This window comes from Equus przewalskii, chromosome 16 (assembly GCF_037783145.1).
Source record: "Equus przewalskii isolate Varuska chromosome 16, EquPr2, whole genome shotgun sequence".
NCBI lineage: Eukaryota > Metazoa > Chordata > Mammalia > Perissodactyla > Equidae > Equus > Equus przewalskii.
In genome coordinates this window covers 17,362,174-17,434,262 of record NC_091846.1, presented here as the reverse complement: position 1 = coordinate 17,434,262, position 72,089 = coordinate 17,362,174, and the positions used below count along the sequence as shown (strand labels likewise).

The window sequence follows — 72,089 nt, the reverse complement described above, 5'->3', positions numbered from 1 at the left end:
GATAACAAAATTAACAAAACCTTAGCTAACTCACTAAGAAAAAAGATAGAAGGCTCAAATAAATGACATTGGAAATGAAAGAGGAGAAATTACAATGGAAACCAAAAAAATACAAAGGCTTATAAGAAAATACTATGAAAAACTATATACCAACAAATTGGATAACCTAGAAGAAACAGACAAATTCTTACATTCATAAAACCTCCCAAAACTGAATCAAGAAGAAATAGAGAATCTGAATAGACCAATAACATGTAAAGAGATTGAAACAGTAAACAAAAATCTCCCAAAAAACAAAAGCCCAGGACCAGATGGCTTCTCTGGAGAATTCTACCAAACATTCAAAGAAGATTTAATACCTATCCTTCTCAAACTATTCCAAAAATTAAAGAAGACAGAATGCTTCCTAACTAATTCTATGAGGCCAACATTACCTGATCCCAAAACCAGACAAGGACAATACAAAGAAGGAAAATTACAGGCCAATGTCGCTGATGAACATAGATGCAAAAATCCTCAACAAAATATCAGCAAATCAAATACAGCAATATATTAAAAGGATCATACACAGTGATCAAGTGGGATTTATACCAAGGACACAGGGATGGTTTGACATTTGCAAATCCATCAATGTGATACGCCACATTAATAAAATGAGGAATAAAAATCACATATCATCTCGATAGATGCAGAGAAAACATTTGACAAGATCCAGCATCCATTAATGATTAAAACTCTCAATAAAATGGGTATAGAAGGAAAGTACCTCAACATAATAAAGGCCATATATGACAATCCCACAGCCAACATCATACTTAACTGTGGAAAGCTGAAAGCCATCCCTCTGAGAACAGGAACAAAGCAAGGGTGCCCACTCTCATCACTCCTATTCAACATAGTACTAGAGGTTTTGGCCAGAGCAATTAGGCAAGATAAAGAAATAACACATATCCAAATTGGAAAGGAATAAGTGAAACTCTTAGTGTTAGCAGACGACATGATTCTATATGTAGAAAATCCTAAAGAATCCACTAGAAAACTAATAGAAAAAATCAACAACTACAGCAAAGTTGCAGAGTACAAAATCAGCTTAGAAAAATCAGTTGCATTTCTAGACACTAATAATGAACTAGCAGGAAGAGAAGTCAAGACTATAATCCCATTGATGATCATAGCAAAAAGAATAAAATATCTAGGAATAAATTTAACCAAGGAGGTGAAAGATCTATAATGAAAATTATAAGACATTATTGAAAGAAATCAAAGATATAAAAAATTGGAAAGATATTCCATGCTTATGGATTGGAAGAATCAACATAGTTAACATGCCCATATTACCTAAAGCAATATACAGATTCAATGCAATCCCAATGAGAATCCCAAAGACATTCTTCATGCAAATAGAACAAAGAATCCAAAAATGTATATGGAACAACAAAAGACCCTGAATAGCCAAAGGAATCCTGAGGAAAAAGAACAAAGTTGGAGGCCTCACAATCCCTGACTTAAAATATACTACAAAGCTATAGTAATCCAAATAGCATGGTACTGGCACAAAAACAGAAACACAGATCTATGGAACAGAATCAGAAGCCCAGAAATAAAACCACACATCTATGGACAGCTAATCTTCAACAAAGGAGCCAAGAGCATATAATGAAAAGAAAGTATCTTCAATAAATGGTTTTGGGAAACTGGACAGCCACATGCAAAAGAATGAAAGTAGAGCATTTTCCTACACCATACACAAAAATTAACTCAAAATGGATTAAAGACTTGAATGTAAGACCTGAAACCATAAATCTCCTAGAAGAAAATATAGGCAGTACACTCTTTGACATCGATCTTAGCAGCATCTTTTTGAATACGATGTCTACACAGGCAAGGGAAACAAGAGAAAAAATAAACAAATGGGACTACATCAGACTGAAAAGCTTCTGCAAGGTGAAGGAAACCATCAACAAAATGAAAAGACAGCCCACCAAATGGGAGGAAATATTTGAAATCATATATCCAACAAGGGGTTAATTTCCAAAATATATAAAGAACACATACAACTCAACAACAAAAAAATGAAAAATCCAATCAAAAAATGGGCAGAGGATATGAACAGACATTTTCCCAAAGAAGATATACAGATTGCCAATGGTCACATAAAAAGATCTTCTAGATCACTAATAATTCTTAGGGAAATGCAAATCAAAACTACCATGAGATATCCTCTTTACCTGTCAGAATGGCTATAATTAACAAGACAAAAAATAACGAATGTTGGAGAGAATGTGTAGAAAAGGGAACCGTCATACACTGCTGGTGGGACTGCAAACTGATGCAGCCACTATGGAAAACAGTATGGAGATTTCTCAAAAAATTAAAAATATAAATACCAGGGGCTGGCCTGGTGGCATAGTGGTTAAGTTTGCATGCTCTGCTTCAGTGGCTCAGGATTCACAGGTTCAGATCCTGGGTGCAGACCTAGCATCACTCATCAAGCTATGCCCTGGGGGCATCCCACATAAAATAGAGGAAGATTGGCAACAGATGTTAGCTCAGGGCCAATTTTCCTCACACATACACACACACAAAATAGAAATACCATATGACTCAGTTATCCCACTACTGGGTATTTATCCAAATAACTTGAAATCAACAATTCAAAGAGATTCATGCACCCCTACGTTCAATGCAGCACTATTCATTATTTGTAGCCAAGACATGGAAGCAACACAAGTACCCAACAACTGATGAGTGGATAAAGAAGATTTGATGTGTATATATACAATGGAATACTACTCAGCCATAAATAGACAAAATCACCCCATCTGCAACAACATGGATTGACCTTGAGGGTATGATGTTAAGCAAAGTAAGCCAGACAGAGAAAGATAAACACTACATAATTTCATTCATATGTGGAAGTTAAACAAACACATTGATAAAGAGCACAGATTAGTGGTTAACAGAGGGGAAGGGGGTTGGATGTTGGGCAAAAGGGGTAAAGAGGCACATATGTATGGTGACAGATAAAAATTAGGCTATTAGTGGTAAGCACAATGCAGTCTATGCAGAAACTGATAAACAATAATGTACATCTGAAATTACACAGTGTTATGAACCATTATGACTTCAATAAAATAACTGAAGAAAAAAAACCAGACGTCAAAGAAGAATCATTATGGAAATTAAAAGGTATTTGGAACTGAATTATAATTAAGATACTATGTATGAGTACTTGAATGGCCCAACTAAAGTGGTACTTAGAGGGAAATTCATAGCATCATGCAATAATGGAAGAATCTAAAAATAATGAGGCAAGCATACACTTGAGCAGTTAGAAAAAGAACAGAATAAACTCATAGAGAATAGAAAGAAGGACTAGAGGCCAAAATAGAAAACAAAGATATTATAGAAAGAATCAACAAAGACAAACACTGGTTTGTTGAAAAGAAAAATGGATAACTCTGGCAATACTGATTTAAAAAAAAAAGAGGAGGAAATTGCAAATAAGCAAGATTAGGAATGAAAAAGAAGACATGAGTAGAGTATAGCAGATATTAAAGAAAGCATAAAAGAATGCACATTTATGGTTGAGTGTTCATTATGAAGCCCCAATTTATTCTCTCTGGGCTTCAGCTTTGCCTCACTGGCTGCTTCTTTTTTGGTTGGCTCTATCTGATATTTTGCTCTTCAAAGCTGAATATTCCATTTCTTAGTTACAATAAGCTCACCTTTTAGTCTATAGAGGCTTGTGCTTGTGGAATCTGTACACCTCTCCAGTCAATAGGGTTGCAGAGAAATACTTAAGTATTCAAACACAGAGGCTCAAAGGAAAGAAAACTCTCACCCAACCATAGTGTCCCCTTGTATAATCATATAGCTTGTCTTCCTTTCCTCATTTCCACTCCTAGTCCTCGTTGCACCATTGGCTAATACCCTTATGGCCAGTTAGAGGTTACTTTTTCCCAAGTCAATCTCTGTACTAATCTTGAGGGTAGAAATAACAAACAACTTAATTTTGGCAGTTTTGGAGATCTGGAAAAAATAGATTTTCTTTCACTCTATGGTGCTGATGAGAGCTCAGGAACTGTAGCTATAAAACGAAAATAAGGTAGTTTCTGCAGAAATTCCTGTCCAACTGAAGGGGCCTACTACCATTTAACAGGGAGATTACAGAGCCAAGGGACATGGTTAGTAGATATCACAGTTGCTATCTCAATCTAGGTCTGTTGGGTCCAAATACTGCTTCTTTTTCTGTTACTTCCTTTGAGGTTAAATCTTGATTTCCTGTGATGCGTTGTTTCTATCTTTATGTGCTATTTTTGTTCTCTGTGTTTTTTGTGACTGCCATTACAACTTCCAAAATGATACCAACAGAGGTGTCTCTGAATAATTTTACACTAAGGAAGGCTGTCATTTATTTTTTTATAAAACTTTAAATGCATAGTGCCCTCATCAGGCTCTGCAGGCACATAAAATAAAACTTTCTCATAGTGAGAGCATATTTTCTACATAGTGATCTGTCCCTTCACTTGAAAAATGAGAGAAAGATAGAGAATTGGACCAAACATTAACCCTTTCAGCCTCACTTGAATAATGGACAGAATAGTACAGGGATAGACATTCCCTCCTTCGGAAGTACCTAAATTATTTACTCTCAAGGATCACAGGGAGAGCTATCATGTCTGGTAACTGATGACTACCGGTTTCTGTAATGCAACAGAAAACCTAAAGGTGCACATTAAGAAAACTGAATTAACAATGACTTCCGTTCTACCTGAGTTTGAAATCAAGTCAATGCAGCTTTGTGTGGTTTAAATGAGAGATTTATACTAATCACTTTATTTTTATTTATGACATTTTTATGCTATGAAATCTCTGTGCCTATAAATGTACTGATCTTCAAAATCTCAAGCTAGTGCAAGGAGGGATGAGGTCATTGTAGGGAATAAAGTGGGAAGTTACAATAGGGAAGTAGGGAGAAAATGAGTATTTTCCCTTCCCTTGCGGCATGCTCTCTCTTACTTTCCCAATTCAGTGGAAGAAGCTTATGGCATAAGGAAAATTAGGGTGAGCTCCACACCCGTTCTGTAGACTCCCATCCCTTCCAGTGTCAACTCTTTCCAATTTTTAAACTTTACCTTCCTCTCAGCAAACATTTCCAGTTCTCTCTAGTCTTAAAACCAGACACATAAATGCATTTAATTCTGCATCCTTTTTAGCTAGCTACCAATCTATTTCTTTTCTCTTCTCAGGCAAGCTTCTTGAAAAATTACACTCCTCATCTCTCCTTCTTCCCCTCCAATTGATTTCTCAACCCACAGCAAATTGGCTCCAATTTTTCCTAATTGCTTAACTGAAATTTCCATTACCAAAGTTACTGAGAACCTCCTCTTGCTCAACTCAATGGGCACTTCATTTGACCTGGTCTCTAACATGTTTATGTGCTAACTCCATCTTCTTCTTGAAATTATTCTTCTGGCTGCTATAACTTTTGTCATGTTATTCTCTTTTGGATTTTCTCCCATCCTGCTGGCTGTTCCTTCTCAGTGTCCTTTGCTAACTCTTCTCTCTTACTCTCTTCTTAAAACTTGTTCTTAGACTTTGGTTCTCAATCTTCTTCTATTACTCTTTCCACTCTCTGATTTATCTCATGTACTAGTTTAGTTTCCACTTCTTCCTAAGCAAAAATGTCTCCCAAATTCACATCCTCAGCCCAGACCTCTATCCAACTGTCAGTAAGACATCTCGTGTTAAATATACCACAAGCATCTCAGGTTGAAACAATGTCCTAAATTAAGTTCATTGTCTTTTTCTCCAAAACTGTTGAGAATCTTCAATTTCTTTTTTCAGAAAATGAAAACCAGAAATCTGGAATCATTCTAAAGCCCTGTCCCTCACTCTCTTCATCCATTTCCTTGGAATCCAAATTTCATAGATTCTGAAGTCCATAAGGTCACTCATTTTTATTTTTTCCTTATACCCAACTACCTTAGTTCAGATCTTCTTCATGTCTGGCCTAAACCACTTCAGCGACTTGGAGAATCCCTACCATTAGTGATCTGTGCCCTGTATCTTCCTTCCCAAATATCCTCCCCACAGTGACACTGTGACCTTCCCCAAATAGTAAATTTTACCTTGATGTTATACTTCTGTTTCACACTTATCCATGTCTCCCAACTTCAGCAGTCCCCAAACATAAGTTCAGGGACTACTGTTGGGCTGTGTTCAGTAAGTTGATTTGAGGGATGTTATAGAGGAAAAGGAGAAATACGTATTTTTTAAAAACTATCACTAGAGGATTCTAATACACAGCAAAGTTTGAAATTCTCAGGGAATTTCTGCATGGAAGTCTGGAGTGGCTGATGGTCTTCCCACCATGCCTGTGCCTCTGTGGAGGGGAGCTACATGAGAATGAAAGCAAGCAGCAGTGATGGATGGAGAGAAAGTTGAAACTCCTGGATATAGTTGTGCCTGGAGCTAACTGAAAACCCCTTCAACTTCACAGTTTGGAAGATGGTGGCATAGGAGGATCCTGAGCTCACCTTCTCCCATGGACACAGCAAACCTACAACTACCTGTGGAACAATTTCCTCTAACAAAGATCCGGGAACTGGATGAAAAGAATCTCCACAACACGAGACAACACAGAGTGGGGTGGAAGAGGGAGAGATACTGTGCTGCTGAGGAAAAAAACATACCGCAGTTGCAGCACTTCATGGTTGGGAGTGATCTCAAAGGTACGGAGCTTTTCCTGGAGAAGTGGGGAATTCAAGCTCCACATTAGCCACCCCAACCCTTAGGTCAAGCACAAGAGAGACGAGATCCCAAAACACCTAGCTTTGAAAACCTATGCCCAGGAAGACCACAGAACTTCAGGGGAAGGAAAACTTGCTCTTAAAGGGCCCATGCCCAGACTCACTTGATCCAGAAACCAGCACAAAAACACCAGATAGACAAGTGCATAGTCCACTGGTAAAAAACACTCACTCGCTAAGTCCAGAGCACATCCCAGAGAGGCCAGAGGCAGCCAGGCCAACCCCCCAGGGACTAAAATACTGGCAGGAGCCATTAATGTGACTTTGTTCAGCTGTGCTGACAGAGATGCTGGAATGTGGAATCCTTCCTCTAGCTATTAGCACAGGGGCCTGCCTTGCCCACTAGAGCACCTGAGGCAATCCAGTGAAGCCAAGCAGTGCAGGCAGCCCAACCCAGGGACTGGCCCTGCCCACCAGCAAGCCCAAAGCCAATTTGTGTCACTGGCCCTTGCAAACAGCCATACAGGGGATATACCCCGCTCATCAACATGCCTGAAATGGTTGTGAAGGTTGTGCACTGCCACATTGCAGGCCTGCCCTGTCCATCAGGACACCTGAGGCAGTTGTGCAGCCCCATGTTCCTGGGCCACACAGCCAGCCTGTGCTGGGGGCCTACCCCACCCAAGAAAAAGCTACCAACAGCCACAGGGTGAATAGCCAGCCTCACCAGAAACTTTCCCCATGTACCAGTGCACCAGAGGCAGCTGAGTGCTACCAGGCCATGCAGTCAGCCACACTAGGGGCCTGTAGCAGTTGTGCACTCCTGTGCCTAGCAACCAGCCACACTGGAGGCCAGACTCACTCACCAGCAAACTTGGAGTAGTTGTGAGCTACCAGACCTCAAGGCCAGCCATGCAAGTGGCTTCCCCTTGCCCAATAATGGGCCCATAGCAGCCACATATGGCCAGGCCTCACAACCAGCCAGACCAGGATTCAGTCCAGCCTATCTGTGCACCCACAGCAATAGCAGTCCTACTACAACAGAAGAGCCCATGCATCCTATGCATGGGACATCCCTGGAACATTTAGCATGGATGACAAGAAGGGAGCATTGCTGGGCTCCGTAAGACATCTCTTACATAAGGCCACATTTCCAAGATTGGGATAATTAGCTGATCTACCTAATACACAGAAATAAGGACAGAGATGTAGGAAAAATTAGGAGACAAAGGAATATGCTTCAAATAAAAGAACAGGACAAATCCTCAGAAGAACTGAACAAAACAAAGATAAACAATCTACCTGATAAAGAGTACAAGCTAATGGTCATAAGGATGCTTACTGAACTGGGGGGAAGAATAGATGAACACAGTGAACACTTTAACAAAGAATTATAAAATATTTTTTAAAAATCAATCAGAGCTGAAGAATACAATAACAGAAATAAAAAGTTCCCTAAAGGGAATCAACAGCAGAGTAGATGACACAAAAGAACAGATCAGTGATCTGGATGACAGAGTAGAGGAAATTACCCAAATCGAACAGAAAAAAGAAAAAAGAATTTAGAAGAATGAGGACAGTCTAAAGGACCACTGGGAAAACATCAAGTATACTAACATTCACATTATGTGTCCCAGAAGGAGAAGAGAGAGACAAAGGGATGGAGAACTTATTTGAAGAAATAATAGCAGAAAAATTCCCTAACCTGGGGAAAGAAACAAACATCCAGGTACAGGAAGCACAGACAGCACCAAATAAGATGAACCCAAAGAGGCCCACACCAAGCACATTATAATGAAAATGTCAAGAATTAAAGATAAAGAGAGAATCCTAAAAGCTGCAAGAGAAAAGCAACAAGATACATAAAAAGGAAACCCCATAAGGCTATTAGCTGACTTTTAAGCAAAAATCTTACAGGCTAAAAGGGAGTGGCACAATATATTCAAACTGCTGAAAGGAAAAAACCTACAATCAAGAATACTCAGCAAGGTTATCATTCAGAATGGAAGAAGAGATCAAGAGTTTTTCAAAAAAGCAAAACCTAAAAATGTTCATCAGCAGAAAACCAGCCTTACAATAAACGTTAATGGGACTTCTTTAAGTAGAAAAGACATGGCCACGAACAAGAATAAGAAAACAAACAAAGAAAAAATATCACTGGTAAAAGTAAATATATAGTAAAGGTAGTGAATCAACTGCCTACAAAGCTAGAATAAAGGTCAGAAGACAAAAGTACTAAAATAATCTACATCAATGATAAGAGGGTAAGGGGTATAAAAAATTAACAGACGTAAAATATGATATTAAAAATGTAAAATGTGGGGGAAAGAGTAAAGGTGTAGGGCTTTTAGTATGAAGTCAAACTTAAGAGATCATCAATTTAATATAGATTGCTATTTACATAGGGTATTATATATGAACCTCATGGTAACCACAAACCAGAAACCTATAATAAATATACAAAAAATTAAGAGAAAGGAACCCAAGTATAACAATAAAGAAAGTCACCAAATCACAAGGGAAGAGAGTGAAAGAAGAAGAAAGGAACAGAGAAAAACTACAAAATATCAAGAAAAACACTAATAAAATGGCAATAAGTACATATTTATCAATACTTTAAATGCAAAATGACTAAATGCTCTAATCAAAAGATATAGAGTGGTTCAATGGATTAAAATGCAAACCCATATACACGCTGCATACAAAAGACACACTTCAGATTTAAAAACACTCACACACTGAATGTGAAGGGATGGAAAAAGATACTCCATGCAAATGGAAGTGAAAGGAAAGCTGGAGTAGCAATACTTAGACAAAATAAATTTTAAAACAAAACTATAACAAGAGACAAAGAAGGACATTACATAATAATAAAGGGAACAATGCAACAAGAAGATATAACACTTGTAAATATCTATGCACCCAGCACAGGAGAACCTAAATATATAAAGCAAATATTAATGGACATAAAAGAAGGAATTGACAGTAACACAATAATGATAGGGGACCTCAACACGCCATTTACATCAATGGCTAGATCATTCAGACAGAAGATCAATAGGAAAACACTGGCCTTAAATGATACATTAGATCAGATGGAAGTAATAGAATATATACAGAACATTCCATCCAAAAATTGCAGAGTACCCATTCTTTTTGAATGTACATGGAACATTCTCCAGGAAATATCACATATTGGGCCACAAAACAAGTCTCAATAAATTTAAGAAGATTCAAACAATATCAAGCATCTTTTCCAATTGCAAAGGTATGAAACTAGAAATCAACTACAAGAAAAAAACTGGAAAAGCCACAAATAGGCAGAGATTAAACAAAATGCTAGTGAACAACTATTGAGTCAATGAAGAAATCAAAGGAAAAATAAAAAAATACCTGGATACAAATGAAAATGAAAACAGGACAGACCAAAATCTACAGGATACAATAAAAGTGGTACTAAGAGGGAAATTTATAGCAATGGAGGACTACCTCAAGAAACAAGAAAAACCTTAAACAAATAATCTAAAATTACACCTAAAGGAACTAGAAAAAAAGAACCCCAAAATCAATAGAAGGGAGGACATAAAAATCAGAGTGGAAATAAATTAAATAGACACTAAAAGAAAAATGGAAAATATCGATGGAACTAAGAGCTGGTTCTTGAAAAGATAACAAAACTGACAAACCTTTAGCTAGACTCACTAAGAAAAAAAGAGAAGGCTCAAATAAATAAATCAGTAAGAGGAAAAGTTACAATACCACAGAAATACAAAGTATTATGACAGAATACTATGAAAAGCTATACCCAACAAACGGGATAGTCTAGAAGAAATGGATAAATTTGTAGAATTACACAACATTCCAGAACTGAATCAAGAAGAAATAGAGAATCTGAATAGATTGGTCGCTAGTAAGGAGATTGAAACAGTAATAAAAAAAAGTCTCAAAAATAAAAAAAAGAGGCCAGGACCAGATGGATTTCCCAGTTAATTCTACCAAACATTCAAAGAAGATTTAATACCTATCCTTCTCAAACTCTTCCAAAAAATTGAAGAAAAGGAGACTTTTCTTAACTCATTTTGTGAGGCCAAAATTACCCTGATACCAAAACCAGACAAGGACAACAGAAAAAAAAAATTATAGGCCAATATCACTCATAAACATAAATGCAAAACTCCTCAACAAAATATTAGCAAATCGAATATAACAATATATTAAAAGAATCATACACCATGATCGAGTGGGATTTATTCCAGGGATGCAAGGATGGTTCAATATCAGCAAATCAATCAATGTGATACACCACATTAACAAAACAAAGAATAAGTCACATGATAGGGGCCAGCCTGGTGGCGTAGTGGTTAAATCTGTGCACTCTGCTTTGGTGGCCCAGGTTTGCAGATTCAGATCCTGGGCACAGACCTACACACTGCTTATCAAGCCATGCTATGGTGGTGTCCCACAAACAAAAAAGAGGAAGATTGTTAACAGATATTACCTCATCGCCAATCTTTGTCTCCCCCCGCCCCAAAAATCACATGATAATCTCAATAGATGCAGAGGAAGTATTTGACAACATCCAACATCCATTTATGATAAAAAAAAAAAAACTCCTCAATAAAATGAGTATAGAAGGAAAGTACCTCAACATAATAAAGGCCCATATGTGACAAACCCACAGCGAAGATCATACTCAATGGCGGAAAACTGAAACCTCTCCCTCTAAGAACAGGAACGAGGAAACCATGCCCAATTTCACCCCTCTTATTCCTTATAGTATTGGAAGTCCCAGCCAGAGCAATCAGGCAAGAAAAAATAAATAAAAGGCATCCAAGTTGACAAGGAAGTCAAATGGTCACTATTTGCATATGACATCATTTTATACATAGAAAACCCTAAAGAATCCACCCAAAAAACTATTAAGAATAATAAACAAATACAGTAAAGTTGCAGGGTACAAAATCAACGTATAAAAATCAGCTGTGTTTCTATACACTAACAACAAAGTAGCAGAAAGAGAAATCAAAAATATAATCCCATTTACAATCACAATGCAAGGAGTAACCAAGGAGGTGAAAGACTTGTACACTGAAAAGTATAAAACATGGTTGAAAGAAATCGAAAAAGACACAAAAAAATGGAAAGATATTCTGTGCTCAAGAATTAACAAAGATAAAATGCCCATACTATCTAAAGCAATCTACAGACTCAACACAAACCCTATCAAAGTCCCAATGAGATTTTTCATGGAAGTAGAATAAAGAATCTTAACATTTATATGGAACAACAAAAGATCCCAAATAGCCAAAACAATCCTGAGAAGAAAAGAACAGGGGCCTGCCCGGAGGTGCAGTGGTTAAGTTTGCACGTTCCGCTTCTTGGCACCCCGGGGTTTGCCAGTTCAGATGCCGGGTGCAGACATGGTACCGCTTGGCAAAACCCACGCTGTGGTAGGTGTCCCATATATAAAGTAGAGGAAGATGGGCATGGATGTTAGCTCAGGGCCAGTCTTCCTCAGCAAAAAGAGGAGGACTGGCAGTAGTTAGCTCAGGGCTAATGTTCCTCACAAAAAAGAAAAGAAAAGAAAAGAAAAGAACAAAGGTGGAGGCATCATGTTCCCTGATTTCAAAGTATACTACTAAGCTGTAGTAATCAAAACAGCATGGCACTGGCACAAAAACAGACACACAGATCAACGGAACAGAATTGAGAGCTCAACAGCTAATTTTTGACAAAGGAGCCAAGGACATACAATGAAGAAAGGATAGTCTCTTCAATAAATGGTGTTGAGAAAATCAGACAGCCAAGTGCAAAAGAGTGAAGGTAGACCACTCTGTTATACCATAAAACCAAATGCACTCAAAATGAATTAAAGATGAATATAAGACCTGAAACCATAAAACTCCTAGAAAAAGACATACGCAGTATGCTCTTTGACATCAGTCTTAGCAGTATCTTTTTTAATATGTCTCCTCAGACAAGGGAAACAAAAGAAAAACAAACAATGGGACTACACCAAACTAACAGCTTCTGCATGGCAAAAGAAACAATCAATAAAATGAAAAGACAACCTATCAGTTGGAAAAGATATTTGCAAATCATATATCTGACAAGGGGTTAATATCAAAAATATATAAAGAACACATACAACTCAACAACAACAAAAATCCTGATTAAAAAATGGCCAGAGGAAAACAAACAAATAAACAAAAAATGGCCAGAGGATCTGAACAGACATTCTTGCAAAGAAGATACACAGATGGCCAACAGGCACATAGAAAGATGTTGAACATCACTAATCATTAGGGAAATGCAAATCAAAACTACAATGAGACATCACCTCACACCTGTCAGAATGGCTATTAAAAAGACAGGAGGGGCCAGCCCCATGGCATAGGGGTTAAGTTCACTCTGGATGAGCCGCTCATACTAATGGGAATGTGACCCAAGTGGTACCCTGTAGCTCTCAGGACAATTGAGAACCACTGATCAATAGGATCGAGTCAAAACCCAGCAGGTACAAAGAGTTCCCTATAAACCAGCCACTGACTTAATTCTCTGTGCAATCCCCCACCCTCTCCAAGAATCCTTTGTTCCAACCATACTAAGCTATTTATAATTCCCTAAGTTTGTCATGCTATTTTGTATCTCTATATTTTTGCAGAAGCTCTTCCCTGGTTCTGGAACACATTTCTCTTTTTCTACCTGGAAAACTCCTACTCATTCTTTAAACTATTTTCAAGCTGCTTCTTTGCTAAACATTCCTAGACTCAGGAAATCAGAACTAATCACTGCCAATTTATGCCCATATTCTTCCTTGGACATATTTCTATTATTGCACTTACACTGCATTTAACTCTTTTTCTTACAGATTTCTATTTCCAATTAGCCTGTGATATCCTCAAAGACAGAGACAATATTGTTGACATTTTTGAGTCTCTGGTACCTGAAACAATATATCTGTTGGACAAATGAATTCCTCCAAAGAAAATCTTCCCCAAAAATCAAATGCCTAAATATTATAAAATGGAGCTAAATGGCAAGGATTAGTCTTTGACCTAAATTAATTCCAATAAGGCAAAATCTTGATTAGTATCAACCACCCATTTTTCTGGTGCCTAATCCTTCCTCTTCAATCTGATGCTCAGATTCATGGGTCATTTGCCAAAGGGTATAGACATTTATCTGGTGAGACTCTGGAGAGTCTAGTGTTTACACTGTTTATTTTCCCAAGGACAAAACAAACAAGCAAAAACAACTACCTGAGTGATTTCCATCAAGGATCAACTAGTGTCCATTGAGAAACCTACTACAAGCCAGGCACTGTACTTGGCATTGAGCACACCAAGATGGAATACGTACAATGGAGTTACACCCAAAAATCTATTGGGGCATAAAGAGATATTTGATTAGTGCTGCCTGAAAGACTATGCCCAGTCTATGAATTCATAGAATGTTAGTTTTTGGAAGCCAAAAGGTGACTTCTTAGATAATAAATGGTTATTGTTCACAACAGAACTTGTATAAACAAGATGGCAATAATGCTTTTGTTAATAGTTGTCCTCTATTTATGGACAGGAGACCAAGCTGTGATAAATGCCAATAGTGGAGATCACAGAAAGCCATGATGAAGTAATCAGTGGATCCAGACCTACGTGAAGTTGGTTATTGATAGATTTAATCATCTTTTAGATCAATAAGGGCCCTCTGCGTTAATTACATTTGGCAGTTGGTAAAAGTATTGACTGAGCCTGGATTCCTGATGTGAAAGTGGAAATCACAATGTACTTTCTTCATCAGTGAGTCATGTTGACTTTAAGGAAGGTAGAATTTCATCCAACCTTATTTTCATGAAAAAAAAACTTTCTTTTTTATACAAAAGGAAAGCGAATCCCCAGACAGATCAAAATAAATGATTCAAAGTCACATATTGGCAGTCACTTTCATGTTAGACTCCAAGCCCATCCTCTTTTCACTGCACCCAAGCTTGGATTGTCATAAATAATTGACAGGATTTACAAAAATTGTTAGTGAAGTCAATTAATTGACTGATCATTTCTGTTCCAAATATGCTGTGGCCCAGCAAATGGTGCACCAATATGAAAAAGCTCCATTCCATCGACACTCTTACTGTCTGAAGCTTCTTACGAGACATAGTATATGAGTAATTCAGGAGGAATAGTAATTTTTTCAAGTGTGTCAGGAAAGCAGAGCTATGGTTTAAAATTTCAGGCAGCTTCAAGAGGGGACAAGTAAGTGAAATTTCTCATTGTGATTTCTATCTTCACAGGAGAGCTTATGACCTGAAAGATGGAGAAAATGTCAAGAATTCTGCTTATTAGCTATTAGGCACGTACCAGCCAGTAGTAGGAATACTCAGGCTCTGGAGACAGATAGACCTTGGTTGAAACCCAGCTCAGTCACTTTCTACACTTGAAACATTGGCAGTTTCCTTATAAATGAGAATGCTAATAGCTGCCTTGTGGGGCAGCTGTCAGGAGTAGAGGGAATAATATATGAGAAGGAGCCTGGGATGGGATGTTCCCCTTGAGCCTTTGTGCCCTTCTCCTTTCTGTTGTGAGGCCCCAGGCCTACCCCTCAGGCTCCAATTGATCTGCTTCCCAGTCTTCTCTTCTTCCTAAAACCCAATTTCAAATGAGGTGAGTGAGGCACTCAGCTTGGGCACAAAATTTGAGAGTGCCAGAGATACAATAATCAAGATAACAGTTTAATGCAATATTTCTAAAAATCAAAATAAATGCAAAGGAAAAAAATCCCTAAAAATATCATAAAGACAATATCAACATTTTAAATTAAGAAAGGATTTAACCCTCCACTTGCACCATTTAGGCTTGATTCCCTCACTCTAATACCGGCCCTGTCAGATCCTGTCTTTATTTAAGCCCTGGGTCTCAGCAGCCTTTCCTCTCCTTTTGGAAGCCAAGGGATCCTCTAGCCTTAGGGCTCAACTGCAGTCCACTGGTGTAATGAGAGGCAGGCTCTCGAATGTTCCCCTTCCCTGTTACTCCCAAAGGCAAGAAAAAAGGCTCTTTTCATCTTATGAACTTCTTTGAAGAAATGAGGGATAAGACCAATGTGAAATAAAGAAGCCCGTTCTATCTGTTAGGAGCCACTGCACAGACCCTAGGACCCATGACCCTGGCAGGTCCTCTGGTAGAGAGAGTAAGAGGATGATGCAAGACTATCTACATCTCCACCCCTCACCAGCTCCACGACGTGGGGAAGGTATTTAAACTCTGCCCTGTACGAGCTGTGACTTATTAGACAGGTCCCTTTAGTTCCACTGCTTACTAGGTTGTGATCTTGGTCAAGCAATCTGAGCTCTGCCCTTATTATTCGTGCCAGCTTGGGAAATTACTTAAGCTCTACTCATTACTAGTTGTGCCACGTTGGGCTATTACTTGAGCCCTGTCCCTTACTAGCTGTGCCATCTTGGGAATTTTCTTAAGTTCCCTGTACCTTAGTTTTTCTCACCGGTAAAATGAAGACAATAAAGGTACTTATCTAGTGGTCATTGTGAGTGGTGCTGATAGCTGATGTCGTATCAAATATCCCAATAACACTTTTGTTTAAAACTTGCCTTTCATATACTTCTAAACAGGAAAAGTAGTGTTCACTTTTGTCTGTATTAATTATAAGCTGTTGTTTCTACATAGATAGTTATAGGCCTGACATACCCAATTGGTGCAGTTAATAATCTTTATGTGCCTTTTTCAAATTAATTTAAGATTGACTTTAAATTTAATCTTCAGCCATTTCTCGAGGAGTCGGAGCCTGTATCGATGAGCTGAAATCTTCTTGTCCTCATTTTCTCAGGTAGAATCATCCATCATCAGTCCTATTAAGAACTTGAGAGGCTGAAGACGTTCTAGTCTATTTTTTGTCTGCAGTGAACTTGTCTTCTGCCTCGAGAAATCACACCCTAGAGTGTACCCTGCATTACATTCCGTAAAGCCCATAACAAATTGGGAGACCGGGCACAAAGTAACTTGACAAAATATATCGAGAGCCGTAAATTAAGGAGGATCCAAAATGCCTTACTGTCAGAGCTACAAGTTGATGAGGTTGATGTCTAATGAGATTATTCCCTACACAAAGGAGAGGGACTTCTAAGTTTGTGCCTGATAGAAGTGTTTGATATTCTGAACCTTAGCTGCCTGCCATTACTATACTAATTAGGCAAGCTCATGTTGCATAATATATCAACTGATCATAGAAAGTAATTTTTCTTAGTGCAAATCATTCTTACCTATCACCTTTCCTATCTTTCATACATGCCCAAACTTCCTCCTCACTAACCAAGCTTTCCCACTTCTACCCCTTCCCAACCCTTAAGTGTTCTCTTCAAACTGTTTAGCCATATCTACACTGCTTTTCCTAATACTGTATTTCTTACTAGCCATATGTGCCCTGTAATCCCCAGTCCTTAGTAATGCTGACTTGCTGCTTTATCTGCACTGCAAATCATTGCTAAAGAAAGTAAAGGAAATGAGAACACCTGACATATTCAATATTCTTGCTCTCTGATTTCAGTTGGCAATGAATTCATTCACTTTGTACTTCCTGGCATCTGCTAAACAACAGCTGTCCAAACCCCCTTTACTGACTCTTACACCCAAATGCTTTACTCACCACATGTACTTGCAGATCCAAGTTACAGAGCAAGTATTCTCTCACCTATCATTCCTCCACCTAAAAATACCCTTTTTTTTGTTTTGATCCTCCATTCTCCAATCTTCTATTTTTTAATCAAATCTATTGAGGTTTAAATTACATTCAATGACATTAAAATTACATTCAATTACATTAACTTACAATTCATTTTAAGTGGACAGTTTGATGAGTTTTGACAGACGTATATACTCATGAAACTACTACCAAAATGAAGGTATAGAGTTTTTCCATAACGTGAAAAAAGTTACATCATAACCATTCACAGCTAATCATCAACACCTATCATGGCTTCTGACAAAGACTGATGTCCTTCTATCAATATAGATTTAATTTTGCCTTTTCTAGGATTTCATGTAAATGAAACCATACGGTATGTATTCTTTCATTTCTGGCTCCTTGTACTCAGCATAATGTGTTTGAGACTCACCCGCATCGACGGATGTGTCAATAATATTTGTAAATAAAATTCTAGTTGAATACATCATCATCCGTTCGTTTACGCTTTGCCTACGGCTGCTTTCATGCTACAAGAGAAGAGCCGAGTAGTTGGTACAGACTGTATGGCCCACAAAGCCTAAAATATTTACTGTCTAGCCCTTCACAAAAAACGTTTGCCAGCTCTTGATCTAACAGAGAGTTTGTATTTCTTTATTACTCTTTTAATGTCTACAGGATCTGTAGTAATGAAACTACTTTCATTTCTGATATTGGTTATTTGGTTTTTTTCTTCATCAGTACAGCTAGGCGTTTATAAATTTCATTGATCTCTTCTAATATCTAGCTTTTGCTTTCATTGTCTGTTTTCTACTTAATTGATTTCCATTTATTTCTTTATTATTTTCTTCACCTATCTTTCGTTTAATTCGCTCTTCTATTTCTTTTTAAGATGGAATCATAGGCCATTGATTTTAGATTTTCTTCTTTCCTCACATAAATATTTAAAACTAATATCTTGCTAAGCACAGCTTTAAATGCATTTCACATATTTTGACTTGCATTTTCATTTTCATTTACTTCACAATATTTTCTTATTCCTGCTGTGATTTTTTTCTGTGACACGAGTTATTTATAAATATAATATTTTATTTCTAAATCTTTGGTGATTTTCAGATATTGTACTTTTTTTTATTTTTAATTAATTCCCACATGGTCAGAAAATATGTTCTTTATGATTCCAAACCTTCTAAATCTATTGAGACTTGTTTTCTAGCCTAGCACATGGTCTTAGTGACTGTTCCCTGTGCACTTAAAAAGAATGTGTATCCTGCAATTGTTGCAGGTTGAGTTCTATAAATATCCATTTGATCAAAGTTGATAGTGTTATTCAGATCACCTACACCTTTACCGATTTTTTTGTGTATCAGTTGTTCTATCAATTGCTGAGAGACGGGTTTTAAAATTTCTAATTACGATTTTGGATTTGTCTATTTCTCTTTTATTGGCAATTTTCCCTTCAATGTATTTCTAAAATGCTCTTTGATTTTTTACTCTTTCTGATAAATTAATGTTTTTTTAATCATTATAAGCTTTCTCTCTTTATCCCTGGTAATATTTCTTGTTCTGAAGTCTACTTTGACTGACAGTAGCATAGCTACTTCAGCTTTCTTATAATTCCTGTTTGTAATGGAATACCTTTTTTCATATTTTCACTTTTAACTATCCTGTCTTTATATATAAAGTTCACCTCTTGTATTTTTTTTAATTCAGTTTGACAGTCACTGAATGTTAAGTGGTACTTAAACCACTTATATTTAATGTAATATTTAATATCACTAGGTTTAAATCCACCATCGTGTCATTTTCTATTTGTCCTATTTGTCCTTTTGCCTCTTTTCCAGACTTCTTTTGGAATTGACTATTTGTATAGCATTTTACCTGCTTCTGTTGGCTTATTATCTATGCATTTTTGTTTCATTTTTGGTTACACTAGAATTTGCAATATTCCTCTTTAAGTTGTTGGAATCTACTTTCAAATGATATTATACCACTTCCCATATTCTTAAAACATTATGTTTTCACTTCTCCCATTTCATCCTTTGTGATAGTTTTGTCATACTTTTTACTTCTACATGTTATGTAAAGACATTGATACATTGTTATTAGTCTTGCTTTAAACAGTCGTTTACCTTTAAAAGAAGCTTTTTAAAAAGAAAAAATGTCTTTTATATTTAAGCCACAAATTTTCTGTTTCAGGTCCTTTTTATTCTTTTGCATAGATCCAATTTTCTGACTGGTATCACTTTCTTTCAGACTAAAGAGCTTTGTTTAATATTTCTCGTAGTACAGAATTGATGGCAATGACTATTCTCAGCTTTTATTTGCTTGAATTCTCTTTTATCTGTTTTCACTTTTCAAAGAAACATTTGTTGGATATAGAATTCTAGATTGACCTTTTCTTTTCTTTTCGGCAATCTAAAGATATTCCATTGCCTTATGATTTGCAGCCGTTCTTACGTTTATTCCTACCATGTAATAAATATGCTCTTTCCTCTAGTTTCCAAAAACACATTGCTCATTTTTTTCTGAGCCCTTACTAGCAGCAGCTTTAAAATTTAAATTTTTATTAGATGATACAGGCTTTCACTACTGTGTTCAGTTCCTTCTTAAACCTTGCCAGTTGTGCCTTTAAAGTCATACTTCTACCAATAGTCTAAGACAATCTAAGCTTTTTTTTTATTGTTATCATGCTCTTCAAAATTTTTCCAGCCTCTACCTACTATCCAATTGCAAACATACGTACACATTTTTAGGTATATGTTAAAGCAGCAGTCCACTTCCAGGTACCAAATCTGTATGTTTCCTGAAGCTGTGGTAACGCATTATCACAAATTTGGTGGCTTAATACAACATAAATTTATTCTTCCACAATACTAGAGGCCAAAAATCTGAAATCAGTATCACTGGGCCAAAATCATGGCCCATGCAGAGCCACACCTCCTCTGGTGGTGCTAGAGGAGAATCCATTCCTTGCCTCTTTCAGCTTCTGTTCTTTCAAAAAGCTGCTTCTTTCAAGGCTGTTGGCATGCCTTGGCTTATGTCTGCATCACTCCAGTCTCTGCCTTCGTGGTTACACTGACTTTCCTTCTGTGTGTCAAATCTCCCTCTACCTCCCTCTTACAAGTATACATGTGATGGTATTATGGCCTACCCAGATAATCCAGGATAATTTCCTCATCTCAAAATCCTTAATGTAGTCACATCTGCAAAGTCCTTTTGTTGCATATAAGGTAAGATTCACAGGTTCTGGAGATCAGGACATGGATATACTGGGGGCAGGGAGGAGTCATTATTCAAAATACCACAACAACCTACTATTTTCGTTCAGATGAAATGGTTCCTGTCATCCTAGCTTCATTGAATGTCAGTTGGACACACAAAACCAGCAGTTGTGAGAAAATAACTTTCAAAGGTGGATCAATGAGGAGAAACAATAGGAAACCAGGTTGGAGACATCTGTGTAAAACCTAATGTAGGATATAGAATATTTTTGAAGTTTCTTTGAAAATTCAAACAGTGTTTAAAAAATGTTTCAATATCTAGGAAAAAACCAAAAGATTCTTGTCTATAATTGGAGGAGGAGGAAGTGGGAGATGGTGTAAGAGTCATATCTTTGCAAAGAAAAATACGACACAAAAAAGAGAACAATGCTGAAAGTCACCAGAGGGGTCTGGATACTCCAGTGATTCCCAGAATTCTGAAAAAAAGAAACAAATCCAGAATTAGAGGGGAAAAGGGTGAAACAGTGACAGAAGAAGAAAGGCAAGGAGAAAGGAAAAAAGAAATAGGTCTCAAGAAAAGAGGCAAGGGCAGGCTGGTGGGAAAATCCTACACACGGGCCTGAAATGGAATCCAAACAGAAAAATTGAGAGATCATTTCACCTGAGTAGCTTAAGCTGGTTAAGGGTATACTGAACTACTGATACAAGGTAATGAGATTCATTCATTTAGTCAACATTTGACAAGTGTTTACTGATCACCTACTACGTGCCAGGCACTTTGGTGCTAAACAAAGCAATCATCTCAGCCTTGATAAAGCTTATATAGTCCAGTGAGGGAAACGGGTGATACAAAAGCAAAAAATTAAATGAGCAGGATCAGAGAATTACAAAAGCTATGAAGAAAATAAAGCAGGCTAAGAGAATAGAGAATGGCAGGAGTGGATGCTTACTTAGAACAAATGTTCAGGATGCATCTCTTTGAAGAGGTCGTACTTGAGCAGAATCTGAAAGAGTATATGATTGAGCCAAGCAAAGATCTGGAGTAAGGCTGTTCCAGGTAGATAGGAGAGCAGCTAGGTAAATAAATGGTGGTGCTATCTACATTGAGATAGGGAGAAAGGAATCAAATATCTATTTTGGACGTGGTAAGTATGAAATGACTATTACATGTCCAAGTGGAAATGTCAAGGAGGCAACTGGATATTCAAGTCCATAGCACAGAAGAGTAGTTTGGACCACAGGCGCTAATTTGAGAGTCTTCAGCATAGGGATGGTAAGCAAGTTCATAGGGCTGGATATGGTGGGGTGAGTAAATTTAAAAGTCAGGAAGAGGGATGAAACCAAAAATAAGGACACTTGGAGAGAACTGTTGAGGTAAATGGAAGTCCACGAGAATGTGGACCCCTGGAAGCCACGTGAATAATGTTTCAAGGATATGTAATTTGGAAATTCAGACTCCTAACTTTACAGTCAATCTTAATCATCTTTACCAGTGAAATTTACTCATAGTATATTTAAAATAATTCTATTCTGAATTACTAGGGAGTGCTAGACTACATTGGCTTTCAGGAAGGAGATGGAAAAGGGCAAAAGGGAACCCGAAGGAAGTGGCCTAAAGAAATTTGCCTAGGAGAGTTGCATTCTAGAAGGGTAATTTCCTAGTTTTGCTTTATTGGGTGTGACTACAAAGCAGATGAAAATCCTTTTGGAGTATATAGGATAATATCTCTCTCCCAAAATTCCACCTCATAAATGGTCTCATTATTTTCATTTTGATCTCTTCTGGAATTTGTTTACATAATGCATAGTGCATTGGTTCAACAGGTAGACTCTGCAGCTGGACTGTCTGAGTTCAAATCCTGGCTCTCCATTTACTGTTGGGAGACCTTGATCTCTGTCTGTAGCTCAGCTTCCTCATGTGTAAATGAGAATAGTAATAATACATACTCACAGGGTTTCTGTAAGGATTAAATGAGAAAATACAGTGTTTAGAACAGTACTCGGTTCAGAGTACTATGAACGTTGTTATTTAGTTATAACTATAGGACCATAAGGGTATCTTACATTCCTACAAGTCTTTCCCACTTCAAGTTATGTGATAATTATCTTTCATGTGGACTCACGCTCTTCATAACCACCATTTCAAAAGGCCACATAATGGACTATAGAGAAAAAACAGGTCATATTTTACTCATTGATGCTTTATAACACTGTCAGTGGCTTCTAAATTTTTGTTATTTAATTAACAAATATCACATTGCGAGATATTCCTTAATATACTCACACACGTGTGCATATTTGTCTGGGCATCCCTCCAAGAGAGAAGCAGGTTAGCACAGTGGTTGGGGCGCAGGATTTGGAGCCGGACTACCTGGGGTTTGAATCTCATCTCTGTCATTTACCAGCTGGGACAAGTTGTCCATCCTTGCTGTGACTCAGTTTCCTCATCTAATGAAGCCTATTTACCTCAAAGGCCATGGTGAGGATTAATGAATTAATGGATGGAACTGCTTAAAGCAGGGCCTGCTAAATAGTAAGTGTTCAATAAAGGTCAGCTGTTAGTTTATTTTGAAATACTTCTTAAAGTATATTATTTTGTAAAAATACAATTATTAGCTTAAAAGTTACAAAATGTTTATAGCTTTTAACACATTACTAAATTAAATCACCAAAACATCGTATGTTATGAACATTATGTGACAGTACCATTTCACAACATCCTAATCAGCATTTACTACTACAATTCCATTAAAAATAATAACAATAATTCATCCGGGGTTTTCCTTGCATTTATCTTATTCTTAAAGAAAGGGAATATTTTTCCACGTTTATTTAATAGCCATATTTCCTTTCTTAAGATTTATCTATTCATGGACTTCGCCCATTTAATTATTGGTGTCTTATTTTTCTAACCACTTTACCTGAGCTTTCAAAATAGTTACTTGATGCTAATATTTCATTTGGTCTTTTGCTTGTCTTAATTCAGTTCCATTTAAGTCAACTTTCAGTTTTCCACATCTTGAGGTAGCCTTCTTTCATACACATACGTGATAATTTTCTTTAGATTTTGATGTCTTAAAATATACAAAGTACTTGAGTACAGTGTAAGTTTTCAAAGACAATGAAAATCTAATTTAAGTACTAGATGTGCTTTGTGTAAAAAAGTATTGCCTAGGACAGAAAGGAATGTGAGACTTATGATAAATCATTAATGGGTTACGATCAGTGTACCTAATCTTTTAATCAAGAAATGTATCACTTGACAAGGAGGAAGGGAAGACAGACCAGCTGAGCTGACAGAACACTGCAGAAGTGACAGACCTGGGATCCATCCCAGCTTTTCTACTAACTTCTGCCTCTCAGATTGCTTGTTGGAAAAATGTAGGGGGTCAGACCAAATAGGTGGTATCTTCAAGACTTCAGTTCAGCTTCATGCTCTTCTTCAATCACCCAAACTCAACTCATCATTCCAAACTGAACTCAGATGTCACCTCATGTGTGAAGCCTCACATGACTCTTAATGTTCAATTATTCCCTCATCTTTCCTCTAATATTCTTGATCCATACCTCTACCTAAGCACTGTTCAACACTTGATCAATATATACGTCTCCTCCTCTAAATCAGTAAACTTCCTGAGGGAAGGTACCATATCTTATTCCCCAAAACATTCAGTGCCTGCTATTCAACATGGTACTGGAAGTCCTAGCAGATGCAATTAGGCAGGAAAAAGAAATAAAAGGCATCCAAATTAGAAAAGAATTAAAATTATGTCTATTTGCAGACACGATGATCTTATATATAGAAAACCTAAAGGTTCCACATACAAAAAACTATTAGAATAAATGAATTCAGCCAAGTTACAGGATACAAAATCAACACACAAAAATCAGTTGCACTTTTATACACTAATAAGGAACAATCTGAGAAAGAAATTAAGAGAACAATCCCACTGACAAAAGCATTGAAAAAATAAAATAGTATAGGAGTAAACTTAACCAAGGAGGCAAGAGATCTACACATTGAAAAGATTTACACATGTGAAAAGATCTACACATCTACAACACGTTGCTGAAAGAAATTAAAGAAGACACAAGTAAATGGAAAGATCCTGTGCACATGGTTAGAAGACTTAATACTGTTAAAATTTCAAACCATCCAAAGCAATCTACAGCTTTGATGCAATCCCTATCAAAACCTCAAAGGCATTTTTTGCAGAAATAGAACTATCCTAAAATTCATACGGAATCTCAAAGGACTCTAAAATGCCAAAATAATCTTGAAAAAGAACAAAGTTGGAGGCCTCACACTTCCTGATTTCAAAACATATTATAAAACTATTGTAATCAAAACAATATGGACTAGCATAGACAGACACATAGACCAAAGGAACAGAATAGAGAGCCTAAAAATAAAACATGTATATGGTTAAATGATCTTTGACACAGTGCCAAACCACCTAATGGGGAAAGGACAATCTCTTCAACAAATGGTCGTGCGAAAACTGGATATCCACATTCAAAAGAATGAAGTTGGACCATTACCTTATACCGTATACAAACATTAACTTAAAACAGATGAGAGATTTAAACATTAAGACCTAAAACTATAAAACTCCCCTAAGAATCATAGGGGGAAATCTTCATGACATTAGATTTGGCAATGATTTCTTGGATGACATCAAAAGCACAAGCAACGAAAGCAAAAATAGACAAATGAGACTACATCAAAAGTAAAAACTCTGGGGCCAGCCCTGTGGCTAAGTGGTTAAGTTCACACACTCCACTTCAGCGGCCCAGGGCTTTGCAAGTTAGGATCCTGGGTGCAGACATGGCACTGCTCATCAGACTATGCTGAGGAGGTGTCCCACAGAGCACAACTAGAAGGACCCACAACTAGAATTTACAGCTACTTCCCTGGGGGCTTTGGGGAGAAGAAGAAATAAATAAGATTGGCAACAGATGTTAGCTCAGGTGCCAATCTTCAAAAAAAAAAAAAAACTCCTGCATATCAAAAGAAACAATCCAAAAGTCTACAGAATGGGAGAAAACAAATGCAAATCATATATTTGCTGGGGGTTAACATTCAGAACATATAAAGAACTTCTACAACTCAACAACAAAAACTCAAGTAACTCAATTTAAAAACGGACAAAGGACATAAAGAAACATTTCCCCAAAGTAGACCTAAGTCAATGGCCAGCAAGCACATGAAAAGATTCTCAACATCATGAGTCATTAGAGAAATGCAAACTAAAATTACAATGAAGTATCACCTCACACGCATTAGGTTGGCCATTACTTTAAAAAAAAAGAAGAAAATAAATGTTGGCGAGGATGTGGAGAACCCTTGTGCACTGCTGCTCAGATTGTAAAATGGTGCAGCTGCTATGGAAAGCGGTACGGAGGTTCATCAAAAAACTAAAAGGAGAATTACCATACAATCCAGCAATTACACTTCTGGGTATATATCCAAAAGAATTGACAGCTACATTTCAAACAGATATTTATACATCCACGTTCACTGCATGATTATTCACAATAGCCAAAAGGTAGAAGCAGCCCAAATGTCCATCAACAGATGAATGGATAAAGAAAATGCGGTACATACACACAATGGAATATTCAGCCTTTAAAAATAAGGGAATTCTGTCACCTGCTACAACACAGATGAACCCTGAGGACACTGCTAAGTGAAAGCAGCCAGTCACAAAAGGACAAATACTGTATAACTCCACTTCTCTACGTGGACTAGTCAAAATCACGGGAACACAAAGTAGAATGGTGGTTGCCAGGAACAAGGGAGAGAGGGAAACAGGCAGTTGTTCCATGGGTATAGAGTTTCAGTTTTTCAATATGAGAAAGTTCTAGAGATCTTTTACATTAACAATGTGAATATATAGTTCACACCACTGAACTGTATACTTAAAAATGGTTAGGATGGTAAATAAATTTTATATTGTTTTCTACCACAATAAAAATGAAAAACAAAAAAACCCTTCAGCGCCTGGCACAGGGCACGCAGCAAAAGAAACAGCAAATGAATAGAATTTCTCCTCCTCAAGGCTGATAACCCAGCTTTACTATCCTTATATTTAGATATAAGGAACAACTAAATGTTTTGTAATTACTCTAAGGAATAAAGAGCCCAATATTAATCATGCCAAGACTAACATCACTGGAGGAGAGGGGGCAGATTTCTTTTAAAGTTCAAGTGAAAAACACTGAACAACCCACTTATGGGTCAATTTGTTCAGTTACCTCCATTTCTGTAGCTACCTCAATCTGGTAGTGTCAGGCTAGCAGTGTGACCCAAAAGCCTGGGGTAGGGAAAGATCTGTGTTGTTTATACCCTGGCATGCTAGTCCAGAAACTCAGTTTGTAACAGACCTAGGAAATGATTTATTCTCATGGACAACTTATTTATACATACATTTATATATACAACTTATTTATAATAGCACTATCACATAGAGAGACAACCAGACGTCATGTCCTCCTGACAGAAGAACATACCACCACTTAGAGAAGTCTTGCCCCCCAAATAATCAAATCTTCATCTGATGAAGCCTCTAGCGCTACCTACCAATTTACAGGAACTACAGGAGACACAGCGACATGTTAAATGAATCCACGGGGATGAATCAACAAAATCCAGACTCTGAGAAACTATGGAAGAGATGACCGCTTTCTTTAAAGAACACATTATAAAGGAAAAGAAAGTGAGATCCAGAGCCGAAGCTAGAGAAGGTAAGAAAAAAGAGGAGGAAGAGAAAGAACCTTCAGATTAAAGGAAATTTAAGAAACAAATCAATACATGGAATTTATTTTGACCCTCAGAAACAATTTTATAAACATGAGGTAATGAGGTAAAACTAGAACACTGACAATACTTCATAATATTAAGGAACTCTTAATTTTGAAGGTGGTAGCAGTGAGTTTAGAGAAATTATCATTACATTTTAGAACATGCTGAGATATTTAAAGATAAAATAATATGATGTTGGAGACAATTCAAAATAATGGGCAGGGAGAAAGTATGCAGTAATATCAACAAGATGACATGGTCTATGAGTTGGTAAGTGTTGAAATATTTCATAATATAAAGTTCAAGAAAAATGGGAGTAGTATTATTTGGACTAAGGTTTATTATCTAGGCTTTAAAATACAAATAAAGATGAAAACTAGTGTAATCATCAGTAAAGGTGTAATAACTCAACATTACCAGTATGAAGCTGTGATTGCATTTTATTGCCTTCCATTTGATTTTTAGGATGTTTGAAACAATTACTGCAAACCCCTCTGTGGAACTCAGAAATAATCTATGTGACAAAAGTTTGCATTGAAACCTGAGCTGTTTTCACATGAAAAATGACTTCTTCTCAGGGAAAAAAAAAAAATGATAGCAGAACAGGTAAGTTCTCAGAGGTGAGCTGATGAAATAAATACACACACACATAAATACTTAAAAGCTTTTTGAGAACTGTTTTCCTTAGTTCTTCACAGACTGACTTCACTTTTATTTGGAAAAATATTTAACAGAAGATTCAACTAACTAAATATTTCAATGTGAATGATAATTTTTAATCTTTGAGGTTAGTCTGAAATATTAGAAACACTGCCAAAAGGTCACACTGGATAATCCATGAACTTAAGGGGTTGGTAGAAAAGGAAAATTAGACCAATGAACAAGGAAATTGAGTGAAAAGAAATTATTTGTTATTATTATGAAAACCTAAAGTCACCTGCTGTGCTATCCAAATTTTAAAAATCAAACAAGCAATAAAAATATTGAAAGGTGTATAGTTATCTTTATTTTCAGAATGGTATAGCTAGAAAATCCAAATACCTATAATAGCTAATTAAAATTAGTAGGAGTTTAGTGAGATGAATAGATATATTTAAAAAGAATTGATAACTTGTCTCTGTACCACCAAAAGCTAATCAGAAATGGGAAAAAAGTCCTACTCTGGTAGCTACAATTAATAAATGCACAGTATAAATTTGACATAGGAATCTAAATATGTCTCAAAATAAATACACAGGATCTAAATTGAAAAAATAAAATATTAACAGACATAAAATAAGACAGAAAAGCAGTATGACACTTTTCTGGATACAGAATCTCAAAACCATAAAAAATATCCATCCTTCCCAAAATTAATGCAGATTAATTCAATACTGAATTTCCTAGGAATGCCTTTATGGGCAAGAAAACATCCAATTAACAGTGGCTTAAGTAACTAAAATATTCAATTATCTCACACAAAAAAGAAGTCTGGAGAAAGGAGCTACAATGCCAGCACAGTAGTTCCCCAACCATAGAAACCCAGGCTCCTATCTCTTGGCCTCCCTTTGGAATACTGGTTTGTTGCTTTATAGTTCCAAGAAGACTGCTGCTATGACTTGAACTTGAATGGATAATTCAATGAAGAAGAGAGAGGGTGGTGGTGCTAAATATACCTGCTCCTTTTTTTTTGTAAATCAGAAAAACAAATGATTTTCCAGAAGTCCCCCAGAAGACTTCCATCTATATTGCACTAGCCAGAACCACATCATATGGCTAGCCCTAAATGCTAGCAAGCTGAGGAAGCAAGCACCTAGCTCTTTTAGTCTCTGCAGTGGTGAAAAGTAAGGGAGAACGTTGGGAATGGATGTTTATTTAGCCAACCACGTGTTAATACACACTACAAATTCTAATCAGAATCTCCCTTTTTCATTCAAACTCTTCTCTCTCCTCAAGTAGAATGTAAATTCCAGAAAAGGAGTCTTTATCTTGCTCACCACCGTATTCCTGGTACCTGACATGGAGTCATCTATTGGATGAATAAATAGCTTTCATGTGAACTGAAAATAGCTGTTTTTAAAAACGGCCATTTCGGGGATGGCCCCGTGGCATAGTGGTTAAGTTCACGTGCTCTGCTTTGACGGTCCACGGTTTGCAGGTTCAGATCCTAGGCGCAGACCTAGCACCACTTGTCAAAGCCATGCTGTGGAGGTGTCCCACATAAAATAGAGGAGGACTGGTACAGATGTTAGCTCAGTGACAACCTTCCTCAAGGAAAAAAAGCAAGAGGAAGATTAGCGACAGATATCAGCTCAAGGCCAATCTTCCTCACGAAAACAAACAAAAAGGCCACTTCTAAATGACAGATGCCTTAGTGTATTACAACTATAGCTTTAGTTTTCAATATTGTGACTAAACACAGAATTATACAATAGGGAAGGTCATCTGGTCTTACCATCGTCCCAATTTAAGAATCTCTGCCCGAAGGCAGCACGGCTGCCCATCTCTGGCTTAAATACCACAAATGAATCTCTTAAAGTTTGGTGAGTGCTTACTGTGTCAGGGACTGGGTCTAATGCTCCACATCCATGATCTTATTTGTATTCACAATAACCCCATGAGGAAAATACTGTTATCTCCATTTCACAAATGAGAAAAATGAGGCAGAGTCTCAAAAACAATACAGAAAGTAAGTAGCAGGCCCTGGATCAGAACAAGGTCTACCTAACTCCAGATTTTGTGTTGTGAATCACTGAGTTTAACCATTTCCAGTATTAACACAGTCCATTCCACTAACCATCTGTTTGCTAGAAGGTTCTTTTACAGGCCTGGGCCAGTTGGACACTCTATATTTCTATTCATTGACTTAGTTCTGGAGGAAAGCTCACTAAGTCTGTTCACTCCACTACATGATCACCCTCTGAAGATCTCAGAATTATTTCCAAACTGTGTTATTTTGGTCACCTGCTTTCAGATTAGAGTCTGTTTGTAGGATTCTCTCTCAAAATGTGGCATCCAAAAGGAAACCCAACACCATCACCACGATTACATCAATCTTCCCTGAGATTGCAACAAGTTTTCTCTTAATGAGGCTTGTAACATTTATGGCCAAGAAACCTTCCAAATCTTTTTCAAACAATTTGTTGCCAATCCAGGTTTCTTCCATGAATTTTTAAATGTACATACTTACATTTAGCCACGTTAAGTTTCAACTAATTGTTCTGATCTATTTGGGCATAAGGCCCTTTAGATCCACACTTACACACACACATACACCCTACAAAGGAAAAACGAGATAAATTTTAAAAATTAATGTCGATTAAAAACAAACATATATGTAATTCTTAAATCCCTTTAAGTAAAAATTACTACTTCAGTTAAATATAGTAAGCATCGAAACATTAAAATACCCCGTACACATACTATGAAGAAAAATCTTATAAAAATGTTTAACTTTGGGGACTGTGACCATTTGTACATAAAAGTCCTATGAAAAAAAATTTCATTAACACATATCAGTAACTGATTCTGGTAAAGAATGAATCTGAGACCTGAACCATGCTACTAAAATTTTCTTTCTTGAGGATGAAGTGGTAAAACTGAGAAGCAGGTATGATATCAACTTGTTATGACACATGCAATTTAATCTACCTTTGTAAAGATTTTATTCAAAAGACTCAACCTACCTAGGACATGCTTGTTTCATGTTATGTATCTTTTCTTTATGAATTACATAGAAGCAGAATTAAATCATAATGTGATTTCATTGTTTACAATGTAGGAAACGAGTTTCAGAAAGTGCTATTTTTCATTGCTGAGAGTCCACTCAGTTCTTACAAAGGGAGTATCTACATGTCATTAAATATTTACAGGGATAATTTACTCTATAAACTCATGGATTCTATGGATAAATGCCTGGTACAGAAATGACTTGGCCTCTTTGTAAATAATCCATTTTTCTTATTTGTAAGAGTCAGCAACCACAAGGCAAAACTGTTTGGGAAAAAAACTAGTAGGGAGAACAAGAATAATTCTCCGCTAGCATGAATGCATTTTCTATTGTGCTAAACTCATATTCAGGGTATAGTTTAAAATGGTTAAAATGAGCTATTCCCTTCTGGTTGTTGGTTTGAATTATCGAAAACACTTAACCTTTTTTTTTTTTTTTAATGTGAAAATGTCCAATCAAACAGTAAAAATTTCCAAAAACTTTTGGAAAATAGGTCACCTATAAACCAATTTCCTCAAAATGTAAGCAAGTTGAAGAAAAACTAAAAGTATGGTTAACACTGTAGTCTCAATTTTTTAAAAAACTCAAAGTATAAAGGTCAACATATGCCCACACTTGATTTCAAGAAATGCTCATCATCAGTGGGACTCTACTGCCCTCTTTTGTATTAAGGATGTAACACATCACAAGTGCCAAACACAATCCCTCCTAGCAGGAATTAAAGGCCACGGCTGCCTGTCTTGTTTTCCCAAAGGCAGTGGACTCTAGGGCAGAAGATACCTGCTTAACTGCCTTCACACAGCTGTTGTTTCATATATTTTTGTTGAATGAATAAATCTGATGTATTCTCACTTTTTAAAAAAGTTTTTTATTTGATAACTACTGAAAATTTAGAGCAGAGAGGAAAACAATTTAAAGTCATAAATTTAGGATACCATTTTTTTACGACTGATTTATTTTGGTGAATCTAAGGAGCAAAACTCTGACAGTTTCCAGTTTTAATATTGGCTATCCAATCTATCCTGCTTTAAAATCCAATGATTTTTAAAGGTAACAAAAGGGAAAGAAAAGTTAGGACTTTATCACCTTCAGCTGAGCAGCCACACTGTCTGAAGATGTCATTTAATCTGTTCTGTGACCCAAGCACAAATTATACAGGTCTCCTTAGTTCACCATCAGACTGCACGCACGTCTTCTCTGAGGGACAAACAATCCATTTTAAAGACCCAATGTTACAGTGGAGGTTAGGAAAGACACCCACCATAGCCTTTGATTTTCTAATACAGAACACCCTCCCCCTCTCCCCAGCATAGATCTAGAAAGTAGAGGAATACGGAGGTTTCATTTCTAATACAAAAATATAGTTAGCTAGTTATTACCATTGTTTGTACCCATCCACCATCTCAAAAGCCACGTTAAGCCTTCTAAGCAACCTTTAGCAACATCTGTGCACTTCAGCCTACACTTCACATGTGAATGAAGAGGAGGATATTCTCTCAGCACCATCCTAGGATTTCACGATTGTTGCTTACATCAATGGGTAGATCACAATTGTTGAAATGACACAATGGAATAAGAAATTATAAACTGCTTTGGTAACAACAAAATCAAACTGGAGTGCCAAATAATATTACTTTTTCTTTCCAAAATTTTAATTTGTATTTTTTAATAGAAAATACAACACATTTCTCATCCATTTAACCAATTCATCCAAAGGAAAGAAGTGAAATACTGTAAGTACGCTAGTAAAATAAACACTTAAGCAAGATATATGGAACCAATATTTTTAGCAAGTTTTATAAGAATCTGGTATAAAACAAAGTTAAATACAACATTTTTGAAATGACAAAATCAGTTTACCTAACCTGCATTCCTTCAAAGAGACATTTGCACTTCTCATCCTGGCTTAAAAACAAAACAAAACAAATGAAACCTCAAATTACTTTCTTTCATCCAAATCAATTTACTATACTCTAAACTGAGTAAAGTTTTGATACGTTTTCTTCTTCTTCTTCTTCTTCTTCCTCTTCTTCTCCCCAAAGCCCCCCAGTACATAGCTGTATATTCTAGCTGTAGGTCCTTCTAGTGGAATGTGGGATGCCACCTCAGCATGGCTTGATGAGCAGTGCCATGTCCGCACCCAGGATTCAAACTGGTGAAACCCTGGGCTGCTGAAGTGGAGCGTGCGAACACAACCACTCGGCCATGGGTCCGGCCCCTGATACATTTTGATAAAAGCAATGAATGCAAATTTAAGGCAAACCTGATAGTTGCTATCAGGTAAACAGCACATTTAGAAGGACCTTTGTTAATAAGATGGTTTTAACGTACTCAGAGCTATAGATCCTAAAGGGCACATGTGTACCTATTGCACATCTGATCCTCACAGCGTTCCTCAAAAACAGACAATGATGTTCCCATTGTACTGAAGAGAAAACTAGTGCAACGTACGTAAGATCACACAGCTGGATCAGTTGCACAAACACACTTATCAAGGCCTTGGAATACAGGACAGCTTCCTGTTGGTAGACTTACCTTCCTAACTGCATCAAGGTATAACCCGAGCATCAACACAAGTATGAGTTCCTCCAGGTCCAGGAAAACAGACTCCAGTCATGACAGGCAAGGAGGAGAGTCAGGTCCAGATTCCTCAACTGCTACAGATTTTACAGTAAAACTCCAAGATAAAGAGGGAGGCCAATATGAGAAAACGGGAAGAATGATCTGAAAGATCACAATATGGCAAGGATCCACCAAAACCTAGAATAAACTAGAAGAAACTGAAAAAATGGTCTTAATTGGGAAGCCAATATTCAGACCAAAGGGATAAAAACAAGACATGGAAACAGAACATAGGAAATTATTCATCTTAATAGCTCAAAGCGTTTGGGACATATTCCCACATAAATAATTTCAAAACTTCTTTGAGGTAGACAAATGTTAGGAATGAACTAAGTTCATGTAAAAAAAGAAAAAAAAGTTAGAAGAAGAAAAAAGAAAGGAGGAAGCACTGAGCACAGACCCTATTTTTAAGGCTATCTGTAAAAAACATTCCAGTTATTTGTAAAGATCCCTTTCAATAAAGTGCTGATTAGACTCTACCCACTTTATTCCTACATTTAAAGGCTGAAATTAAGTGTCTTCCAGCTAAAGGACCAAAGCCAAGTTGGGCTTTTAAAAGCAAACCTACTAAAAGTTCACAGCAAGCTTATAACTTTTTATAACTTCTCTACTTGGAACCTGCTGTTTTTTCCTGCTCAGTTTCCCAAGTTGGAGCTCAAATCGACTTCCCCTGCGAAGTTGCCATGATTCCCTCAGTCAGATGTAACCCTCCTCCTTCCAAAAGTCCCACTATTCCTGTGTGCTGCTGTCACTGTGTTGTGTCTGTACACTTGTGTCCCCACTGGACTATAAGCTACTCAGAAGGCACACAAAGAAAACCTGCCTCTTCATTTTTGGATCTTCAGGACCTAGCACTCGGTGGGCACTCATGAATCCAGAGCCCATCGACTCAGTCTCTCAAGAAGTTCATTTTACACAAGGTGAACAAACTGGAGGTTTGTAGTTCTTCCCATGAAACTCAATACATTACCCTGCAAACCCATTTTTATTCCTGTTTTCTCCCCCCAGGGAGAATTAGTCTACTAGGGCAAATAACTAGGTCAACCTTAGTACCTCTTTATGACCCCATATTTTTAGAATTACATTTCCTTCGTTAAAATATCCCTATGCACTTACAAGTAAAACTAAGTTGCAAGAATGGCAACAAACTACACGATTCTTAAGGACATAAGAACAAATCTTTCTGACACTGGGTCAGCTACAAATAAACAAATTCTTGTGCTTGGACATTATTTTTAAGTATTTCACAATGAATTTGAGAATCTGAACTTCCACTTGAAAGATCTCCAGGAAAAGAAACATTATGAACCAAATGACAGGAAATAGCCATTCAAAGGGACATATTTTTGTACTTGTTTTGCTCCAATTTCTGCTACAAAGATTGCTCCAGTCTTCCCACTGACGTCTAAGAGATGAGGTAAAACTTGATCTGCTAGTTGGATTGTGCTGATCACAGAACAGTCGCCGATGCTTCCTGCTGGGGGTGCTGCCACAAATAAGAGCCTGCTAAGGTTCAGCTGGGCTACAATTAAGTACTTCCCATCAAGGGTAAATCTATGGAGAAAGACAGTTTACATAATAAATTTAGGTAAAATTAACATAAACATTTACTTTTTCAACATTCTTATTCCCTACAGAGCAAAACAACAGGAGGGACCTACTGGCTGAAGAGTTCTTTTAAGGAGAATTTAAAATTGATCTAATACTGTTTATGAGGGAATGAGAGATTTGTGATGGTAGACACAGCCAAAGATTAGCTTAAACTTTTAAAACATAACAATTATCAGAGTACCACACAAAATGAAACTACGGGAGAATTGATGTCAGCCTGGATCTGACACTATAGACTCAAGATTTTTATTTTCATTTTATGTTTAAAAATTTACCAAACGTATCTCGAGGGTAAAGGCTGTGGGACAGGTCCGGCATATATTATCTCTGACATTTGGACCCCACAGTGCACTGGGAGTTAAACTGCTTTCACTCTGCCTGGGATTTGAAATACAGTTACATGTTCTCTGCACACTTGTCTCCTTCCCTTTTTCCTTGCTTAAAATTAACAACAGATATTTTAACTTTCAGCTAGCTCTTCAGAGAAACTAACATAAACCAAATAAAACAAGTGCTTTAAAATAAAAAGAAACAATTACCTGACTGAAGAAGGTCCCTCTTCCGTGAAACAATTAGTCCATGCTCCTAACCACTCCCCAGTGTCTTTATCAAATACTTGAATTCTTTTATTTCCTCGGTCAGCAACCCACACCTAATAAACCAAAAAAGTGTTTACTGGAAAAGATCCACATTATAATGAGAAGAAAGAAAAAAGAAAGGGGAGATGGAGAAGAATGAAAGTTTATTTTCATTAGTTTCACATACATTATCTCATTTAATATGTAGAGGACTCCTAAAAGCTCCATTTTCAGACAGGAAACTGAAGTTCAGGACGGCTAAATAACATGTTTGAAGTGAGCTTACAATAAATGGGAGAGCCGCTTACGCCACCTGTCTTAACCCAAAGCCTATAATGCTCTGTCTGCTAAATATTTGAATAACTAAAAAACTGGAGTGCTCCACTATAATGCAGAGGATTAGCAGATAATGAGAAGTGACAGCATTCATTCATTCCTCTTACAAGCATTCACTGTCTCTGAGTCCTGTCAGCTTGTCAGTTTCTGGGCCAGGTACTAAGACAAAGACAAAGAAAAGCAGCCCCGCTCCTCAGGAGCTCAGGCTGGGGAAGCCACGGATTCATTCCTATTGCAGCATCATTAAACCTCTACCCGCTGTTTACTAAGGCACGTCCAGAGTGCAGAACCACTGAAAGAGGAAGCTTGGGAGAGTTCCGTAACACACAAAGAACAGGCCACCAATAGGTTTAACTTAGGTTTGCTATCAGCTGTAATGAGTCATTAAGTAAACTGTTATAAAACAGGAAGGTAGAGTCATTCTAAATGACATTTCATGTACTGTATTTGATGTCTGCAACCTATGGCACACAAACGGTGAAACAGTTTTTAATGACAGATGGCTAGGGCCGTGGAGAGGTATGTAAGAAAGGACTGGAAGGGTGGGCCAACTCTGCTGACCTCTACACTTCCCTGCTTCAGGATCTCTGGACTTCTTGGGTTTATGGATTCAGGGCCTATTTCTTCAGGGTAACCCTGACTATATCTTTGTTAATGCATGTGAGTTTTGATAGCTACTGAACTCATCTCCAATCAGAAACAAAGACTCATTCTACCACTTTAGAAAGGTTGTTGACCCTCAAGTAAGGTAATTTCGCAAGATCTTTTCCTGATCTTTACTAAGGATGGGTTTCCTTAAAGATTTGGGGATTACTGTCTTAGATAACTGACCAAGGAGGAAATATAGTTTAGACCCTAGGATTGAATGACACTTTATATTGTTAGCATTATCTTTCTTACTCAATAGATTTAGATTATGAGAAATTTTGTTTAAGAAACAAGTCTAACTCTGGATGTAATGAACTTTTCATACAGGGTTGGAGTGATGATTAAATGAGTTAACCATGTAAAGTGTTCACAATACAATAGTGTTGTTATAAAAATACAACTGTGCAGAAATCAACACTCTTGTTCTTCATCACTCAGTAATGGCAGAGTAACCCCATCAAATGATCTTCAAGGCCTCTCAAAAGGACATTCCCCACCATGGTGAATTTACCTGGGTCTAGTTCTTGCATGCTCAGAAACTTGATCTTGTTTTTATCCCACGAGGGGAGTAGTTAACCAGGCTCAGGAGAGTCGTGTGTAAAACCAGAACTCCAACTTTTTAGTTCCCAATTTACAGAGAAAGTTCGCATGTTCAGTTATCTTCCTATCTATGATGGGAAATACTTGAAGATTTTATGATCAAAACATTCTCATTTTGTCAACATAGGAAGCCAAATCATAATCAGAAGGCTGCTTGCCTAGCACAGAAGCAGAAGTGGAAATGGATTAAATTTCTAATGGCAAGAAGCCAAGATAGTCTGATGCATCCATTGTGCACCAAGACATTTAACAAGAAGGTACAAGATGACTACTATATGCCAGGCACTAAGATATAAAGGAAAACAGATTCAGTATGTGCCCTCATATACCCTAGACTCTATTAGGGGAGATAATTAAATGATTATATTATAGTATGATAGTTACTTACTAAATTTGGGAAGTACAGGCTATTATAAGAAAACAGAAGGAGAAACCAATACAAAACATCTCAAGTCGGGGGTTAGGTTATAGGAAGGTAACCCCAAAGAAGTGTATGCTTCTTATGTATGCTTAAAGACGTATAAAAGCAAGAGAGGTGGTAATGGATAGGGGTGGATAAAAAAGAAATGGATTGAAATTTGTTGATTAAAGCTTTCTGTTCCCCAGAGAGAGTGCAGCCAGTGAGAAGGAGTTTGCCTGGGTGGCTCTTTTTCTCAAGCTTCCAAGATTAACCTCTCCCATCCCTCTTTTGATTAATACATTCTAGAATTAATTTAATTTAGTTTAATTCTGAAATTAAAAATACATTCAAACAGTGTTTTCCTAGTAGAAAGAAGACTCTTTTTCTCAGGTAATTTTACTTAGGTGTTGTTTCATCATTTGTTCTTTATCTTTTAAGTGACACAGGAAATCTATTCTGCTCATTTCTAAATATTTGGAGAAGACCCTTCATTACAGGACTCAAACACTTATAACAGTTTGTGGATGTATTCAGCCCAGAGGAATTGTCCAGACTCATTGAGATACACACATCCACTAGCATACATACATACCTAGATGTCCAGACACGCACGTGTGCACCAAGATGCACACATACATGTCCAGGCACATACACCTAGGCACACACACACACACATACTCAGACACACAGGTCCAGATACAGTGACATGGCACTTTTACCCGACCAGCTGAATCAAGTGTAACACTGTGAGGTATGTTGAACTTAGCAGGCTCTGTTCCGTTTTCTCCATGCAGCCAAAGCATCATGAAATCTATAAATGGTAAACATATATGGTCAGAGCAATATATAGAATACCTTATGCATTCGCATGTTATATTTTATGTCCTAAGTTGTAGACAAACTATTCAATTATCCCCAAGTTGGTTATGCTTTCCTGGCTTTCTGAATATATATCTATTTGCCTATTTCTTATGCTTTACAAAAAAAAATTTGTTCTCTACTTCAAGCAATTAATCTACTTCTTTAATGACTATCTCCACTTGAATTTTTTCATCACTTAAAATCATTATTTAGAGTTCATGTCAACCTCTCCCTCAAACTGGTTCCACTTCCCAAATAATCCGATATTTAGTATTACCATTCCTCTGAGCTTAAAAATTCACACGATGCTTTTATAGTTTATCTCATTTAGTACCCCTGTAGTGGGTTGAATTGTGACCCCCCACCACCATACAAAAAAATGATGTGCCCAAGTCCCAGCCTGCAGTACCTGTGAATGTGACCTTATTGGAAATAGGGTCTTTGCAGATGTAATTAAGTTAGGGATCTTGAGATGAGATGATCCTGGATTTAGGGTGGACCCTAAATCCAATGACTAGCATCCTTATAAGAGAAAGGAGAGGAAGATTGAGACACAGAGACACACAGAGAAGAAGGCCATGTGAAGACAGAGGCAGAGACTAGAGTTATGCTGCCATAAGCCAAGGAATGTCTGGAGCCACCAGAAGCTGGAAGAGGCAAGGAAGGATCCCCCCACTAGTGCTTTTGAAGGGAGCATGGCCTGCCCTATAGATTTCAGACTTCTGGATTTCAAAACAGTGACAGAAGAAATCTCTATTTAAGCCACCCAGTTTGTGGCAATTTGCTACAGCAGCCACAAGAAACTAATACACCTATATTCGATCTGTCTCCTAAATTTGGTTCTTTCTTTCTTTCACAGAATTTTTTAGATTCTTACTTTATCCCCATCTCACCTCCCTCTAACACCAACCAAATTCAGTTACGGGGTGATAAAGTGACCAGACAGCCTCCAAATGACAGAGCTTATTGCAAATATATCCTGATATAGTATTGTGTCTTGTAAAAACTCTGCTTCTATAACATCATTTTCTTACTAAAAAACCTCAAAGTCTCCTTATAGCAAAATTATGGCTTCAAAATCCTCAGATCAACTTTCAAGGACATCGTAAATCTTATTTTCTACTATTCAAAAAGTACATCCTGAGCTCCTTTCCTAGAAGACCTGCTAATTTTCACCTGTAGACCTTACGCGATAAGGCCTTGTAAAGGCTCCTCCCATCCCTCTCCTCTCCCAGCAAAACCAGTTGAGTTCAAGAATATTTCCTTCATGAACTCTTGTCCTACTTCTCCAGTCAAAAGCAGCCTCTCCTTCTAATCTTATTTTACTTCAACAATCAGTTTCACAGAGTAGCATTTAACTGTTTCGTCTGCAATAGATCTGCACCTAGGACACTACTGAGGACGCAGAGTAGGGAATACAATAAAACACTTGCCGATCCATCACCCTGCAGGCCACCTCAGCTCTGAGATGCCAGGTTCCTAACCTCTCCATTCGTAATTGTACAGGATAACCACTTATTTCTTGAGCCCACTACAAATTCTCATACTGCCTCTAGTTCATTTTGAAGGAAACATCTAGATTTTGGTGAAAAATAAACAAGCCTAATATCAAAAGCATTTATTATTGGTCATTCCACACATCTGTTCTGATTTTTTCCTAGTAATACACTAGAGGCCTTTATACACAGCTTCATACACAACAGTTGTAATATTATACCAAGTATCCAAACAAATTAAAGCCAACTTATTAAGTAATATTCTTACAATACCACACAAAAACAAGCCAGGTACCTTGGGACAATTTGATCAATCTGTTATTCAATCCTCCATCTCCATCCACAATGTACATATCTCCTGTGTCGTCTACATATAATTCTGCAGGGTTATCAAATTGCAGGGGATTCAAACCAGTGCCTTTTTTGCCTGGGGTACCCAAGACTTGAACAAGATCACCAAAGGAATTGTACTTTTTGATAGTATGACCGTAGGATCCTACAAAGACAGACATGCACATTTCAGAAATATAACCACTGTATAAACATTCACATTTTCCAGGTAAGTTGAGCACAAAAATTTGATAGAATTAAACAGTAATAAAAAGTTAGTAGGTTCAGATAATTAAACGTTATATTTAACAAGCAATAGAGCTTCTTCATTAGTTACAGCCAAATCTGTTCATGAATTAAAAGCTCAAATACTCCAAGTAGATTCTAAATTCAAATAAAAAAAACCAAAAAAATTGACTCCTTATACGGAAAGCTTATACAGAAAGATATTAAATTATTGGTACACTACTTTCTTTTTTTAATCTTAAGACCCTGAATAAGCATTACTCGTAAAAGGGAATCAAGAAAGAAATGGAAAAGTAACAATCCATATTTGAAAACTGTTATTTTAGTCATTCATGTGCAGATCTCAAATTTCAGTATGTCGGCAAATAAGTTCTTTATAATACATAATTTTTTAAACTATAATTTCTATATTTATTTCCTAGTGGAAATAAATTCAAAATTCAACACATTAACTTTCCTTTCCTGAGAAGGGAATAAATCTTTTCAAATCACTAGTAACTTATCTTCTCACTTACACTAAAATTCCTTTGAGTTAAAATAATCTTACAAGCAAAAGTATAAAGTAGAACATTAATGAATGGGGAAAAACCATAAAGCAGTTAACAGCTATCATCTTGAAGGCACACCAAGAGCAAACTAACTGGTAGACATTTAAAAGATAAACTGGATACACTGAGTTTACTGGAAATAAAGTAAATCAGCTTGCATTACAATTCCATCTTGAAAATTGTATTTATTATTATACCTGATTTAGAGGCTTGAGCTAAAGTTTGTAGCAATAACAAAACATTATTAAAGCAAGTAAATTTCAAAGTTTCTACAAAATTCACAAAAAAATACAATGCTAGTAAATAATGTTTTTTTAAAAATGACTGATTTGTAGCCAAGTTTTTATTAAAGGGAACTTATTCCTTTGAAAAATGGGAAGAAATGCAAAAACTGTCTTCAGATCTGCGTGTGGAAAAACGAGCCATAATGGAAAGAATGAAGAGATCATGTGTGTTCTATTTATTCCTGGGAATCATTGAAGTGTTTTATAAAAAAAGGATCACATGAATGGAACAAATCAAAAGTAAAGGGCTTTAACACTGAATCCTGAAAAAAAAGAAGTGAAAATAGTCAAACTTCCTTACAGTATTACAATGAACTCATAGGTAATCTAGATTTTTGGGGTTTAACTGGAATGTTACCATCCAAAATACAGCTTGAAATAAATGGGATATTGGCTGATGCTCAGAAGTCTTTAGGGTTCTGAGAACAGATGTGGTAATGGCACTTCTTACAAAAATTGAGACCTTGTTAATTCCAAAATGCTATCTGAATTAGCCAGAACTGGGGAAACAAGATGTCCTTCAAGCCATAAACAAAATTGAGCCAAGGAATACTAGAAATATTACCCTTATGATCCCATTGCTTCCTGAGACCCTGAGATAATGCCAAGTTATCTCTGGTACCGTGTTGTCTTAAGCCACAAGCACATGCAAACAGCTGTCTCTAAAAACTGATCTCCACAGCTATAAATTCCACTGTGCTTACTTTGTTTTTCAGCACATTCTACTAAAACTATTTGATGGAACAAAGATTTCAGACACGCTGCAGTTAACACCAGCAGTTTCTGCAAATCTTCCATTGTGGGCAACAAAGCAGTTCAGGTTTCTTAGCACAATCTCTTTTGAAAGAGAACTGGTAAAGGAAAATGAGTGGCAAGGATTCCATTCATTCGTTTTTAGAGACTGACACTTTATTTGGCTTCATTGAAGAGGTTTATAATTTTTTAATCTTGGAAGAGCAAGTGATTCTTTAAGAGGAAAAGTCCCTTGACAAGCTAAAGGAAAGATCATAACAATTAGAGTTTCCTTGTTAAACGTCTTAACTCTACAGAAGTACAATATAAAGACTTTTAGAAACAAGTGATTTAATGAATCATTAAAGAAATTACAATTAGATTCAGCAACTTTGATGTTAAAATGTACACGCAAGAACATGGGCAAAGATGTGATTTCTAGCAAGATAATTTAATAGACGTTACTACACATACCACTTCCTACATCTGTGATCCAGACGGATTGTTCATGTAGTGTACTGGCTGCAAATATACCATGAGGTGTGTCAACTGTATAATTCCAGGCTCGTAGGAAACATCCGTCCTCTGTGAACACTAACACCTTTGGGATGTTATCCCCTCTCTGAAGGTATACAAAAATAATTGCTTAGATAGAATCAGTTTTAAGGAATTAATCTTTATCTTGACAGAGAGAAACAAAAATTAAAGGTTAATCAAGAAATTCAGTAATGTTTAAAAACCCAGCTTCAAAACCTAACGATATTAACATCTATCAGACTCACAACCAAAAACTTTACTTGAAACCAACTCAAAATACAAATTCCACAACTGGCATTATATAAACCGTTATAGATGGTTACTTAGTACAGTAAAACAGAAAGGCTGTTATTTCCTTCCTGTTCATAATTTTTAAAAAATATCCCAATTTTACTTACTTGGGCTACATAAACCAATCCATTGAGGGAGTCAACGGCAACACCAAACGTTGCTCCAGTAAAGTATTCTGAATACTCAGGCCAATCCACATCCAGGCGGTAAAGAATTTCCTCAGTTCTCCAGGAAACTTGAAAAGCAAAGTTCCTTAAAACCTTAAATAAAATCAGAAGATTAAGCTTCAGTTTACACTCTAGGTTAAAAAAAGGAAAAAAAGGCTGATTCTTAAGCATGCTTTGACGTCTGCCACAGAGGTGTTCAGACTGCTGGACAGAAACGATTCGGAAGAAATAGGCTTATACGTCTAAACACTAAGGCCACCCCAACACACATCTGCAAATTCGTTGAGGATGTAATGGGAGCTGGAGAAGAGGAGAAAATAAAGAAAACGGAGATGTACCAGATACAAACTTTTTAACACTAAGAGACAAGGCAACACGTCGGTGGTTCGGCCCCCGGTGCAGCTTTTGGCTGAAGGTAGTGCAGGAGCCAGGGCCCGCCACCTCCATCCCACGACCGCGGTGTTCCCTCCCAACAGTGCTGTCCACACAGCCGACAGCCATTTCCTCACTACTCAACTCACCGGAGAGCCACAGAAACGCGAATGCAGGATCAGACATGCAAGAAAAAGCCCCGCGCCGGCCGCGCAGACCCAGAATTTCGCCATGACAAGACGGGAAGCCTGGACACGGAGGAGGGTCCGCAGGTGGCGGGGAGCCGCCAGGCAGGCTCAGGTCCTAGCGGTTCGTTGCTGCCCAGAGTGTCGGCCAACCGACCGGCCAGAAGCTCCCACCTTCAATCCCTCCTCCCTGGATGTGCGGGTTCGAGAACCCAAAAGGAGCACAGACCAGCCCGCAGAAATTCCGAACTCCTGGTTCCGTACTCCTGGCGCCTTCCCCGGTCTCCGCCCCCATGTCACGTGCCTCTGGCTGACCCAATGACCACATTCTCCCGCCCCTCGGGGCGGTCCCCGCTGAGGACTTCTCCTGTCCCTCAAAACAAGGGCGCCCGTAGATATGCCTTAACCACTCGATATTCATTTTTTTTTTTAATTCAGTTTGAAAAATCAGAAGCTAGCACACTCAAACCAGAGACATAGGGATGTAACCCTCAAAAAATGATTTCCAGGCTCTGGGAAAGATTTCAGCCGTGTCCGATTCCGAGGGATCCAGGCATCCTCCATGGATACCTACGTTCCCACACCAGGACCCCCTCCATTGGCTTTCAGGAAAGAGTGGCCTAAGCTGGCAGCGCAGAGTTGAGTTTACTCGGGCGCGACGGGCTTCGTTACAGGACCCCCATGAGCTGGTGGGAACTGTAGGGGTAACCGAGAAGGGCTCTTGGCGCTGCTGGCCCTGCGGTATTCGGGAGCTCCCCTCTCCGAGACCGTGCCCCACTTCGCCCGGCTCCGGGTGCTCTCCAGCCGCCGGCCCGCTCCCGGAAGCCGTGGCAGCTGGTAACAAAGAGCCTGCCAGGCCGCCGCTGCCCGGGCCGCGCGACCCACGAGTCTGGCGGAGCTACTGGGGGTGAGCGCGCGCCAGGCCATGAGTCCAGGATTGTGGTGGTGAGGGGCGGCGGCCAGCCGTCGAGGCGCTGGTGCGGGTCGAGAGGCCGGTACCTCCCTTCTCACGCCCGCAGGACTTCAGGCGCAGGTGCCTCTGCTCTCCCGTCCACTCCGCCCGGGAAAGCGGCTTCAAGACGTTCCCTTGGCGGCGCCTGGCCTTCAGCTGCAGGGGACCGACGCTCAGCACCGGCTGCTGAACCCCGGGTTTCTCTGCGGGACTCAGAGGACCCGGCTCTTCCCCGAGGCGTCCCGAAGCTTTGTGTAAAGAAGCTGGGGAAGCCTGACGCTTTTATTTTTAATAAAAGTTTTTGTAAGTGTCCATTTTTAGGAATTTTTGCAGACTTTGAAGTACTCTCTACCTCTTCGTATCCTTTCTCCTGCTCCTGGAGTCATTTTCCTCCTCGGCTGTTAAATATTTTTACTATCAGAGCTGACCAGGGATGAACGTTTTGTAATTGAAAGTGTAGCTGTTAAAACCTCGTCGAGATTGTAGTCAAGATGGACAAAAAGTCCTTTGAAACGGTGCTGGATGAAATTAGAAAGGTAATTACACTTAAATCCGTTAATCATTGTATGCGCTAGGAATTCTCGTGGTTTATTCTCTTTGAGGGACTGCGTGCAGATTGTCCACAAAGAGGTTTAAGGATTGCAAAATTGGTTGGAATTTCGGCGTATACTGTAGGAGCTGATATCTTGATACATTTCACGATACAAATAGAAATTAAGTTAACTCTAAACTTCCTGAGAACTAGTAGTGCCCTATTGTGGAAATTATATTCAGAGAGTCCTCGGTTCCGAAGCTGGCTCTATAAATCTTTAATAGCTCTGCCCTTTTGGATAAGTGATTTAATATTTCTGAACCGATTCCCTCATCTTTCGGTAACACAAGAGTGACTGAAAACTAGAGGCAATACGTAGAAGGTTATTTATAATGGTAGTTATTATTCTGACAAGCTTTTCAAACCTGAGGATAGACAGACAATATTTGTTGCTTGGACCGGACAAAATTAGTATCCTAATGTAAAATGTAGCGTTAAGTTTAAAGTCATATTCCTAGGAATGAACTTCAATAACTTGAATTTCAAAACTTTTTTTTCTCTTGCTTTCCAAGTTTTTGCTTCTTTTTGCGGCTGTTATATGTAGCCTACCTCCCAGAAAGAACCAGACAGAAAAAAATTTTGGAATATAGCCTTGAGCCTAAGTACCTCCAGCACAAAAATAAAAGTTTATCTAATTAGGACTGGAAGGTTTTACTCTTCCTTTCTTATGCTAGTACAGGGTCCTTTGCTGACAACTTCCGGGCAATTATCTCGCCATTTGCATATCTTTAAGACCCTAGACTGATGCGGAAAGATTTGTTCCTTGTGCTCCGGTGCTCATTTATTTCAGCTTATGAAATTATTAATAAAGTTGCCTGTGGACATGCTGTTTTTCTCCTTTCGCTGTAATAAAGGAAAATGTTTTTCTAAGTCCTTTATAAAGGCTTTTTCAAATTCACGTTAGCTTCAAATTTACGTATTTGACGATATTGAATGTTCTTTTTTGAATAAAATTTCTCTTGCAAGCCCAGTTTGTCCAATTAAGATTTGCAATAAAACCTCAGCTCGCTACTAATGTGTTTAGAATTTGCCAAAATTTGTTCATGAGCTGATATTTAACTACTGTTTATAAGAAAATAATTTGTGCCTTTAGGTAACCCAGATTTCTACTTTTGGAAGATACAGGGTGTCACTTTGCACATTTTCTCCCTTCTAAGCTGTGAAAAGATCACATAGTAAATACTAATAAGGAGAGCAAGAAATTTTCCAGAGATGAAAATCATGTTCACACGAGATGGCAACTTAAGTCCTTATTTCTGGTCTGCAATCAAAATGTCTTTTGCTGTTTCTGCCAAATAATTAGATGCATCATTATTTTAGTCTTTTAAAATGAGATAAAAATATAGGCATATCTAAATATGAGAATTATTGGTTTTTTAAAAATTGCTCTTAGACTTTGTAAATGTAGGTCAGTTTAAAGCAAGTAATCTCTTCCTGCATGTCATCGTAGGTCCATAGTTAATACTGGCTGTCACTACTGTCATTTAAAGCAAGGGCATGTAAGAAGACACTAGGAAAAGAAATAGGAAGGGGGAAGAAAGGGGAAAAGGCAATGTTGAATTTGCTCTTCAAACAGAAGGTAATTATAATGGCCAGTAACTATTGAGCACTTGCTGTGTATGCCTGTTCTAAGCGCTTTCTCCCTGCATTATTTGATTTGATCCTCCTAACAACCCATGAGGTGTAGGTTCCATACTCCTCATTTTACAGATGGCACATCTAGTCTGTGAGGTTAACTAGCCAGCCCAAGGTTACCCAGCTGGTAAATATTCAAACTCAGGCAGTCTGACTCCAGAGTGCCTGCTCTTGTGCCTGGGAATACAGCTGGACGCCTGAGGCACTGGTGAAACAATTGAGAATGACTTGGCATCAACACAATCCAGGATCTGGTCCAGAAACTTGCTTTTGACTGTTTCCAATAATGATAATGGTAAACTCCCAAGAGTACATTATCCAGAATGCCATTTCCCCCCCTTTTTCAGTGAAACTGCTGAGCACCCTGGATGTTTTTCTCCATTGCCTTCTTATAGTATTTTCTGCTGGCAGAATGATGTATGTGGAAGGTACAGTTATCATTGTTTTGTAGTAAAAGGAAAGGGATTAGTTGATTTTTAATGATTAATAGTTACCGAATCGTGATAGTCTGATGTGTCCATCTCTAAGTTTGGCGAGTAGTTGCCAGGAGAGCATGTGTGATTTCAGGCTCTAGACAGGGCTGGGTCAAGGCCACCGAACTCCCTGAACTTCCCACTGATGGAGGCCCTGTGAGGAAAGGAACCAGCATTTACCAAATACCTCTTATGTGTCAGATCTACTCTTGATTCTTAATCCTCACAGTAACTCTGAGGCCGGTAATGAATGATATTCCCTTTTATGTCAGGAGGTTCTGAGGGTAATTAAAATGCCTCTCAAGGGCCCCAGTGCCAGTTAGTGGCAGGCATACAGTGAGTTCAGGGCCTCTCTGGCTCCTTTGGTTCTCATATCCTTGTAGAAATACTGAGAGCCTCAACCAGACCTTGTCTTATGTTTCTCTGCCACTTAGCACATAATAGGTGCTCAGTAAATAATTGTCTGATGAATGAGTAATGTCGTACATTTAATCTTAAAAATGGCAATTTGGTTTAATTTGGGATATTCGGAGACTATCTACATTTACAGTAATTCTATATGTAATTTCTATTAATGTCAAATCTTATCTATTGCAGTTCAATTCCCTTTCTTTGTAGGAGTGAATAGGGAGGCCCAGGAGGTTTTCCTGCTGTCTCAGTCTATCCCTTACACCATGGGACCTAGAATGTCATGTCACCACAGTGACTTTAGCTGCCTCTCCATGCAGGGCTGAAGAATGTCTGCCAGTGTTTGAATTGCTTAGGTAGTTCTGATGTATGCATTTTACTGTTCTGTTTACATGTATTAATGCTGTTTTTCTATGTTTTTTAGGCTGTTTTGACAGAGTACAAATTAAAAGCAATTGAATATGTGCACGGATATTTTTCTAGTGAACAGGTATTCTTCTATTTGTTTAAACAAGAGTCTTTTTTTTTTAACACCAATGTTCTGGTTAATGTCTGTTGGTGGTCAAGTTCAGAATTGCTCTTACTTTGTTGCTGTTTTTATTTAGGTACTTTAGAAGCTTTCGGCTTGGGTAGAAAACTTTACAGAATTTATAGCTTGGGTATTTTATAAACATACCCACTCTCACCACAATATCATATACATGATTTTAAAATGCAGTGTCTAAAAAAAGTAGTCCTTTATATTCCTAAGCTGACATTTTATCTCCATCTAGTACTTTTGCAACCTTTATTTTCTTTAGGTACTTTCTTTTTCCTGTACCTTTCATTTTCCTTTATTTCTAGACCAGTGCTGTCCAAGACTGTGATGATGGAAATTCTCTGTCTGCACTATCCATTATGGTAGCTAGTAGCTTCAGATGGCTGTTGAGCACTTAAAAATGTGGCTTGTGCCAGTGAGGAACTGAATTTTTTATTTGCCTTGATTTCAATTTAAGTAGCTGTAGCTGGCTACTCTGTCAGCACAGTGTAAACTCTGGTGCCGTGTTTATCCCTCATTGTCTGGGCCCACACAACGCATTTTGAATAGTAATTCAAAGTACTGAAGTAAATCTTTTAGAAATGTTTGCAAACAGATTGCCATTATAAATAAATTAGTTCTTTGCTTTCAGGTGGTTGATTTACTGAGATATTTCTCCTGGGCTGAGCCTCAGTTGAAGGCCATGAAAGCATTACAGCATGTAAGTAATTTTATTTTTCTTGGAATGTAGAATTTAAGTATGTTGAATTCTCCCATAGTTTTCCATAATTCATCTCAAGTTGGAATTTTGTTTGCATTAGGAAAAATGACTCTAAATTTCGTTATACTTTGATTATTCAAAAAAACTGTTAAAAAATTAAAAATTCCCACCCGGTAAATTTAAATTGTATGTACTATACTATTGGATTGTATACCAATAAGTAATGTCTGATAACGTTTAATCTTTATTTTTTTTTTAAAGATTTTATTTTTTTCCTTTTTCTCACAAAGCCCCCCAGTACGTAGTTGTATATTCTTCGTTGTGGGTCCTTCTAGTTCTGGCATGTGGGATGCTGCCTCAGCATGGTTTGATGAGCAGTGCCATGTCCGTGCCCAGGATTCGAACCAATGAAACACTGGGTCGCCTGCAACGGAGCACCCAAACTTAACTGCTCGGCCATGGGGCCAGCCCCCTTTTATTTTTTTTAAGATTGGCAGCTGAGCTAACATCTGTTGCCAATCTCTTTTATTTCTTAATTTTTTTCTTCTTCTCCCCTAGGCCACCCAGTACGTAGTTGTATATTCTAGTTGCAGGTCCTTCTGGTTCTGCTATGTGGGATGCCGCCTCAGCATGGCCTGATGAGTGGTGCTAGGTCCGCGCTCAGGACCCGAACCAGTGAAACCCTGATCCATTGAAGTGGAGTATGCGAACTTAACCACTTGGCCACAGGGCCAGCCCCTGATATGTTTAATCTTAAAAACAACAATTTGGTTGAATTTGGGATGTTCTGAAACTCCGATTATGTTTACAGGAATTCTATATGTAGTTTCTATTAATGTCAAATCCTGTTACAGTTCTGTTCTCCTTCTCTTTAGGATTGAGTAGGGAGGCCCAGGAGGTTTTCCTACTGTCTCAGTATGTCCCTTACAGCTTGGAACTTAGAAAGGTATAATGTCATGTCACCACATGACTAATTGGCAGATTGAAGGAGAAAATATTTATAGGCAAGCAAAACATAGGATTTGGATTCTTAAGTGTTTTTACGTACTTCTTTCTATTTTTAGATATCTTCACTCTCTTCTATTTAGTCTGAGAAGAATAGTCAGACAGGTTTATACTTACATTCTTTAGACCAACACTGTCTAAATGACCGTTCAGCGATGGTGGAAGTGTTTTGTATCTGCACTATCAAATATGGTAACCATTGACTACATGTGGCTCCTGAGCGCCTAAAATGTGTCTAGTCTGCCTGAGGAACTATATTTTTAATTTTATTTAATTTTAATTTAAACAGGCTCATGTGCCTAGTGGCTGCCGTATGGACAGCACAGCTCTAGAGCCTGGATTAACAGGCATCTAAGTCAAACAGGATCTGGCTATATACAAAGATTTTCCTCGGAATATCAGGCATGGATAGCTTTAAGGGAATCTACAGATCCTTAACATCCTCAACTGATTTGCCTAAGAAAGTGTCTGGGTCTGTTGGTGCTCTCTTCTTCAGTAATTGCTTTTTTCTACTCTATTAAAAAAAAAAAAAAGAGTTATCTCACCTATCCACCCACAACCTGGGGGTGAAAATTTTTCCCCAAAGACCAAAGAGAGAGTGAAGTCTCCTGAGGGAGAGCAAAGCAGAGAGCTTCTGTAAGAAATACTGACGGGGACCTTGCCTTGTTTTATCAAGCAGTCTCATGACTGAGCTCTGAGGGCTGTTCATCTGTCCATTTACCTTAGAATTAAAATTCAGAGGTTTGAAGGCCAGAATAGGCACAGCTTAAGGCATTTATTTGAATTAAGTTGATTGATTGTTTTCACACTAAAGACTGACTTTGACAATTAGGTTATAAAATAGAATTTTCATAAATTAAATGAGCTAAATCAGTAGTTCCAAGGTTTTTACAAATATATAATAAATTTGTATATAAGGAAATCGAGTTTTTGCAAATATTTAAACTTCCAGTAAAATTTTTAGATGTCAATTTAAAAACATGCAAAGGGTATATATAGTTTTACCAATTCTTTTGGTGGTACATGAGTAAGCGTTTGAAAACCCCTGCTCCAAATTTTAAGAATCTATTGGGTGTTGACTCTAACTGATCTTTTTTTTTTTTTTTAAGAGTGGTCCTGAGCAAACATGTGTTGCCAGTCTTCCTCTTTTTTTTTCCTTCTTCTCCTCAAAGCCCCTCAGTACATAGTTGAATGTATTCTAGTTGTGGGTCCTTCTAGTTGGGGCATGTAGGATGCTACCTCAACATGGCCTGATGAGCGGTGCCACATCCACGCCCAGGATCCGAACCAGTGAAACCCTGGGCCACCGAAAAGCGGAGCTGCGTACTTAACCCCTCGTGGCCCCTAACTGATCTTCTTACAGTGACTTTGCTTTTGAATTTCCACCACTGTTACCATAAATCTGTAAATTGGCAAAATCTTCTAGCTGCTTGTCAAAAATAAATGTACCCTAGTCAAGTAAATTATGTAATGTTCCCCGGAATCTTGGAGTGCCACAACGCACGTTAACAGAGGACTCTTAAGAAAGTTCTGCAGTAAAGAAACCTGTTTAACCCATCTTTCCGCTAACTGATGTGAGTGTAGTACCCTTTCATAGTAACACTATTCACTGTGGACCTCACTGTGGGAGATCCTGATTATGGCATACCCAGCACGCTAACTGAGGAATGTCATTTTTCCTGACTTCTCAAGTGGCATATTTCCCATATTTGTAAATATCCACTTTCTCTATAACCTTTCTGAGGAAAGTAGTACATGTAAATATTTTTTTTTCCCTGTAGATGAAAACATTGAGAAATGTGGATAAAAAAAGAGCATATAGGAGAACTTAGGTCTTCAGGTGAAATAGTTAACCTTGAAAAAGCCTAAGTTTGATTCACATAGTTGTTAGGGCTTACTTTTTTTTTTTCCCTTTTTCTCCCCAAAGCCCCCCGCTACATAGTTGTGTATTCTTCATTGTGGGTTCTTCTAGTTGTGGCATGTGGGACGCTGCCTCAGCGTGGTCTGATGAGCAGTGCCATGTCCGCGCCCAGGATTCGAACTAACAAAACACTGGGCCGCCTGTAGCGGAGCGCACGAACTTAACCACTCGGCCACGGGGCCAGCCCCATGTTAGGGCTTACTTTTGAGTAAACAGTTTTCACCTCAAATATTTATATTAAGAACATTTAACTATAATTCCCATAAAAAGGAAATTTCTGGCATGAAAATTTCTCATGTTGAAAATAAAATTGTTTTTATTTTAATAGAAAATGGTGGCTGTTCACCCAGCAGAAGTGGTCAATATACTCAACTGTTTCACCTTCAGTAAAGACAAACTAGTTGCTCTTGAACTATTGGCTTCGTAAGTAATTCTTTTTCTTTTTACTTTACTGAAGAAAATTTGGAAGACTTTTTAAATGTCTTGTAACTCATTAGTGTGTGTTAATATGTCAGAATTATATTAATGAATGGAACTCTAATAAAATCTATGAGAGCATAGAGCTAAATTCTTATATCTAAATATCTAGTGTACTTATTACACATGGTTATTGCTTACAAAATAATGGGGCTTATCGAGATAATCTATTTTGATTTGTCTGCATTTCAGTGACTTGCTTTGCCATCCTACTCTGAATAACTTGAAAGGCTTCTTGATAAAGCCATAGGTCTTAGAGTTAGATGGGTTCTGCCACATTCTGACAACATATATTTTGGCTTAATATGTACTTATTCTTTCTAGACCTTATTTTCCTCAATTGTAAAAGTAAGAATCTCACCTATTTAGTAGGGTATGTGAATTTAAAATACAGTAAGATATGTGAAAGTACCCGTCACAGCATTTAATAAGTGGCTGGAATGAGCATAAGCTCAAAGAGGAACGGAACCTGCTCTTCTGCAGAATGGAAGAGTCTGTAAATTGCTGTTTCTTTATAGCACATGCATTTTTAAGTCCCTTATATATTTATACATATATATTTATAGATGTCCACAAAAACACAGAATAAAGCAAAAGATAAAACTTCATTTTTAGATCAACCGTGATTTTTCTGCATTTAACACCTGGATTTGTTCTAATGCCATAGTTCTCCTAACACTCATTGAGAGGGTGTATTTTCAAAAATCTCAAAGTATTGATTTTTATTTATAGTATTACTTTTGTTACTTGCAGGTAACCAGATAAACCTCAGTTCAATTATTGTATTTACCATTTTTATATAAGCATGTTGTTTACATTCACCAATTAAGAGTAAATAATCATACTTCGCTTCTTATGTCATGGGGAAAAGCTGATTCAAATATATTTATAGATAAACAAAAGTTGTTGGCCTCTGTATGTATGTTCAGTTTCTTAAATGAAAAGCTAAATTTTATTTCCTCGGTAGGAACATTGTTGATGCACAGAATTCTCGTCCCATTGAAGATTTATTCAGGATCAATATGTCTGAGAAGAAACGGTGCAAGAGAGTACTTGAACAGGTAATTTTCTCAAGATTTCTATGTAAATGGTACATTGGTTTTTCTGAATGTTGATGAAGAAAAAATGTACCAATCTTACTCCTATATTAACTTTGATGAATAACCTGACTGCTGTTATGCGATGGGTTCAAAATGACATCCCTGCCATCTATGGAGGAGGAGCAGAGCTGGGTGAAGGGGATGCTGGAGGATGAAGAGATGGCTTGAGAGTGCGAAGCCAGTTTGCCACTCAGCTTGAGACTCATGCAGTGTTTATTCTCTGTCCCTTGGTAACTGCCCTGGCTGCAAACTTTTGTCTTTAATTTTATGTGTTTAGGAACTTTTAAAATTTTCTTTGTCTTCAGGCTTATGTTAATCAAATTCGTAAGAGATGAGTAATAAAGCAAAAATCCAGTTTATTTAAAATCTCTGAGTGAGAGAAATAGTCCTTGTCCAAGCTTAGAAAACTTGATTTGTCATTTAAAGTAGTTGTTTCTCAGGATTGTGGTGGCTGGAAACTGAATTAGTAATTGGAAACCTGCTTGAGGAAAACAGACTGCTCTCCCGGGGCCTTGCAGCCCACTCGTTTCTAATCCTCACGCCCTCCACTCAGCTCAGGGAGAGGAGAGAACTTTGCTTTAGTCCTGAGTTATTGTAGCCGAAGCAGGATGTGAGCCCACGTTTCTTTACTTGAGTAACTTCTTCATTGATTTTCTTGACTGAATTCTTTAAGGCATCATGCATTGACTGCTGTAGTTTTCTTCCTTATAAAACATTCTGATCATGTCACTTCCCTTCTCAGAAATAATCTAGGCCTGAGTGTTCTGTGGAATGGGCCCTTTGGTCAATGTACATTAGTGCAGCTTTTCTGGGAGGTAAGCTTGAAGAGCTTTTAAAATGTTCATATCTTTTGACACAAAAATTCTGTTTCCAGAAATTTATTCTAAGGAAACAAATAGAAATATACTTATTCCTATATATAGGCATTCACCCTGGTGCTATTTATAATAGCCAAAATCGAGATGATCTTTAGGGTTGGAGCATTTAGTAGGGGGCTGGATTATATAGCTAGTTATGTGTGTCTTGAATGAATTTATAAAACCAGTATAGCTCTACAACAAAATATAAAACATACATGCTTGTAAAATATAGCTATGTAGACATAACTTGATATTCGTATAATATAATATAGATCTACTGGAATGTATGTCACCTGTTATAGTGTTTTCCTTCATTGAATAAATATTTAGTGAGCACTAAGTCAATATGTGTTAGGCACCATTTTAGAATCTGGGGATGCAATAATAAACAAGTTGGACCACAGTCCCATCCCTCAATACGTGTCGTCATTATGTGGAACACCATATACCCAGATAACTCTTGCTTTTTCAACAGCACAGCTCTTAGACACCCAACATCTCCTGTTATTTGTTTGTTTGTATTTTCTCCACTAAGTTATAAACTTTTTCAAAGCAGAGACCACATCTCTTTCATCTCTGTCCTCTTTTTGCCTTGCCCATGACATGAGCTCGGTGTTTGTAGAGTTGGACAATGGTATTTCTTGGTCTTTGGAGAAATGGGACATAATAAATAGTAAATGGACTTTTTTGCACACAGTTTACAAAATCCACTGTGAAAATACCTTTGTATAGGAGTCTGTTAGTTGTGACGTTAAAAACATGTTACAATTTTGATAATTTCATTTAAATAAAGTGATTTTACCTACTAATTGGGGCATATTCACCACTGTAAGTGCTGATTGATATATGAACAGATTGAGTGTGATGCTATTAATTCATGTTTTTTTAGCAGGGCTTCCCAATATCCAGAGTACTTAACTTTATGAGTTTATTTGATTTTTAGCCCCCTCCTCTTTTTTATGTTACAGGCTTTCAAGGGGGGCTGCAAAGCTCCTCATGCCATGATCTCATCTTGTGGAACAATCCCAGGAAATCCATATCCCAAAGGAAGACCTAGTCGCATAAATGGAATTTTCCCAGTAAGCATACTTTTATGGCTATTTATGAAACTTCTTGTGGCTAAATATGAAATTTGTCATAGTAATGATATTTAAAGAAAATGCCAGTTGATGATGCTTCTACAAAGGAAAGAAATTTTATTATATTAGCAACTTAATTCACAGAATCACCATTGATTGAAAGTTCATATATAAACTACATTAAGGTATTTGTGTGAAATGTACAGAAGAACAAGCCAAACATAAAAGAGGATGATTGTTTTCTTTTTGTATTTTAGAAGCACTGATTTACATTTAGTAAAGGTGCATTTCTCAAATTCTCAGTATTCCTCAGACAGCTTCATAGTTAAGTATGTTTAAGTATGTTTGGGAGACTGCATGCAGTGTTTCCTCCCTAGAGAATCATGTTGCATAATAAAGGCTCTGAGAAGTCCTGTAAGAAGGAAACTTGCTTTTGTACCATCCAGTGTTCCTCAAACTTCTTTGCAAAATAACTTTTTCAAAGAATGTTATATTTTTATTGTGATGTAACAAATAACCCTAAAACTTAGTGCATTAAAACAATAAACTCTGATTATCTTGTACAGTTTCTGTGAGTCAGGAATCTGAGAGAGGTTTAGTTTGGTTCTGGCTCAGGGTTTCTCGTGAGGCTGCACCCATCTTAAGGGTTCATTGGCGCTCAGGACTGTGCATCTGAGGTGGCTCACTTACATGCCTGGCAAGTTAGTGGTGGTCGTTGGCAGGGGGTCTGTGTTCCTCACCATGAGGACTCTTCCACAGTGCTGTTGAGTACCTCATGCTGTGGCAGCTGCCGTCCACCAGGGCAAATAATCCAGGAGAAGGCAAGCAGAAACTGTCTTCTCTTCTGACTTAGCTTTGAAAGTCAAATGCCGTCATTTTTGGAATTTCCTATTTGTTACACAGGTCAGCCCTATTCCCTCTGGAAGGTGACCATATAAGGGCATGTAGAAGGTGAGGATCACTGGGGACTATCTTGGAAGTTGGCTTCCATACTAGTGTGTATGTTAAGGGACACACACTATTAGGGAGATGCATTGTAATAGTCTGTCAACTTATTCTTTTTTTTTTTTTTAAGGATTTTATTTATTCCTTTTTCTCCCCAAAGCCCCCTGGTACACAGCTGCATATTTTCAGTTGTGGCTCCTTCTAGTTGTGTCATGTGGGACGCCACCTCAGCATGGCTTGCTGAGCAGTGCCGTGTCTGTGCTCAGGATCCGAACTGGTGAAACCCTGGGCTGCCGAAGCAGGGTGTGCAAACTTAACCACTCGGCCACAGGGCCGGTCCCAGTCAACTTATTCTGATCTGTTAATTATAGCAGTCTTGAATGAGGTCTCATTTGCCTTCGTACAGTATAAACTATCACACATAATGCTTATAGAGAACACTGTTTTTTCTTGTCTGTTTTCAACTGTAATACAGGTACTCTTTCTGACTCTGAGCATTAGACATACTGTAGCATTGGAAGTCTATTTCTGGTTGCTCCTATTGTGGTGGGAAAAAAATGAGAACATACCTTGTCCTGCCCTTGTGTCGTCCCCATGTGTATTGCGTGTTTCCTTCTGAGTGCCCCTGTGCAAGTTCTGAGGGGCCTACGGCAGACGAGCCTTCCTCAGCCCTTGTCAGGGTCATGCGCCCAGCGCACAATTGAGTCTGGAGTCCAAGTGCATAAACTCCTACCAAGTTAAGTCCTTTTCTTCAGTGTAACACAGTAAGGAGTGTTTTTGTTTTATTTTCACTTTGGGGTTTTTAAAAAAGTCTCAATTCTCTTTCTTTCTTTTTCTTTACTTTTTAAATAGGGGACTCCTTTGAAAAAAGATGGTGAAGACTGTACCAATGAAGGCAAAGGAATAGCTGCACGGATTCTTGGACCCTCCAAACCGGTATGTTAGAAAATAAATCATGAAACAGTTCTTAACTCTTCCATGTAGCTTTCTGTCTGTTCAAAATATGAATTCTGGTTTGGTGTTGTAAAGTTCAAAGTATACGAGAAACTCTAGGAGAGTGAATGGTCTAGGAAAATAGACTATAATTAGTTAAGAGCATTCAGGGCCTTTTGAGGTTTAATGTTTTATTTTAAGATGAGACCAGTCAAATTGTTTTTATTTTTTTCTCCAGCCACATTCAGCTGTTCTCTTGGAGGTATGGAGTATGGAGAGCACTTTAACTAAGGTTGTAATTTGGCCAAATTAGTATTAGTGAAATAGTATTAGTAAAAGAATGGAGTGGGAGGATGAGAGTATTTTCAAGGGAGTGATTATGATGACTGATTGGAATACAAATGGAACAGAAGACAGCCCCGTGAGTTGAAGGATTGTTGGTGTTGAAGTACTTGAGGCCTCCACACAGCCATCTTGCAGTCCCTGCCTGTCCACTGACAGGAGCTCCAGTGGCAGTTGCTTATAGCAAAAAAGTCACAGATCATAGTCCTTGCACCAGGCTAATACATCATACAGGGCCACCATTATGAGAGCTACAAAGAATCCGGATCCTTTACCACCAGTGGCTCCCCTCTGCCTTGAGGGCATGAGTGCACATTCCCTCCAGCAGGCACATGCTCTCTCTCTAGATAAAATTACAGTGTTTGGTGTTACTTCGGCAATCTCTGGTTCTCTAGAGACCAATTGTTTGAATGCTCTGTGTTACTTGTATAAGATCCGTCAACTATGAAATAAGATTTGTGGCTTTCAAAAGGCAAGAAGACTAAAATACCGGATTCATAGTTCCAATCTACATTCTACTAGAGTTGTCAGAATGTTGAATTCCAACGCCTAGCAGATTTCTTGTGTGACATGGGAAGAGGTAGCAATTCTTGGATTAACCTAGGCTGGTTCAGAGAGCAGTACGCTGTCTAGGATGAGGTCTGACCCTTCACTGGAGATGATTTAATGCTGAAATAAAAAATAAACACCTCCACAACAGTCTTTGGCAGGATCTACCACTGAAATTTATAGAAAATACATTGGTTAAAGCAAAGAAATTTCCCTCATTTGCCATGTGTTAGTCCAGTAGCATTTGATATGCTCGGGCATTTTTAGCCTCTTAGGACTAAATGTTTTGAAAGACAAGTTGTACTTGGTTTTGCCAGGAGACCACTTACTTGATTTTCTTGTAACTGCTGTACCTCCCTCCTCATCTAGCCTCCTTCAACATACAATCCACATAAACCTGTTCCCTATCCAATACCTCCATGCCGGCCACACGCAACCATTGCACCAAGTAAGCTTTTCCATTTTTGCTATTTTTCTTTTTGCTCTTTCTTTATTAAATTGAAAGTAAATGTTGGTATATGTACTTGGGAGACCTGGAGCACTTATGAAGTATGCTATGATGAGTTTAATTTTGCACACAGTCAGCTGCTAGTGTCTTGGTCTACAACATTACAGCAGATAAAGTTTATTTAGGATATTTTCCTTTTGATAAATTAATTATAGATTATTTTTAAGCATTATTTACTATTATGGGTTTTTGCTTTGGTAAATCATCTTGAATCCTGTTCTGGGAGTTGATGTTCAAAGATATCATTAATGCATTTAACGTAAAAAGATCAAGTGGGTGTGCTTGACAGAGAGGACAAACAGTGTAAGTATGGCAGGTTCTGCCTGCCATGCCATTCACTGAGCTTATGCCTGCAATGAGCTTGCAGTGGGAAACGGGAATCTCCAGGAGTCTCATTGGATCTTTGTTTTCACCTGACCCTAGACCCAAACCTCCGTGTAAAATACAACTCTTATATAACAGTTTTAAACATAAATCAGGTAGTTGCATTAATACAGTTTGAACTCCTAGCCACAGGATGATACTAAATTATATATTTTTTTCTGTTATATTTTTATTTTAGGTGCTTATAACAATGCAGGTCTGGTACCATTAGCCAGTGTCATAGCTCCAGGTGTACCCCCTCCACCTCCATATACTCCTAATCCAGTAGGAACAGGTAAAACCATGTTATTATGGGGTGTTAAAAGTAAATAACTTATTCATCCACAAATGTACACTTGGAGGGGACAGTTGTTTGACATGGTGTGTCCTAATAGAGGAAGCCTGATGGTGGATCTGAGTGTGCTACACAGGTTCCACTAGAGCGGCCTAGGCCCACACGTGTGAACATGAGCAGGTTGTAGAAATAAGAACTATTTCTCATGAGCAGGGAGTTTTGACACGCTATGGAGAAGTATGGTTGACTTAATGAATGTCACCATTTGGGCAAATTACTCCTACCATGGGGAGGAAAAGCTCGTCAGAAGGTGCTCAGAAGGACTTAAACCCTTCCCTGGCACTTTCCACTTCAGCCTGTTTCTTGGGTATATCGGGAACATGGGATATGAAGTATAAATATTTTTCTGTATGTTGCCAAACTGTTCTCCAAAAAGACTGTACCAGTTTATAGCTGCCAGTGAGAGTGTACGAGCGTATAGTTTGTTCACACCCTTTCAACATGGGATATTATCAGTTCTTTAACTTTTGCCCATCTGATAAGGCTGATTTAGCTTACATCTTCATTTGTGTGTCTTTTATAAAAGTTTAATTTTTATTTTGATCAGTTATTGTGTATTTGATTCTTCTGAGTTTTGTGGTTTTTTTGCTTTCTTGTTTTTTGGGGGTTTTTTTGGCTGGGAAAGATTCACCCTGAGCTGACATTTGTTGCCAATCTTCCTCTTTTTTTTCTCCCCAAAGCCCAAGTACCTTCTGCTGTATCTTCTAGTTGTAGGTCCTTCTAGTTCTTCTATGTGAGTGCTGCCGCAGCGTGGCTACTGGGACAAGTGATGTGGTTCCACCTCTGGGAATTGGGCCTGGGCTGCCAAAGGGAAGCACGCCAAACTTTAACCACTAGGCCGTCAGGACCAGCTCTGATTCTTCTGAGTTTTGTATGTCTTGCTTAGGAAACCCTGCCCCATCCAGTATGGAAATATCGTCTATATTCTCTAGTTACTTTTATAGTGATTTTTTTTTTAATGTATAGCTTTTAATCTACTTGCCATTTATTTTTGTATGTGTGTAAATTAGGGATAGAACTTGAGTTTTTTTTTTTGCTCCCCTTCCTAGGAACTCAATTACTCAATAGCATTTAATAAATTCTTTTTCTGTTTTACCAGCCAGAGTGGTTCTGTAGTTTGCAGCTGCATACTCTGATAAGAGTTGCAAAATATCTTTTCCAAAATTTATCCTTTTATTTCTTGCCCTTGTTCGTGGTACCTTTTGCCCTTAGAGTTTTACATCTTTTGCATAGTCGAATAGAGACTATAAAAAAAAAGCTAGAACCGTGTTAGCTTGATTCAGATCTTCTTAACCCTAGGTAGTCTAGGTAAGTTAGAGCTTGTGAGACTCCTATTCCACCTGGAATTTATTTTCCTATAGGGGTGAAATAGAGGTTCATCATAATTTTTTTTTCAGATAGCCAGTCTTACTAGCACCATTTATTAATCTATTTTTTCCACTGATTTGAAAAAGTACGTTTATCTTAAGTTTTCATATACACACATGATTCTAATTCTGGGTTTTTTATTCTATTCCAATCTAGTTATTTTATGTTGTGGTGATAACATATTGATTTGATTGGCAGATTTATACTGTGTTCTGATATCTGATAAGGCAAGCTTTCTCTCACTATATTGTAATATTTTTCTTATCTACTTTTGGAAATTCATTCTTTGATCTGAACTTTAAGATCATTTGAAACCGTTGAATTTAAGTATATATACTTATATAGTAATTTGGGGAGAATTGACACTCTATGATATTAAATCTTACCATTCAATCATACTTATGTTTTTGTTTTTTTGTTAAGGAAGATTCGCCCTCAGCTAACATCCATTGCCAGTCCTCCTCTTTTTTGTCTTTTGCTTGAGGAAAATTAGAGCTGAGCTAACATCTGTGCCAACCTTCCTCTATTTTTTTGTACATGGGACACCTCCACAAGTGTGGTTGGTGAGTGGAGTAGGTCCATGCCCGGGATCCAAGCCCACAATCCCAGGCTGCCAAAACAGAGCGTGCGGAATTTTAACTGCTTGACCACAGGGCTGGGCCCCATACTTAAGTCTTTTTCAGTATTCCCTGCTCTTTCCCGCCCCGGGTTATTTTATCTCTTTAAAGAAGATTTATAGTTTTCTTCATATAGGTTCCTTGCCATAGGTTTGTCTCTAGGGATTTTAGAGGCATTTTTTGTTAGAATTATAAATGGAGTATTTCATTTCTAGGTGTTTATTACTAATTACCTATTCTAGTTTTCTTTTCTTGAAAGTCTCTTGAGTTTTCTAGCTATAAAATAATATCAGCTGAGTTATACTTTACTATAAAATGTTTCTTTTTTTCTTGACCTTATTGGCTATTAATATTGTCCTAACCCCTTTTTGCTTTCATTTTAGGGTTTTATTTGGTAGGCTAGTTGGTTTGTAAATTATATTTATAGCTGGATGCTGCTTTCTAAACCAGTGAGGAGAGACTTAATAGGAATTTCCAATAATCATAAAAATTACATGTTTGTTCTTATCCCCTCCGTTTTATTTTTGTATTCGTTATTATTCTTTTATCCTAGTTTTTCATTTTCCTTACTTTTGTTTACTTCCATTAGTCAAATTGCTGTTTTATTTTGTAACAACTCTTCTCTCTCTTTGCCCCCACCCAAACTTAGAAATTTTATCTTTAATATTGCTAGTGATTATCTTCATATTCTTAATAGTTGTCAGTGTACAAAAAACTAAAGAAAGCTGTTCTGTTCTCCACTTTTTGACTTCCATACCTCCTCTCCTTTTTCATCAATTTGTGTGTTTTGTTGGAATACTACACATTTTTTCTTCTGTGCTTCTAAACTTATATGGGTTCTTACTGTTTCTTCTATTCTTTGATTCCCCATTCTGATATGCTCATTCTAATTTTTTTTTTAGTAGAAAATTTCTCTATAATTTCTTCCAAAAGGGCACATGTGTAGGGTTGTGGATGAGAAACCCAATTCCAGTTAATTTTCTTTTCTTTATTAGAAGTTTGGTCTTTTTCTATAAGCTTACAAAGAAAATACTTCCTATCTTTAGAGTTCAGAAATGTCTTTAAATCTTGGAGTTCAGATATTGCACCAGGGTGCTAGGGGTCTATCTTATCATTAGTCTTTCCTAGAACTCTGTAAGCCCTTTGGATATGAAAACTCAAGTCTTTAAGGCTTAGGAAAGTTTTGTTTTTATTATTCCTTTATTACTTTTTCATCTGTTCTTTTTTCTCCTTCTGGCACTCTTCTTTTGTACTGTATTTACCTTCTTAGTCTCTTACCTATTCATTTATAATATTCTTCTCTGTATTTTTGCCATTTTAAATGGGAGTTTTTTGTTTATTTCCAACTAAGTAAGTGAGCTGTCAGTAATATTATTCTGATTGTCACCATTCTTTGCATTTATTCATTTGGAGTCGGATCCTTTTATCTGGAGTCTTCACCTGCTCTGCTTACTTTCTTGCAGTATTATGTGTGTTTGTGTTCCTAATCTGCATCACAAGTTTTAAAGTTCTTTCTCTTTTATTGACTCTCCATTGATAGACACCATCCGTTCTGGTTGTTCATTTGTACTAAGTTGCTTACACCAGCTATGATCTTTCTGTGCTCACCATGTCAGGCTGGAGGGTTCCCTGTGCACCTTATGCTTGTCACACTGCTTTCTTAGGCAGTTATTGTCAAGCCACAAGAGGTCATTTTTCTGTTGTGTCTTTGACTAATGGTCTGGTTGGACAGGTCCTTTCCCATGTGGGTGGGGAAGAGCACACTTTAGCTTGTCAGTCTCACAGGCCTCGAGTCAGCCTCAAGTAGGGTAGTTCTCCTTGACAGCTTCTAGCCTAGGACCTTTTTCAGAAGTGAGTGCAACAAGTGGGGAGGGCCACTTTCTTTCTGTTTGCTTGGGTGATCCACAATGGCTTACAAGATTGGTCCCTCAGATGGCAGTGGATTCTGCACTCAGCATCCACCTCCTGCTTCCAAGTCTTCCCACTGTTGTAGTGTTGCCCAGAGGTAACTGTCAGCCTAGCCAACGACAGTGGTTCCTCTCTCCACTCCAGGTGCAGGCTACGCTTTCTCCTGGATGCCACGCTTAGGCCATCATCTTTCCAGAAAGTGTTCTTAAATATATCTATAAAATAACGATGTTTCTTTAAAACGTGCTATGTTAAGGAGCAGTCAGTGGGAGGTTGGTGGGGATCAATTGCTCATAATCCTGTAAATCTTCGTATAGTTACTACTGTGATTTTTGTTTATTTCCTTTTTTTGCCATAGGTATATGTTATTTTTCCTAACATAGTATATACATGCATATCCTGGAGTTTTCTTTTTTTGACCCCAATTTCTGATTATTATGGTGGTGAATAATTTGGTAAAGCTTGAAATCAACTTTTATTTGTTTATTTTTATATAGAAAATGAAGACCTTTCCAATCAGTCAAAACCCACACAGAATCAAAGTAAGTACCTGGTTTGATCCAGAGATAACTGATGTCTGTCCTGGTTGTCTGTTATTCACTAAGAATGATTTGAGTTGAGTATATTTGGAATCTTAATACTTTGGGGAATGTTCCTTATTAAAGAATTTAACTAATCAATACTTACTAAAAGTGGCTTAATAGTGGTACGTTTTATACGCACAACTTGAAATGCACATATTAACTGGATTTAAAATTAACTATATGCCTTTGTGTCCTATTTGTAAAATTTGCCATGTAATCAAAGTGCTATGTGGTATTATATCCACATTCACTTTGCATTATGTGATATTGGAAGCCTCATTTCTTTTTGATATAAACATATATGGTGATGAAAACTGTTTTTGACAAATGCTATGTCAGATATCACTTTTAGATTTGATTATTTCAGTAAGCATTTGGGGGTAGCATAACTTAATGTAGGAAAGAAAAGAATAAGGAGCGCCAAAGCAGAAAGTAGAATTGACAGATACTCAGGGCAAATCTTCCTCACCAAAAAAAAAAGCAAACCTGAAGATGAAATGTGGCCTACATAATACCCATAATGCCTGCAGATGGCAGCAGCACTGCAGCATTTTATTGTTGCCCTAGCTGAGGATATGTGTGGTCAGGAAGATGCTTTCTGTTGTGAAACAGAATCTCAGATCAGTTGTTGTGCAACAAAATAGCATGTGAATCTAATCATAGTGCATGATTAGTCATCTCAGTGGGATCATTGCATTCATTCCCTGAGAATGGTGCCTAAATGGTGCTTTTGAGCTGGTAGTTTCTAAAGGAGGTAGCAGAGTGGCGTGGGCAGAGCACTAAGTGAAATGTCAGGATGTCCAGTTTCTTATCCTGGCTCTGGCACCACCTAGCCTTGTGACCTTGGGCAGGTCATTTAATTTCTATAAAAATGGGATTAAAGAAACTTCAGTCTTTATACTCAGCTTCATTAATAGATCTGTTTTTGAAGGGAATAAATAGGTGTCATAAGTACCGTTGTTAGGAATAGCATACTTTGTTTTCCTGTGCTATGTTATGTTAGCATGATTAAGGTTTTCCCTTTTTGAACCACATTAAGAAACTAAAATAAAGACAAACTAGTATAGCGGATAAGAGCATGGGTCTGACAGACCTGGGTTCAGATCTCGGTTCTGCCACTTCCTAGCTGTGTGACCTTTATTATTATTATTATGACTATTATAGTAAGATCTCACTTAATGAGATCTATCCTCTTAACAGATATTTAAGTACACAATACAATATTGTTAACCCTAGGCACAATGTTGTACAGCAGATTTCTGAAACTTATTCCTCTTGCATAACTGAAACTTGATACTCTTTGACCACCACTTAATAGCGACGTGATCTTTTAACAAGTTGCTTAATCACACCCAGCCTCAGATGCCCATCTGTGAAATGGAGGTGTTAGTACCTATCTCACAGGGTTATGTGGGGACAAATGACATGATGGATGTCAAGTACTTAGCACAGGATCTGACAGGTAGTGTTTAATGGTTAACAACCAAATTAGATGACAGGAAAGTAATATTTATCATGGTATGTTTTGGAGGTTTTTTGAGTTTGTTTTTGTTTTGTTGCATTTTGACTGTAGGCACTATGATTAACAGTGTGTGGCTTTTGTTTTATTATATAAAAAGATCTCCAACAGAGGCTACTATAAAGAACATTGTGGGACAGGTTGGTTTTACCTTGCAATCTGTCATTAACTACAAGGTCCTCAGTGTGTAGTTAAATAAGGTACTGAATTCTCAAAGGTTTCCTACCAATGTTGACCTAAATAATTTTTTGGTACATTATTTACAAACACAAAACTAAGTATATATTCCTTGTGCTTCTAGTTCTTATAAAACAAATCAAGTACAAACAAAAGTACACATCCATTTTCATATATACTCTAAATTTAAAATGATAGCTAGTCTTAATTTTTTGAAAGTAAGTTACTGCTTATGACACAAATATGGTACAGACTTCAGGCCTTTTGAGTTTGAAGTTTGTATATTTATATATTACTGTTGGTCAATTCTTCTACCATATTGCTTTCCTAAAACAACTGTAAAATTTGATCAGCCTAATATGGCTCCTTTGGCCATCACTTAGTACAAATGTATTGTATATACGCCATGTCCTCTTTTCTTTTCCTGTGGTGCCTGTCATGAACATCGTGCATTACTTCATTGGCCATGTCAGCTTCCTTATGTCAAAAGTCTTCATTATGCATAGATTTAAAAATTTAAGTCTTAGTCCATGAAAATGTCTTTCCGTTATCACTGCAAAAGAAACATTCTCTGTTTACAACTGAAACAGACTTCAATGTGAGTGTAGCAGCAGATGATTGTTATTATGACATTAGCTACCTGAGTCATGATTTCCATTTGGCACCAACAAGATCATCAGAGGCTAACATCATCAGTAAATTGATTTAGAGAGGAAACTCAAATCATCCCCTAAAATGCTTGTGTTGATTATTGGTAGAGTTTATCAGAATAAAAATATTGTAGCAAATTGGAAGTCTTGAGAAAAAGTCCTTGGATGGGTTTGGGAACTATAGTTGAGGTAATCATGATGTATCCTGTGCAGCAAACACTTGCTAAATACAAGGTGCCGTGCACTATGCTGGGTGCTAAAGCTCTGAAGATGAATTGGATACAGCTTTTGTCCTTAAAGGAGCTCCTGGGACACGCCAAGTAAAGTTAGCAGTTAAGCTAGTGTAGAGGAGTCAGTGTGAGAAAATTCTTGGGGGAAAAACTATGTAGATTGATAATTTGGAGTATTAAGTTCAACTCCTGGAGTGGCAACAAACAATACTCGAGAGGTGGGGTGAATCCTGGAAGGCCTCATATGCCGCTAAAAGCAATGTGATATCTGGAAAGCTCGTAACAGGGAGAAATGACTTGTATTATTACTCTAGACAAGTGGTTTGAAAGAATTCATGGTGAAGTCACCACACAACATTAATCCCAATTACAATAAATTCTTTGATTTTTTGAAAATTGGGAAGATATGAAAGGAAAGCTTATTTGCCGACTTCTCAAGACTTCCTCACTGAATTGGAGGACTGTTCTGAGCAGTGTAGAAGACAACTGGTTCTCCCTGAGGCTCTGTGGTGAAAATCAGGATAGTGGAATCTAGCAATTTATGCATTGCAATAGCCCTTTTTACCTGATTTTCACTGATTTTCTTTGATATTTGTTAAATACTGCAAAAATTTTTATACATTTCTTTTTAGTTAAAATTTGACATTTCAGCATAATGATCAACTCTTTCCTCTTTTTCCCCCCACAGCATTTTCTACCCCAGCAAGTCAACTCTTTTCTCCTCACGGTTCTAATCCTTCAACACCTGCTGCAGCTCCCGTCCCCACTGCATCCCCGGTCAAGGCAGTATATCATCCAGCAGCATCAGCCACTGCCACCATTTCTGGGATGAATGTGCCAAATACTGTCCTTCCTGTGTTCCCAGGGCAGGTCTCCGCAGCCATTCACACACCTCAGCCATCAACGCCAAATCCAACGGTTATCAGAACCCCGTCACTGTCTGCTGCACCTGTTACTTCTGTCCACAGTACAACGTCTGCTCCTGTTCCTTCAGTTTTTTCTGGCCTAGTTCCACTGCCAGGTCCTTCTGCCGCTCCTGCCCCAGCGCCTCAGGCCACATCTACACCTCGGGCCACCCCTGCTTCCCATGAAACATTCGCTTCTACTTCTGCCCCTTTCACTGGCCTCCCCTTTTCTGCCACCTCTACTGCTCCTTCTACCAACAACCCAAATTCTGCTTCATTGTCATCAGTTTTTGCAGGTCTCCCTTTGCCCTTAACACCAACATCCCAAGGTGTGTCCAACCCAACTCCTTCTGTAATTGCCGGTGTTTCTGCTCCCAGTGTTGCCTGTCCGCTTGGTGTAAATAGTCCTCTTCTATCTGCTTTAAAAGGCTTTCTGACATCAAATGATACCAATCTAATCAACCCTTCTGCTTTACCTTCTGCTGTCACAAATGGTCTGGCTTCTCTGTCTTCTCTTACTAATCAGAGCTCTGATTCTCCTGCTTTAGCCGCTAACAAGTGCTATGCCCCGTCAGCCATTCCTGCCCCACAGAGGTCTTCCACTCCAGGATTGGCCATGTTCCCAGGCCTGCCCTCTCCTGTGGCTAACTCAACCTCCACTCCCCCTACTTTGCCTGTACAGTCTCCTTTAGCGACTTCTACATCATCTTCGACTTCAGTGCCAGTTAGCTGTGGTTCCTCAGCTACCCTTTTGCATGGCTCCCACCCAAGTAACTCAGACCTGCACATTTCATCAACCCCTGCTGTAACAACTCTGTCTGTCATGATCAAAACTGAGCCCACGAGTCCTACTCCCTCGGCCTTCAAAGGCCCATCTCATTCCGTGAATCCCTCTCATGGCACTTTAGGTTTATCAGGGACGTTGGGTCGTGCATATACTTCAGCATCAGTGCCCATCAGTTTATCTACTTGCCTTAATCCTGCATTATCAGGGCTCTCCAGTTTGAGTACTCCCTTGAATGTTTCAAATCCCCTCTCCTCTATATCCCTTCCTCCACATGGTTCCTCCACCCCCATCACTCCAGTGTTCACTGCTCTGCCTCCTTTCACCTCTTTGACCAATAATTTCCCTTTAACTGGCAACCCGTCTCTTAATCCATCAGTATCTCTTCCAGGATCGTTAATAGCCACCTCATCTGCGGCTGTCACGTCCACCTCTGTCCCTCACCCTAGTTCTACAGCGGCCGTTCTCTCAGGGCTTTCTGCCTCCGTGCCAGTCTCGGCAGCACCTTTCCCCCTCAGCCTGTCCACCGCTGTCCCCTCACTTTTTTCAGTCACTCAAGGACCTCTGCCGTCTTCAAATCCCCCCTTCCCTGGCTTCTCTGTCGCTAACACCCCCAGCGTCACCCCTGCTCTCCCTTCGTTCCCGGGGCTGCAGGCACCCTCTACAGTTGCCGCGGTCACGCCACTTCCTGTTGCTGCCACAGCCCCATCACCAGCTCCCGTCCTCCCAGGATTTGCTTCAGCATTTAGTTCCAACTTCAACTCTGCCCTTGTTGCACAAGCCGGGTATGTGAATAGTTTAGAAATGGGATAAAATCATTCTTTAACAAACTTGTAGGTCATAGTCTTACTTTTAAGTCATTCAAATGAAAGTCAAAATATGATTGTTTGGTGGTGCTAAAGTATATTTTTCTGGGCTAAAACTTCACTGCTCAAAAAATGTTTTGTGGTTCTTCAAACCTGTTAAGATAAATATGTAAAATATTAATGCCGGCTCAGTTAATTTAGGACTTGTATTTGGTAATTTAACTTGACTATGAAACAGCAGAAAGTATTATATGCAAAACATAGACTTACTGAATTCAGAATAATTTATAATAGAAAGTAAGTTTTACATTAGCAAATGACTGACTATTATGGTTGCTTCCAACAGAAACTCTAAGATTTTTTTTTTTTTTTACATCTTAAGATCTTATGTTTGATAAATGTAGAAACTGTAGTTTTTATGTCTTACCTGCAGTTTGACCTGTTCTATCTGTTGTTTTAGCTTATCCTCTGGACTTCAAGCTGCAGGCAGTTCTGTTTTTCCAGGCCTTTTGTCCCTCCCAGGTATCCCTGGGTTTTCCCAGAATCCCTCACAGTCATCCTTGCAAGAATTACAGCATAATGCAGCTGCACAGTCAGCATTGTTACAGCAGGTAAGCAGGCAATGTCTGGCATAAATAAAATGGCAGCATGTGGAACAGAGCTTCTGTAGCGATACCATTGCAATACCAATTGTGATATCCCAACATTGGCAAAAAAAGTTATGAGAATGTTTAGAGATTTGATAATTAATTCTTCCAAAGTTTTCAAATTATGCTTGTCTTCCTTCAGAAGGGTAACACAGGTGGTGGAATATATTCATCCGCATGAATCGTTTTTCCTGCTTCTAGAGTTTAAAGTCTCAGTTTGACGATTTCACAAACGGCATCTTTATACATGGCAGTTAAAGTTTAGCTTGTCTTCCACAATTTAAGCTAAAATAATGGGCCATTAAAGTAAATTATATCTAGAAAACCTATTGATTTTTTTTAAAATAAATAGAAATAAATAAAATAAAATAAAAAGAATATTAAATATTTTAATGACATTTCTATGCATTTCCTATATCTGAAGAAGTTTTAACGTTTTAATCTCAGGAAGCTGAGCAGACTTGTTTTGCCCCAGACTTTTTTCTTTTCTTTCCTGTTCTGAATATCTAGTGTGGCACAGACAAAAGCAAGTACAGACCTGACTGAATCTGGTACTCTGCTAAACTGCGTGTTCTTCTTTCTGTCAGGTTCACTCAGCTTCAGCTCTGGACAGCTATCCAGCTCAGCCTGATGGGTTTCCTAGTTATCCTTCAACGCCAGGAACACCATTTTCTTTGCAACCAGGCCTGTCCCAAAGTGGGTGGCAGTGAATATATTTTAATTTGTATTCTCTTTTGGAGCAGCATCACAATTGCCTAAGGACTGCACTGAACAATGTGACAAATGTGAAGGTGACCAGAAGTCAGAAAATCAGGATAATCCTCGGGAAATTGGGAGAAAAGTTTAAAAACCACGGTTGCATTTTTTTTAATGGTTTTAAGTCTGAACACTCCCCTTTGTAAATATACTGACAGCAAATTGTATGGGAAATAGTATTAAAAAACTGTTTGGGGACTTTTCACCTCCCACCTGATGAAATTTTGAGTGTACGTGATCTATGTAGGAAGAATACTAAAGAGGAGGTTGAACTCTTTATAGCCGAATACAGCCTTAAATCTGCTCGTATAGCATCCACTGACAGAAGTAATAGTTGTGCCTCAGACTTACGGGTTGCCTGTGGCCCTTGGTGTGCATGAGTGATTCCTGTTAGCATCATTGGAACTCTGTACTCCACATGTATCCACAAAAGGGAACTGGAGACCCACAGTTACTTTTCATTTCTGACATTAATGATCATATATATACTGCTGAATTTAACTCAATATATTTCAGGTAAGTGAAAATGGTGCTTATTATAGTCTTTAGAATGACTTTCAGGTGTTTTTGACTAAAAATATGTATCCAGAACTACTGTCTTACAGAAATACAAGTAAGGCTTGTGATAATTTGCCTTCAAAACTTTTTTCTTAAGCTCAGCAGTATCCAAATGAGTGAGGAACATTTGACTGACTCTTGGGCCACCTCTATTGCTCATTCTGCTCTGGAAGCTCCTGGTGAATGTTTACAATTATGGGATGTAGTATTTCTGTTTGTACTTAAAGTCAAATGCTCATCAAAAATAATTGTGTGACAACAGATAGAGAAGACTTGCTCTGTTGGTAGATATGCAGTGTGTACTCTATTTAAGCATCTGTGGTAGTTTAACATGATTGAATGTCATTAATTTAAGTGTAATAACTGCCACGTTGAGGGGAATGGGGGAGTAGGGAGAGTTATTTCCAATCCTGTGATTAAAAGTGTAAACTAGAATCTACTGTAGTACATTTCAGCATCGAGAAGTTTTACTTTTATAAAGATGGTGTCTGGAAGATGTTGCTAATGTATTTTCCTTCAACATGGGGAACAAACTTTTTAAGTATATTCATAAATATTCCTGTATGGTTAGTTTTTAACAATTTTTTAAAATAAACTTTATGGATATGACAAATATTTTATAAGTGTTTTATTAAATACTTGGATAGGCTTTTTAATTTTTTGTGTGTGCTAGATATAAAGAACATTTTTGTCCAAATTTAGTTGAAACTCAATATATACTACTGATCGTTCATCCTTTATGTAGTATTTTATGTGAAAGTTACATTATTACAAACACCTGAATCGGACTATTTATGCCTTTAATTATCCTCAAACACA

General features: G+C 37.9%; 2 protein-coding genes and 1 long non-coding RNA gene across 4 annotated transcripts; 1 reads left to right on the top strand and 2 right to left on the bottom strand.

Moving 5' to 3' along the window:
* Positions 1-32,812: 32,812 nt before the first annotated feature.
* NHLRC3 (NHL repeat containing 3) lies at positions 32,813-44,391 on the bottom strand. Its single transcript, XM_008527154.2, has 7 exons — positions 43,991-44,391; positions 43,410-43,562; positions 42,949-43,096; positions 40,630-40,830; positions 38,697-38,788; positions 35,955-36,067; positions 32,813-35,358 (listed from the first exon to the last, which is right to left on the bottom strand). The coding sequence occupies exons 1-7, from the start codon at positions 44,072-44,074 to the stop codon at positions 35,106-35,108; spliced, it is 1,044 nt and encodes a 347-aa protein (XP_008525376.2). The 5' UTR covers positions 44,075-44,391; the 3' UTR covers positions 32,813-35,105.
* On the top strand, positions 44,369-71,883 carry PROSER1 (proline and serine rich 1). Of its 2 annotated transcripts, none has more exons than XM_008527155.2 (13): positions 44,369-45,514; positions 48,511-48,576; positions 49,256-49,324; positions 52,579-52,673; positions 53,695-53,788; positions 55,656-55,766; positions 57,564-57,647; positions 58,905-58,983; positions 59,606-59,701; positions 64,152-64,196; positions 67,503-69,288; positions 69,770-69,920; positions 70,544-71,883. In XM_008527155.2, the coding sequence occupies exons 1-13, from the start codon at positions 45,470-45,472 to the stop codon at positions 70,664-70,666; spliced, it is 2,844 nt and encodes a 947-aa protein (XP_008525377.2). In that variant the 5' UTR covers positions 44,369-45,469; the 3' UTR covers positions 70,667-71,883. The 2 variants fall into 2 exon arrangements, with proteins under 2 accessions (XP_008525377.2, XP_070434875.1); XM_070578774.1 differs by having other exon boundaries at positions 44,624-45,281.
* LOC139076433 (uncharacterized) lies at positions 66,197-70,241 on the bottom strand. Its single transcript, XR_011528040.1, has 2 exons — positions 69,737-70,241; positions 66,197-66,487 (listed from the first exon to the last, which is right to left on the bottom strand). It is a non-coding gene; the product is annotated as an uncharacterized lncRNA (long non-coding RNA).
* Positions 71,884-72,089: the final 206 nt, after the last annotated feature.

What these genes read in the sequence shown, in the direction of transcription:
- PROSER1 (XM_008527155.2), top strand. Translation starts at nt 45,470, where the DNA reads ATGGACAAAAAGTCCTTTGAAACGGTGCTGGATGAAATTAGAAAG. An exon ending in GATATTTTTCTAGTGAACAG is followed by an intron (nt 48,577 to 49,255) that starts GTATTCTTCTAT and finishes CTTTGCTTTCAG; the next exon opens with GTGGTTGATTTACTGAGATA. An exon ending in GCTCTTGAACTATTGGCTTC is followed by an intron (nt 52,674 to 53,694) that starts GTAAGTAATTCT and finishes TTTCCTCGGTAG; the next exon opens with GAACATTGTTGATGCACAGA.
- NHLRC3 (XM_008527154.2), bottom strand. Translation starts at nt 44,074, where the DNA reads ATGGCGAAATTCTGGGTCTGCGCGGCCGGCGCGGGGCTTTTTCTTGCA. An exon ending in GATTGGTTTATGTAGCCCAA is followed by an intron (nt 43,097 to 43,409) that starts GTAAGTAAAATT and finishes GTATACCTTCAG; the next exon opens with AGAGGGGATAACATCCCAAA. An exon ending in GAGGGACCTTCTTCAGTCAG is followed by an intron (nt 35,359 to 35,954) that starts GTAATTGTTTCT and finishes CTTTCTCCATAG; the next exon opens with ATTTACCCTTGATGGGAAGT.